Below are 72,089 nucleotides of genomic sequence, written 5' to 3'. Positions count from 1 at the left end.
TGGCACTCAGTCAGAACACAGCGTTCTGTCCCTAACTGAATTCACAGCAGAGTGAACCCAAAATGGCGGCTGCGACTTTTATACTGCATCATAACATCATTTCAGCAGCCAATCACAGCCATCCCAGTAGTTAAATGCCTACCATGCAGAACAGGATGTGCCCACACTTCTAATAATTCCTCATTGGTTGAATTCTGGCTCTTTGAATTATGGGAACTTCCGATTCCGGTATCCGATATACTGAAAGTATCGGAACTCGGTATCGGAATTTCGATACAGCAAATATCGGAATGCTCAACACTAATCAATGTTGGTTTGGGGAGCCATGTCGTCTGCTGATGTAGGTCCACTGTGTTTTATCAAGTCCAAACATAATGAGAATAAGGGGTGCTCACTGCCAAAAAGATGCCCAGGATAAAGAGAAATCCATAAAAAAGATAAACTCTGGCACACTAATATGAAATTTAACAAATTTTACTGCAGCCTAAAAATCCAGATGGTGGACTCCAAAAAATGAAAAGTACAGACTCGTATAATTAGTTCAGACACGTATAATTCAGCGTTTTGGCTATCAAGCCTTTCTCAAGAAATGTCTGTTTCTGAAAAATATAACAAAACTGGTAAAAGAATACATATCATGATATGGAATGAAATAACATGGTCTGACAATCTGATTAAAGTAAAGGAGAGCAAAACATGCCAAAACGAGTGAAAAAAGAGACATAATGGATGATAAAGATCATGTGACTTATTTAAAAAACACCCATTAAATAGTATCTTAACATTGAGAACTGAACAGAAGAAAAGACCATCCCTTAAGTATGAAGTATGAGTTCCAAATCACATATACGTTATTCTTATACCAGTTTTGTTATATTTTTCAGAAACAGACATTTCTTGAAAAAGGCTTGATAGCCGAAATGCTGAATTATACATGTCTGTATGAATTATATGAGTCTGTACTTTTCACTTTTTGGAGTTCACCATCTGGATTTTTAGTTTGCAATAAAATTTGTGAAATTTCATCTTAGTGTGCAGGAGTTTATCTTTTTTATTAAGACCAAAGTCAGTGCAGACATCTGCCAGGAAATTTTAGACACTTCATGCTTCCCTCTGCTGATAATCTTATTGGAGATGGAAATTTAATTCTCCAACAGGACTTGGCACCTGTCCACACTGGCAAAAGTATCAATTCTTGGTTTAAAAACAACAGTATCACTGTGCTTGATTGGCGAGCAAACTCATCTGACCTTAACTGGTATTGTTAATGTGGAATTGCACATTTTTGGAAATTTCAACGCACTTGAAACTTTTATCCTGTTTTCCAGTGCACAATATAGTAAAACTAATGGTGTCGTTCAAAAAGTGCAACTCACCCCACAAAAAAACAAACTTTCACATGGCCGTTTTGATGGAAACATAAAAAGTTATGGCTCTGGGAAGCAGGGGAGTAAAAAACAGAAACGCAAAAACAAAAATCAGCGGCGGCGTGAAGGAGTTAATAATCTTTCTAAAAGCGTTGAAGACTCATCAGAAACAGTACATATAAGAGACAAAAAAAATGCTAGGGTGTTTTTCATGGTGTCTGGGATCAGCCAAAGTTTAACAGGAAGTAAGATATGTAGACCAGATAAGTTGCTTATTCTATGTTATTTCTTTTGCTTCCTGGCAGCGGAGATTTGCACCCTAATTTATGCTTTGTTGCACCCCAGCTCAACATCGTTGTCACTCTTCACCCTATTGTACCTTTGCCCAAATCTAGGCACAATACAAATAGAAATAAGTGGGAAAAAAAATTACAGTGTATGTGGATCAAATTTCCCAATTTATCTAATTGGCATACCTTTGTATGCAGCCTGGTTCCATCAGTATTTCCAGGATGTGACTATGTGCCATTTATAGATGGAGATGGTTAAGGCACAGAAATCACATATACAGTTATTATGCCTATAAGCAGTGAGAGTAAGGAACCCTCCATTCTAAAATAATTGAAGTAAATAATTAAAAAATATGGGGACCCCTCTATTCTTGATAACCAACCTCAATAAAGCTGACAGCTAATTTGCCTGGCTGGTTATCAAAAATACAAGGGAACCCCACGTGATTTTTCTAAATTATTTATTTATAGCACAGGCAGTGACTGATGAGTACTCCCATCAGCCGCAGCTAGCTTTCACTGTTAATAGTTGAATAAAACTCTCAACATTGTCCCCTTCTAGTGCTGATCGCAGCTCAAGCAGTGATGACAGCTGTCTTCACTTCAGCACCCAGTGTCGGGGAACAGCGCAAACAGTACCGCTGATTCCCAGGTGCCGGTACTTGTCACACTGATGACACAAGGATGTGCGTGGAACGTTTTATGGCCTGTGCTGCTAATGAAAACACTGATGTCTGAAAGAGGCCTTAGTGAACTCGATTATTTACTGAACTTCGGATGACTTTTGCCGATTTTTAGAGAAAATACTCTGGAATCTAAACATGAATCCGAAGGTGCAACATTTTTCGAACAAGTTCGCTCATCTCTACAGCAGACAACATATTGCGGGGTCTGCGCAGAGCAAATTACAAAAAATCCACATTCTGAAGATTCCTTTCAAATAAATTTGCACAATCCAAAACAACATTTTAATGGAAAATAATTCAATTTTTCATTTTTTCCCATGAAGCAGTTGAATGTTTAAAAAGCTTCTTAAATACTTTATAAATACTTTAAGAAGTGCACTTCCAAAGCTAAGGTATTCCAAATGTTAAGTAAATTAACACATGCTAGATTACCATTAAAAATAGGAAACATCATTTTTCTTTTTAAATTTTGAAGTGCTGTCTGCCTTTTTTATATACTACTAAAGGGCGAGGAGTCAGTACATAGAGGTCTGCACACACAGCTACTAAACTGCTGCTTTATCACTGCTATTTTCTTCTAATTTTTAAAATCTTTTTTTTTGCTAGGCAAAAAGGGTAAATGCTCTTGTAACAGGGTTTCAGTCAATCTGAAGGTATTTCAGTGACAGGTGGCATTCTGTTTTTCCTTTAGATCAACAGCAAAATTATTTCATAGATTTTTTTCTTGTCACTTAGCATTCTATATTATTTCATAATAACACATTAACATTTTACCTTGACATTTATATGTGGCACATATACAGTATAACATAATCATATTCTAAGACCAATGGACATTTTTTCAATTGTTTGTAGATGCATTTTACTCATTCGCAAACTTTTAAACAATTCACAGTCTCAAGGCTTAACTGCGGGTTTATAATAAGATAAAAACAACAATCTAGCATACAGTACACAGAAATAAACCATTAAAAGCTGGAATTTGATTGGTGACTAATAACAACAGTTTCATTTTTCCCTTTGATTTTATAAATCCTCTCATATTCTGCTATATGAAAATGGCCCTTTTGTGTTGTATTCTACCTCTACATGACTTGACTCCTTTTTCTATGGCTGGTTCCCTCTGTCCTAGTCCTCACTGGATTACTGTGATATCCCATAATGCGCCTGTAAGAAGAGGGACCGTGCCACAGGTACCTTTCTTGTACCAGGTCTGGAACTGTCATGGCTGTCTCCTCTGTTGTCCGGGGTAAAGCTTAAGTGACCGGACCAATCATTGCAGGCAGAAACAGGGGGTGTGGCTAAGTGCTTACAGAATCAGCATGCGCGGAAACAGGCTGACTTGGCGGGAAGAGACAGAGTGCAGTGTAGCGAACTTAGAAGAAACTAGAGTGGACCCTCTGGACCGTGGGGAGACCTACCCCTGGGCGAGCGGCCTAAGGTGAGAAACGACCCCTATACAGGGACCGCAAGGAGCAAGCCCAGAGGTCACTTACCCACGATGAAGATACCAGGAGGGACGGCTCCAGGTAGAGGGGAAAAGAGAAGGCTGGATACAGGAGAATGATTTGGGTATCCGTGGGAGAACCAGGAGGACAGGGAGACTGGAACAGAGTATATGCTGAGGAAACAAACAAAAACAATAGGTAAATAACAGAAGCAGGATAACCAGCAAAAGCAGGGAAATAACCAAGGGAAGGCAGGAACGGAGGGGAACCGTGAGCACAGACGAGAACGGAGCGCGCACGCTGAGAAGGGAAATACAGAGAGGGCCGGACGCAATAGCAAAAACGCTAAAACAATCAGGCACCAGAGAGCAGGGAAGCCTACCTCTTATAGTAGAGGCAGGAATGGGATTGGATACGAGAGGAGTGACCTAATGACCTCAGGAAAAGGTAACAGAGAAGCTGCGCCTGCGCCCCAGAGGAAACCTAGAGCGCCTGCGCAAAGAGAGCATACCTGCCGAGGACCTGGGCACCGGAAGTGCTGGGGAAGCAGAGAAGCGCGCGGACCCGGAAATGGATTGCCGGGGACGTGCAGCAGCAGAGAAGGAAGATCCGGCGCTCACAGGAACAGGAGCAGGGCAGATGGAAGCAGGCGCTGGGACAGAGCGGTGAGAGCGGCGGGGCCCAGGCAGTGCAGCGGGGGAGCAGCGCCGCAGGAGAGCGGCGTCGGTAACAGTACCCCCCCTTACACCCCCCTTACGTAAAGTAGCAAAAAAATTGTTAAGAATACGAGGAGCATCGATGTTTTCCAAAGGCTCCCAGGACCTCTCCTCAGGACCAAAACCCTTCAAATCAACCAAGAAAAATTATTTTCCCCAAATCCTTTTAACAGACAAAATATCCTTTACCTCAAAGACGTTGTCAGCACTGACTGGTTGAGAAGAGGTACAAGAGGGGGGATGAAAATGGTTAAAGACGGCTGGTTTGAGAAGAGAGACGTGAAACGTATTGGGTATACGAAGCGAAGCAGGCAATCTCAGCTTGTAAGCGACATCGTTGACTCGACGCAGAATCTCAAAAGGACCAATGAAATGTGGACCAAGTTTGTAGGAAGGAATCTTGAGTCTGATGTATCTTGAAGAAAGCCAGACCTTATCACCAGGAGAGAAAGGAGGAGAATCTAAACGTCTCTTGTCTGCTTGTCTTTTCATTCTAGAGGAAGCTTGGTTTAACGTCTCTCTGACCTCGTCCCAGATAGAAGAAAACTCGAAAGCCACAGAGTCAGCTGCTGGAACACCAGAGGCAGGAGAGACTGGTAGGGGCACACCAGGATGCTGTCCAAAAACAATGAAAAACGGAGTTCTTGCCGAAGACTCGCTGGAATGGTTGTTATAGGCAAACTCCGCCCAAGGAAGCAAATTGACCCAGTCATTATGGTGAGCATTAGAGAAATGTCGTAAATAAACAGCCAAAGTCTGGTTGGTTCGTTCCGCTTGACCGTTGGTTTGAGGGTAATATGAGGAGAAGTCCAGATTCACCTGTAAAAGTCCACACAAAGCTCTCCAAAAGCGGGAAGTAAATTGAACCCCTCTGTCCGACACGATGTGCTGAGGTAGACCATGGAATTTGAAGATGTTAAGAATAAAAATGTTTGCCAACTCAGGAGCAGAAGGTAAACCGGGCAACGGAATGAAGTGAGCCATCTTAGAGAATCTGTCCACAACGACGAGGATGACCGTACAAGCAGAAGAGCAGGGAAGATCAGTGATGAAGTCCATGGCGATATGTTGCCATGGTGCAGACGGGACAGGAAGAGGAAGCAGATTTCCAAGCGGTAGTCGTCTAGGTACCTTGTTTCTGGCACATGAAGGACAAGAAGCTACGAACTCCTTTACATCTTGACGTAAGGTAGGCCACCAATAGTACCGTGAGATGAGAAGGAAGGTCTTCTTAGTGCCTGCATGCCCTGCCAATTTGGAAGAATGGCCCCAAGATAACACCCTCCTTGTGTCAACATCCGAGACAAGAGTCTTACCCGGTGGAGGACGGAACATCTGTAAAGGAGCAACGGTTACCATTTTAGTAGGATCAATGATGTATGCTGGCTACTCCACGGTATCTGACGATTGGAAAGACCTGGACAGAGCGTCAGCTTTTATGTTCCTGTTGCCGGGCCGAAAACGTAGTTCAAATTCGAAGCGACCAAACAAAAAAAACCATCTAGCTTGACGTGGATTTAATCTTTGCGCAGTCTGCAGGAAAGTAAGATTCTTGTGATCGGAGAAGATTAAAAAAGGGTGCACAGACCCCTCTAGCAGATACCTCCACTCCTCTAAAGCCAATTTGATGGCCAACAACTCTCGATCTCCGATGGTGTAGTTCCGTTCTGAAGTCGAAAAGGCTTTTGAGAAGAAGCCGCATGGAGCTGTCCGACCCTCAGGAGTCTTTTGTGAGAGCACAGCTCCAGCACCTGTAGAGGAGGCGTCTACTTCCAGAATAAATGGCTTGTTCACCTCCGGGTGATGCAAAACAGGAGCGGAAGAAAAAGATTTTTTAAGTAGAGCAAAGGACTCCTCCGCCTCAGAGGTCCATTCCTTGGAGCAGGAACCTTTGCGAATGAGGAAAGAAAGAGGACGGATCACGGAAGAAAAATGCGGGATGAATTGCCTGTAGTAATTGGCGAATCCGATGAAGCGTTGGATGGCTTTCACTCCGCAGGGCCGCGGCCAGTTAATAATGGCATTCACCTTTTCAGGATCCATTTTAAGACCCGAGTCCGAGACAATGTATCCTAGGAATGGCAAAAAGGTTTGCTCGAACACACATTTCTCAATCTTGGCATACAAGTGGTTGTCTCTTAAGCGTTGCAAGACCTCGCGAACACACCTGCGATGCGAAGGGAGATCTGGAGAAAAAACAAGGATATCATCCAAGTAAACCAAAACACAAGAGTAGAGGAGATCTCGGAACACATCGTTGACGAACTCTTGGAATACTGCGGGAGCATTACAGAGGCCGAAAGGCATAACTAAATACTCGTAATGTCCATCCCGGGTGTTAAAGGCGGTCTTCCACTCATCGCCGGAGCGGATCCGGACTAAATTGTAGGCGCCTCGTAAATCAAGCTTAGTAAAAATACAAGCACCTCGAAGACGGTCGAAGAGCTCCGGTATAAGGGGCAGAGGATACCTATTCTTGACTGTGATGCTGTTCAATCCCCGATAGTCTATACATGGTCTTAAGGAACCGTCCTTCTTCTTCACAAAGAAGAACCCAGCTCCAACAGGAGAAGAAGACTTCCGGATGAATCCTTTAGCTAGGTTCTCTTGTATGTACTCAGACATAGACTTAGTCTCGGCTGCAGAAAGCGGGTAAATTCTTCCTCTAGGTGGAGAGCAACCGGGAAGGAGATCCACCGGACAATCGTAGGAGCGATGGGGAGGAAGATTTTCAGCCTCCTTCTTGTTGAAGACGTCAGCATGTGACCAGTAAGGAGAAGGTAAACCAACAGGCACTTCAGCAGGCTGGGAACGGGAAACCGGACATACAGACCGAAGACAATGATCATGGCACGAAGGGCCCCATCGAAGCACGTCTCCTGTACGCCAATTCAGGGTAGGTTCATGAACTCGAAGCCAGGGAAGACCCAGCAAGAAGGCGTGAGAGAGATTAAGCAAAACATAAAAAGCGATCCTCTCGTGATGAAGAGCCCCGATTTGTATCTCTACCTCCTCTGTGATGAGAGAAATTGCCTCTTGTAAAGGTCTTCCATCCACTGAAGCGATTAGGCGAGGAGAGTCCAAAGAGAATACAGGAACGCGAAGCCTCCGAGCCGCCTCAAGACTGATAAAATTGCCTGCTGCGCCTGAATCCACATACGCCACCTCGGAAGACCGATGCTGGTTAGAGACAAAAAGAACAGAAAGAGTCAAAGGTTAAGAGGAAACACGGGCACCTAGGGAGGCCTCTCTTACCTGCCCTAGGCGGAAGAGTTTTCCGGTCTGTCAGGACAACTGCGAAGCAAATGGGCGGCACTACCACAATAAAAGCAGAGACCCTGGGAACGCCTCTCCTTGCGGCGTTGTTCAGCCATTTTTACTCGATCCACCTGCATGGGCTCAGAAGCTGGAACTGAAGAAGAAACAGAGACGGGAGCACGAGGAGAGCTAGACTGACGGAAGGTAGAAGAGACAGGATTAGGTCTCCTCTCGCGAGCAGACTCCCAAGATCGCTCCTGAAAGCGGAGGTCAGTCCGGGTAGCCAGGGAGATAAGATCCTCAAGGGTAGTTGGGGTATCACGACCGGCAAGCTCGTCCTTAATCCGGCCCGACAGGCCCCGCCAAAAAGCGCCCACAAGAGCTTCATTGGTCCACCCTAGTTCCGAGGCCAGGGTACGGAAGTGGATGGCATATTGGCCAACAGAAGAGGAACCTTGACGCAAATTAAAGAGAGACTCGGTAGTAGAGGCTAAACGTCCAGGCTCATCAAAAACTTTACGAAAAGTCTCAAGGAAATCCTCCAGGTGACAGACTACGGGATCGTCACGCTCCCACAAGGGGTTAACCCAAGCTAACGCCTCTCCCTCTAGGTGAGACACTATAAACGCCACCCTCGCCCGGTCCGAGGGGTACTGAAGTGGCAGAAGCTCAAAGTGGAGACGGCATTGATTCAAAAAACCCCTACAGAGCTTGGGATCACCGGAGTACCTGGGAGGTTTACCCAAATGAGGAGGAGGGTGAGCCGTAGGCGGAGGACTGGGGTCGAGGGAAGATGCTTGTGCAGCCGCAGCAGGGACAGACTGAAGATTAAACAGACGATCATCTATAGAGGCCATATAACTCAACATGCGGGTCTGAGTATCTCATTGCTGGGCAAGCTCTTGTTGGAGGCTAGCTAATTGGGCGGCGTTAACAGGGTCAGCAGTCTGTAAAGAGGTTAAGCGTGACTCCATAGACTTCATAAAAGCCATTATGCGCTGCTGAATATCACGCAAATGGGCTAACTCTTTCTGAGCCGAAAAAGGGGTACCTGCGGGGTCCATGGCCTGATTGTACTGTAGCGAACTTAGAAGAAACTAGAGTGGACCCTCTGGACCATGTGGAGACCTACCCCTGGGCGAGCGGCCTAAGGTGAGAAATGACCCCTATACAGGGACCGCAAGGAGCAAGCCCAGAGGTCACTTACCCACGGTGAAGATACCAGGAGGGACGGCTCCAGGTAGAGGGGAAAAGAGAAGGCTGGATACAGGAGAATGATTCGGGTATCCGTGGGAGAACCAGGAAGACAGGGAGACTGGAACAGGGTATATGCTGAGGAAACAAACAAAAACAATAGGTAAATAACAGAAGCAGGATAACCAGCAAAAGCAGGGAAATAACCAAGGGAAGGCAGGAACGGAGGGGAACAGTGAGCACAGACGAGAACGGAGCGCGCACGCTGAGAAGGGAAATACAGAGAGGGCCGGACGCAATAGCAAAAACGCTAAAACAATCAGGCACCAGAGAGCAGGGAAGCCTACCTCTTATAGTAGAGGCAGGAAAGGGATTGGATACGAGAGGAGTGACCTAATGACCTCAGGAAGAGGTAACAGAGAAGCTGCGCCTGCGCCCCAGAGGAAACCTAGAGCGCCTGCGCAAAGAGAGCGTACCTGCCGAGGACCTGGGAACCGGAAGTGCTGGGGAAGCAGAGAAGTGCGCGGACCCGGAAATGGATTGCCGGGGACGTGCAGCAGCAGAGAAGGAAGATCCGGCGCTCACAGGAACAGGAGCAGGGCAGATGGAAGCAGGCGCTGGGACAGAGCGGTGAGAGCGGCGGGGCCCAGGCAGTGCAGCGGGGGAGCGGCGCCGCAGGAGAGCGGCGTCAGTAACATGCAGCAGAGGGATGTGAGTGCTCTGGCTCTCAAGAATCGGTATAGTTCAGGCCCTTGCTTGAGCTACACCGCCACCGCTGACAAAGACAGTGAGGAGGGACGTGCAGTGTGCCAATTGGTCACCACAAAGCACATTCCGGGCTAGTGAATACTGCGCGTCTGCTGCCAGAGAAAGACTGGGAGCAGAACTGTCATCTGCACCCTGATTCACCAGTGCATGTCTGTCAGGTCCCGTCGGGCACAGACAGTGCCGTGGCCCACGCTCCACTGGCCACATCATAGTATATGGACTAGGGGCTCAGCAAAAGGTATCGGAGTCCAACCGCTGCCGCCAGAAGACAGATTATTGTTACCTCCAGGACCATATTGGAAAAGCGCCAGGTCAGCCGTTGTTGGTGCCATAACCTGCTCTGGGAATACCACATCTATATAAATGTCTGACAGGATAAGTTAACCCCCAAAAACTGTTATTACCTTTTTTCCACTGTTCCTTAATCCCTGCACATTATCTATATCTTGAACTGCCTACCTAACCCCCTAGTTAACCTTTAACCTCCTTGCATGGAGTACCCTAGTGTGAATTAAAAATTGTTAACCCTTGCTCTGTCTCCTGTCCGTCACTGCATCCCACTACCTGCTTACACACCAATAATGTCAATACTCAAGCACCTTTTAAGTGCTACTTGGGCATCCCCAAGAAGCCCATGTGAAACGCGCGTAGGGGCTACACCGATACATCTTAGTGGTACTATTATGGGTAAGATTATAGACTAAGTCATGCCTTCTATTTGGCAGCACATATATGTGCATAGGGGCAATGTTTTGTCTTTTTGATACTGTGGGATATTTTTGTCTTGTGACTTGGACTGAATTATACTAGATATCCCCTATGAACAGTATGCCGTAACCTTTGGGACTGCTAGATTACTTGGCACTAGATCATAGTTAATCTATATGGTACTATATTAATGTATTTTTTAGTATACGCTTCCCATATTCACTTTACATCATATTGACGTGCTGGTGTTTTTTGTTCTCATTTATGCCCTCTTGTACTACCTAGTTTTTACGTTAGCAATGGATTTTATAGTCATTGTTTTGACTTATGTATTTTTGTATTATTAAAATTTAAAATATTTTTTTGGACCTTACTCCAGTCTTTTGGTTTCTTCCTTGCAATTATGGAGTGTCCTGAATATTGGGCTAATCTAGACAATTTGTCTTAGTGGTGTTTCCAATTATTTGGCTGTGTCATTATGTTTTTTGCTTTAGTATTAATGTTCACGCCTTGATAAATGTCAGACAGGATAAATTAACCCCCAAGAACTGTTATTACCTTTGTTTCCACTGTTCATTAACCCCTGCACATTATCTATATCTTGAACTGCCTACCCAACCCCCTAGTTAAACTTTAACCTCCCTGCGTGGAGCATCTTAGTGTGAATTAAAAATTGCTAACCCCTGATCTGTCTCCTGTCCGTCACTGCATCCCACTACCTGCTTACACACCAATAATGTCAATACCCAAGCACCTTTTAAGTACTACTTGGGCATCCATGTGTACCTGAGTATTTAGAAAGGACAAATGAGTGAAACTTTAGAACTTCAAATTTACCAATTAACGAATAAAATTGCTCTAATATCAGAATTTCAAAGCTTGCAATTGTTTGAAAAATACAAACATGATATATGAAAAATACTCGTTGGGGAGAGAAGAGTGAGAAAACTCTGCTGACAATAAGAGTTTACACTCTATAGGAGAGTGAGAGGACCCCACTGACCATAATAGCTTACACTCTACAGGGGAGAAAGGACCTCACTGACCATAACAGCTAACACTCTACAGGAGAGAGAGAACCCCGCTGACCATAAGAGCTTACACTCTACAGGAGAGAGAGAGGACCCCACTGATCATAAGATCTTAGACTCTATAGGAGAAAGGGAGGTACTTGCTGAACATAAGAGCTCACACTTTACGGGAGAGGACTCTGTTAATCATAAGAGCTTACACTCTACAGGAGAGATTTACCCAGTGACTCTGGAGATGGAAAATAACTGTGCTCCACTAGAAACCATTGATGTATGACGGCCCAGATATAGACTACAACTGTACATGGCAATTCACCAAACATTTATATGTTCGCCGAATATGTTAGCTGAACATTTCGACGAACATACCCGAATACCATTAAATTGATTGGGAGGCCAAACCAAATGTATACACAACACCTTTAGGGGTGACAAAAAGCTTCCCAAACAGATAAAATTAGGGGCAGACAGGATTAAAAATGGCATCAATTGACCCACAGTAGAAATTTGAAAATGACCCAGCAGCAGTCAGCCATGGGCCATGCATAAGATATCAGGGTCTGGCTCAGCATTTACAGCTTGCAATTGAAGTTTCAATGAGGACATGGTGGTTAATGGAGTGGTGTAACCCCTCTTAGCTTGGATACCTGATACCTTATGCAACACCTCCAATTTTTTTTATTACAGCCACACTCAGATGGCACACATATCAGTTTCATTCAGTACTATTGGTAGAAAAATGTAATTAAAATAACACAGGTGATCAATTAACTTACAGTAGAACCTTTTATAATGGCATAGAAGCAGTCAGCCGTGGCCCATGCATGAGGTATCAGGGTCTGGCCCAGCATTTACAGTTTGGAATTGAAGTTTCAATGAGGACCTGGTGGTTAAGGGAGTGGTGCAAGCCTTCTTAGCTGGGAGCCTTGATACCTCATGCAACACCTCAACTTTTTTTTATTATTCTAGCCACACTCAGATGGCACAAACATCAGTTTCATATAAAAATAAGAAAAATAGAAAAAACAGTTTACGCTGTATATCGTGTATTGAAGCGCGGACTCCAAGGGACTGCTTGGAAGAAACAATGGAAAAAGTGAAAAAGTCCATCTTCTGTAAAGGCTTCACTTTACTGAAAAAGATAAAAAATTGCATGGCATCAATAACCGAAGCAACACGTTTCAAGCACAAAAAGTGTCCTTTGTCAGACATTCTACTACAGGCAACCCACCAGATGGAGATCCAACATGGAGTCTCCATATTTAAAAAAATAATTGTCACACACGTCTAAAGTGGCTTCAATATCCACAGAGTAGAAACAGTATAATAGGCCTCTGAAACACCTTCCACTACAGGCAACCCACCAGATGGATACACAATTTGTAGTCTCCACATTTCAAAAAATAATTGTCAGACACCACTAAAGTGGCATCAATTTTAGTGATGACCGAATTTGTCTGAAAAATGATCACCAAACATAAATTCAGTACAAATATGGCACATTCTTATTCGTGATCGGAAACACAAGCAAAATGTTATAAAATTGGAAAAAATTGGTAACATTCAGTAAAAAGTGCAGGAAAATATTTGAGTTGCCACTAATGTACGTTCAGCACTTTGGCTATGATAATGGTGGTGCATGATGAGCGTGGGGCTCGTGTTTGATGAGGGTAGGGAGTTCTCAGAGCTCAGAGGAACGGTGTACTTGTAAACAGTAATTTTTTTTTCTTCTAACTTTGTGTGTGCACATTGCGGCTAGCCAAACAGGGTTCAGGAAACATCCACAATGTCCTGACAACGGCTTGTGAAATTGGCTCCTGATATCACATGTCCCTCTCCATATAAAGAGCAGACATCTTGTTTTAGCGATATTTTGATGCTGTAACAGCACAGAGAGGCTGCTCCTGACGCTGGCACTGTTTGCAGCAAGATTTTAGCTAGTTTAGATAGATGGTTGTATATCAGTCAGATAGTGTAGCTCACTTGCTAAATGTGAAACAGCATGCCATATCCCACCTTGTCATTAAGTGGTGTGCTGACATTGTTCTGTGATTTGAGCTACTGTGCATGAAAAAAAAATGTATTGGCAGTTGCTATCGCACTACCAATTTATTACTTTATATACACTTTGCACAACTCCGCATATGCTCTTTACTTACTCCGTGGTTTCCTTATTTATTTATTATTTGCTATTAATTATATTTTTGTAGTAATTATATTTCTGCATATTTATCCATTGTTTCACAGTGATTGGCACTCAACATTTAGCCTTATTCTATCTTATTGACTATGTTCATTTTGAGATCTGGGTGTGCGGCTATATTTTAATTTTTTTGTATATATTGATGTTTTGCTTCAGTTATTGTTACATGATATTATGCAAATTAATAAATTATTATTGATTTTTCACCACATTAAGTCTGGACTTTATAATGTGTTCTTCCTCATTTTTTTCCTATGTCAACAGAATTGCCAACCCTTATCCTGGGAGAATTCAACAGCCCTACCTCCAGAACTGCATCCCGGCTTCTATCTCTAGCCACCCCTGATCTGGTCTTTGTCTGGCTCAGTTCAATCTCCTACCTAGATAACTCACCTCTTACCCTTTGTCCCCCATGGAATTAGGAGTATAACCACAACTTACACATTTTTAGGCGCTCCTTAAAAATATATCTGTTTAGGGTGGCCTATCATGTTCCCAAATCAAAGTCCTTTTCATATATAGCCTATTCTCTACTTCTCTGAACATAATTCACCATCAAACTCAACTGTACCCAAAAGCCTCATGCAGCCTTTATCTACCACCCATTTCCTCAAAATAGTTGGACTATCGTTGTAAATAAGCACTTGTACTGTATGTCACTAGGGATGAGCGAGTAGTGAAATATTGGGACTCGACATACTAGTAATGAGAAGGTCCTAATACTCGGGTATTCGTCAGCACTAGTGCTGTCTGATTTCTACGCACCGTGTTCTTTGAAAAGCCAGCAATTCATATGCGGCTACAATAAAATCACACTGACATGTTAGAATAGAATAGATAGAATACATATATACACATAGAATAGGTGTCTATATATATATATATATATATATATATGTCAATGACACACACATATACAGTATATACTGTATATATATATATATATACTGGTATATATATATATATATATATATATATATATATATATATATATATATATATATATATATATATATATATATATACAGTATATATATATATATATATATATATATATATATATATATATATATATATATATATATTGCATAGAGATATAGATAGAAGATTAGCCGGTAATTCATTAATTCATTTGTCGGCTTCTGTCCATGCATGAGCCGACAGGATAGGAGACATGGTTTACATACAGTAAATCCATGCAGGATAGTTTGATATATAGATGTGTGTGACCAATACAATTAGTATAGTGTGTGTGCAAATTATCAGATTTGTATGTATTTAAAAAAATAATATTTTCAGGAAAAAAAATAGGGTGGGCTCCCACGCAATTTTCTGCACCAGAGAGGGAAAGCTAGTGACTGAGGGCCGATGTTTATAGCTTAGGAAGGGGTTAATACCCATCGATCTTCCCAGGCTATGAATCTCAGCCCGAAGCTGTATATTTAGCCTTTACTGGCTATTAAAATAGGGGACCCCAAAAAAATGGCGTGGGGTCCCCATCTAATTAATAGCCAGAAAGGGCTATGCAGACTGATATTCAAAGCCTAGGATTGGACAATGGTTATTGGCCCTCCCGGCTGCAAACACCAGCTCATAGCCGCCCCAAAAATGGCGCATCTGTACGATGCACCAATTCCGGCACTTAGCCTCTCTCTTCCCACTGCCCTGTAGTAGTGGCATATGGGGTAATAGGGGGTTAATGTCACTTTTGTATTGTGTAATGTTTAAAGAGATCTGCAGACTCAGCCATCTGTGGTTCCCTACAGTCAGTTGGGCGGTTGGATATTTGTGATGTGGGGCAAAACAAGAGTAATTGGGGTGCCACTTGTGAGGACTGCTCTGTTTGATGTTAAGGTAGAGGAAGAGGAACAGAGGCTGCTTGATGCAGTGCATGACATATACTGGAGCACATGTTCTTTCTGGCCCTCATTTACAAAGCATACCGATGTGCGGCTGCCAAAGAAAGGGAGTATAGTAGCCTCTGCAGTAGCAGAAGTTGCAAAAATGCTGTGCAATTGCTCACTGCAGCAAAGCAAACATACTTCTCTTCTTTCATATCATACCTGTCTCACAACTCTAAACAACTATTCAGTACTTTAAATTCTCTCATACGTCCACCAGCTCTCCCTCCCCCTCCTCTCATCTCAGCTGAAGAGTTTGCCTCACCATCTGTGATCTTGATCCAATAATGTTCCATCTCATTCCAAACTTTACCACAGTCTTCATCTCATGCCTAACCCACCTCTTCAACTGATCAGTAACACCTGGTGTCTTAACCTCCTGATTCAAGCATACCTCAATCACACCCATCCTCTAAAAGCCCTCCCTTGACCCATCCTTCATGTCTAGCTATTGCCCAATCTCACTTCTCCTCTATGCCTCGAAACTAGTGCAACAACACGTCCTTTTTGAACTGTCCTCGCATTTCTCCTCTTGCTACCTCTTTGACCGCTTACAATCTGGCTTCTGACTGCATCATTCCACTGAAACTGCCCTGACTAAATTCATCAATGCCCTATTAACCGTGAAATGAAAGTGACGCTAGTTTGTCCTACTCCTCCTGGGCCTGGCATCTGCCTTTGACACAGTAGACCATTCCCTCTTACTACAGACTTTTCTGTTCCTCTGCTGGTCCCATCTGCTCCCATGTTTTCAGTGTCCCTACAGTGCCTTTCTGCATTCTTCATCCCTCTTTCAGGCTGTGCCAGCCTACCTGCTCTAGGGGTCAGCTGCCATCCTCTGTAGGTTATCCCTGAAGTAGCACCTGGTGCCACCTCCTTGTCCCTGCTTGGGTAGTTGCTTTGACTGCTGCCGCTTATCCTAGGTCCAATTTGCTAGGCCACCTAATAGTTACGCCCCGCCAGGTTTTCTGAGGGCTATGGCACAGTGGTTACACAATCTTGCCAGTTACAGTCTCCATCTGCTGGGTTGGCTGTAGTGGAAGTGGTGTCATTCCCCATTATACTAGCTCTACTCTATTGCAATTGATGCCACTTTGTGGGTGTCTGCCACTAATTTATGGAAATATGTAGACTCCTTTTTGGGTCTCCTTCATGTGTGTTGGCTGTAGCAGTAGGCCTCTGAGACCAGCAGGCCTCCACTTCCTTGGACTCAACTTTCCGACAATAGTAGCCTACGGAACTGATATTTGTGCTACCTGAGTGTGGCTGAGCATCAAAGCAAGTTGAGCTGTTGCATGTGGTATCAGGGCTCCCAGCACAGCAAACCTACACCAATCCCTCACCCACACCATCTTAATTTGAAGTTAAACTCAATGCTGTAAATGCTGGGCCAGACCCTGATGCCTCATGCATGGCTGATTACTTCAGTGCCATTCTAAAATTTGTACTGTGGGTGAATTGAGGCCACTTTCCTGATGTCTGTCCCTAATTTGATGTGTTTTGGCCGCTTTTGGGATTATTTGAAGGTGTGGTGTATGCATTTGTTTTTGCCTCCCATTGACTCCAATGGCGTTTTACTATGTTCAGTGAATATTCGAAGAATAAATCGGCGAATTTTGAAAATTCGACAATCGTAATCCAAACTGAACATTGAAATATTCTTTCATCTCTAGATGTGATTACGCAGCTATGGAAGCCCCAGTACCAACCCAGCAGGTAAATTATCCAAAACAAAACAAAAGATGGATTCAGAGTGGAGTGCGCCTACTTTGAGTGTGAAATCCACCGTTACCCTCTTGTCCAGATTCTGGGCTAATTGTGTCTTGTTAATGGCAAAGATTTCAATGGTTCTTTTAAAAACTAGCTGTCCCTAATCCTGTCTTCAGTACCAGTCTCTAATCAATAAACTTAGCAAAAGACCTGCAGTCAAAGAACAATGCTGATAACAGCTGGTCCTTGAAGGATAACACTGTATTCATCACTACTTTATCAGAAGAAGGAAAAGGTACCTAAGAGTCTGGGTGACCTCCTCTGCCAATAACCAGACTCATAATAAAACATATAATCACTGCACTCGTACAGGATAAGGTTTGCTTCAAGTGGATAATTTGATTTATCCACTTGAAGCAAACCTTATTCTGTACAAGTGCAGTGATTATATATTTTATTATCAATGGGACTACTGGCTCTGTTCACTAGCACCGTCACCTCCACAGAAGTCGAGTGCTAGCCTTCTTCTTCTACAATTACCCAGACATTCATGACAAAATGTACAGTGAGACCCCAGTACAGACAGTGTCCAATGTTATGACCCCAGTGGACAGGGTCTCAGAGGAACGTGTAAGTCTGCAAGATACAAAAATCCAGCTCATAGGGCTGTGGTAACTGGGTTGACCAAATAGCTACTCCTAACGCCAACACTAGAAGTAGCCGGGGATCATGCCTACGGTGATCGCTAGATGACTCGCGCCAGCCGGAGAATCTAACTACCCCTAGGAGAAGAAAACAAAGACCTCTCTTGCCTCCAGAGAAAGGGACCCCAAAGCAAGATACAAGCCCCCCACAAATAATAACGGTGAGGTAAGAGGAAATGACAAACACAGAAATGAACCAGGTTCAGCAAAGAGAGGCCAGCTTACTAATAGCAGAATAAAGCAAGATAACTTATCTGGTCAACAAAAACCCTATAAAAATCCACGCTGGAGATTCAAGAACCCCCGAACCGTCTAACGGTCCGGGGGGAGAACACCAGCCCCCTAGAGCTTCCAGCAAAGGTCAGGATACAGATAGGAACAAGCTGGACAAAAATACCAAACAAAACAAAAGCAAAAAGCAAAGAAGCAGACTTAGCTTGAAAAACAGGAACCAGGATCAGAGGACAAGAGCACAACAGATTAGCTCTGATTTCAACGATGCCAGGCATTGAACTGAAGGTCCAGGGAGCTTATATAGCAACGCCCCTGAACTAACGGCCCAGGTGAGGATATAGGAAAAGACAGACGCTCCAGAGTCAAATCACTAATGACCACTAGAGGGAGCAAAAAGCAAAATCACAACAGTCCAAGCTCTTGTCAATATTTTCTCTCCTCAACACAGACTGACAACTCTAACATCCAATGGCTCCAATTCCAGTAAATGAACCTACTCCGAGGAAGTGTAACGGGCAGCCCGCTGTTCACATCTCTCACAGATTCTGTGGTCCATTTGAATAGCATGGGTCATGGCTTATACCTGAAAACAGGGAACGTCATGAAGAACTAGAGCATCTTTAAGAGTCTCAGAAAGATCTTTGTGGAACTGGCACCAGAGATCTGCATCATTCCACAGAACTTCAGTGGACCACTGCAGAAATTCAGTGCAGTAGTCCCCAGCAATGCACCCCCCCTGTTCACAGAAGAGTACTCTAGGGCTTTTGGGGATAAGGAAAATGACCAGGTCTGAGGACCCGTTCGCAGTAGGGACATGATTATTCTCACCCACTGGAACTCATCCCCTCATGACCATAGACTCAGGATTAAAAATAACCTACAGCTTTCCCTGAAACCCTAAACTGTTTTTTTTCTCTCAAAAAATTATCAATGAGGGCCATTATAGGTACAGAAGAAACCAACTGTACTTCATAGGGTACTGGTGCACAGCTACTGCCAGCAGCGGTGGGCTATCATAAGTTTTGATCAAACTAATCATCTGACCCTGCAGCTTATATTGTGATGATTCCAGACTCTGGGATTCCTTAGCAAGATCCTGCATTATCAGCGTCAAATTTGCCATCTGGTCACTGAGCGTGTGAAAGGGCTACATACTGGCGAAAAAGAAAAATGTATTGGTCAGCCCTAATGTGACGCTGAGTCACTTCTCATGGAGAAGCCATGGTTCAGGATTCTCAAGGAGTCCGAGGAGCCAGGATGTTATATCATAAACAGAGAGAAGAGACAAAGTTTAGTCAGTGCTGAAAATACCAGAAGGATAGCATTTCAGAACAAAGGAGTTAGACTAATGGAAGCAAGAAGAGGGTCCCTGGTCAGATACGTCAACAAGCAACATACAAGGCTATGAAGCTATGGCTGACAGCTATATGAGACTGATAGCTAAGCTAAATAGTTGAGCAATCAAGAGAACCGGGAGCACCTGACAAGATCTCAGCACCTCCCAGTCTCGATTGGACAGCCGAGCTGTCAATAAAAACAAAGACCGCTCAGCACTAGAGATGAGTGAATTTGATCAGTTCTTTGCTTATTCGGCAAGCTATAGCACTTACCCAATAGGCTGCAGAGGGAACTCGGACACATGGAATGCGCCAACTGATCAGCTGGTCGGCTCCACAGCTGCCTGTGTAGCGGCTATATCACTGTGACAAAACATGCATGGAGAGCCCAACACACAGACTCTCCATGCATGTGTTGTGCCTGTCACACATTCGCGACACATGCAGCTTTGACGCTGGACTGCTGATCAGCCGTCGAGCTCAAGGTATCTGGGTTCCCTCTGCAGCTTATTCGGTAAGTGTTATAGCTTGCCAAATAAGCAGGGACCCGATTGAATTTGCTCATCTCTACTCAGCACGCCCCTGCACCAGACTGGACAACTCAGCTGTCAATCACAGCTCATATAGCTCATCACTGTTCAGTGGAATCAATGCACTGCATCATACACTTATTTGCCTCCATATGGTGACCTTCTCCATGCAAATATTTATAATTCCATATCCTCTTCTTGCAGTAATATAGAAGTCACCATTTTCTCAGAGGAGACGGCAACTTTACCACGCATAATTTTATTAAAGGCAATGGAGGGAAGAGATGCAATAATGTTGTATGTTTTCTCCTTCCCTCTATTTTTTCTCAGAAGCTGTTATCCTTTACTCCTTTACTTTTCCACTTGGCAAAGAGCAAGAGAGGCTGCACCAATCATCATTCGTATTTGTAAGGGGAAATTCTGATTGGGGGATTTGCCAGTCTGCTGAATTGGCAGGAAATGTAATCAGCAGCTGTAATGATGATTGATCCGCTCATCTTTTAGTGGCCACTGAGTAGTGTCTGGAGGAGATTACTGATTTCCTGTCAATAGTGTGAAGCAAGGGTATCCTGTAGAATCCCACCCGTATGGAAGGACAGTACAAATTTCTTAAAAAGAATAAAAATCAGGGACAGGGTGAGTTTCAGCCAGACAAAACTAAGGCTGGGTTCACATTACGTTATGGGCGTCCGTTAGACGGACTAGGTTACACCGCGGCATAAACGCGGTGTAATGTAGTCCGTTACAGCCGCCATTACTTCCTATGTCGGACACATCGCTAGTGCACGCCCACAATGGGCGTGCGCTAGGGATGTGCTGTCATTGAGTGACGGACCCTGAGACGCAGGCTGCAGCGTTTCCGGGTCCGTCACTGCTGGCGCAGATAGAGCTAGCAGATGCTCTATCTGCTCTAGCGTGATGCCATACCGGCACTTTCGTTTACAGCAGCTCGTTACTGTATGTATTGAATGGGCTGCTGTAAACGCAATGTGAACCCAGCCTTAGACAGAAACAAAAAGAACATATACCCTCCTGTAAGTAAATAAGTAAAAGCAATTTTGTATAAATAGGATACTCTGTAACACAGTTTTTAATTTAAAAAAATGTAAAAGCAATCACAACAGCATCAAGGTGAACCACAATTGGGATTGTCCAAACATCTAGTATTGAAACCTTACCATGTGTCAAAGTGACATCAATGTGATAAGGACAGAGGAGGACCGTTTCATGAATGGATACCTAGCAAATGGGAAGCTATATAAATGTAATGCCCAACTCAAAGAAAGGGAGGCCACACCCTTACCTCCAATAAATGCAGAAAACTGAAACTTAGCTGAAAAAAAATAAACTGAAGTATTTGTTGATATGCATGCAAAATAAAATCATGTTGCGACAGGCCATTAAGCAGACAAAACCCAAGACAGAAACAAAATGAACATATACCTTGCTGTAAGTAAATAAGTAAAAGCAATAGTATATAAATAACAGAGGATGCTACCATAAACACAGTTTTTGATTAAAAAAATGTAAAAGCCATCCCACCGGCATCAAGGTGCACCACAACTGGGATGGTCCATAACCTCTAGTATTAAAATCGTACCATGTGTCAAAATGATATCAATGCGATCAAGGACAGAGCTGGACAATTTCAGGAATGGATGCCTAGTAGTGTTGAGCGATACATTTCGATATCGGGAAATATCGTATCAGATTGAATCGGACCGATACCCCAAAAATATCGGGTATCGCCGATTCCGATACCGGAAACCAATGCAAGTCAATGGGACACAAATATCGGAAAGAAAATAAACCCTTTCTTTCCTTGCACATCCAGTTCGGGAGGGGGAAGAGTGTGGGTGGTGCATGGGCGGAGACTGTGCGTGTCTGTGTGTGCGGGCGGTGTCTATGCGGGTCTCTCGGGGGTCTGTGCGGGCCTGCCGGGGCCTGTACGGGACTCTCGGGAGTCTGTGCAAGCCTGCTGAGGCCTGTACGGGCCTCTCGGGGGTCTGTGCAGGCCTTCTGGGGCCTCTCAGGGGACTGTGTGGGCATGCCGGGGCCTGTACGGGCCTCTTGGGGTCTGTGCAGGCCTGCTAGGGCCAGTACGGGCCTCTTGGGGGTCTGTGCGGGCCTGCTGGGGCCTGTACGGGCCTCTCGGGGGTCTGTGCAGGCCTGCTGGGGCCAGTACAGGCCTCTCGGGGGTCTGTGCGGGCCTGCTGAGGCCTGTATGGGCCTCTTGGGGGTCTGTGCAGGCCTTCTGGGGCCTCTCAGGGGACTGTGTGGGCATGCCGGGGCCTGTATGGGCCTCTTGAGGGTCTGTGCAGGCCTGCTGGGGCCAGTACGGGCCTCTAGGGGGTCTGTGCGGGCCTGCCGGGGGTCTGTATGGGCCTCTTGGGGGTCTATGCGGGCCTGCCGGGGGTCTGTACAGCCTCTTGGGGGTCTGTACGGGCATCTTGAGTGTCTGTGCGGGCCTCTCAGGGGTCTTTGCATCTGTTTGCAGGCATCGTCCAATGGGACTACAAGTCCCATCGGGCTATGCCTGCTACAATGACAGTGATTGACACATTAGCCAATGATGGGACAGTAAAGAATAACAACTTATATGACTAAACACCATGGTAACTCATAATATGACAAAAATCTGTACCATAGGTGAAAAGGACCAACAAGACCTATCATCACGATAAGCACATAACGCGGAAAGAAAAAAGATGACAAATGGTCACACACAATAAATAGAAATACTATAAACTTTATTAATAGCATACCACAATATTAAAACCAGGTGAAAGGAGGGAAGGTAGTAACAGCACAAAAACCTCTGTTATAGAGTTAACAGGAAGGGTGCCACCAGGAATACCAGTCCTACAGGCTTATACATTATCAGAGTAGAAAAAATAAGCAAAAATAGGAAACAAATAGTAAAAAACTAAATAAACAAAAATAATAATTTGATCCTACTGCAGTCAGGAATACCAAGCCAAATAACAACAGTTCACATATAAGATAGGTAAATACAAGACCCGCTATAGTGCTAACCTAATTGAAGTCCCATAGCCTATCAAACAAACATAGTAGATATTATTGGAGCAAGGTACCCACCGCACAGAGGACTGTAGTACTGGAGGCACGCTTCCACCCCAACGCGCGTTTCGGCGATCACACCTTCATCAGGGGGCAAAGACAGTGAGTGCACATGGGTTTAAAAAGCTCCCGGACCGGAAATGAGCGGGTGCAACGACCAAAATAGTCCGTACGGCAACAGGAAAGAAAGAAACAGTGACCGCATATACCGGAAGTATAGGGGCGTGGCTATCAAAGTGATTACGCAGTACCGTGGAAACCATGACGCAGAAGCGTCAAAAAGAAAACGCTGTAACATGGCAAATCAAAACGCAGCAGCGTCAGGAAAAGAACGTAACTCCGTGGAAACCACAACGCTAAATAGTTGCGAAATTTCATGAACACCATAGCGCCGGCGACGTCCAATGGGGGCCAAAGGGAGCCGGAGACCCCTGGGGCCCCAAGTGATCCGTAGCATCCAAAGGCCACCACAAGAACGCACCGGCGTATAGGATTCACTAAAGCAGCACCCAAAGATGTAATAATTACTGCTAGATGGAATCACTACAATCACTAAGAATGGCCCCATTCAATTGTACATAGACATAAACATAGAATATAAGAACATAAAATAAAGGGACAAATACCAATAGATACCTATGACACCGACCACAAACTATATATTACTTAATCACCTCTAATCCTACAGAAATACAAGAAGCTCATCCCACAGTTAATGAGAGATTAATACAACGAATTTAACATACAATCTATACATTGTAAATGCAATAAAAGTGATAACAATCACATATATAGATAGCAATAATAGATATAGAGAAAGCATATATATATATACAAAACTGTGATTGTAATAACTGTGGCCGTAGTCAATTGCTCATTTCTGCCTTCTAAATCCTTTTCTTTCTTTTTTCTTCTTTTTAAACTCTTTTTTTCTTTTTTTTCCTCAATTTTTCTTTTTTTCTTTCTTTTTTTTCCTTCTTTTCTTTTTTTCTCATAGAACAAAAATCTGGGATATGCCGCAGGGTACTATCAGGTCAACATGTGCTAAAAACAACGAAGTAAGTAAAAAACAAGATTAAAAACAAAGAACTAACAGCGTAAACGTGCAGATACTACCAGCAGGACCGATAACAGCATATACACTTGGAAGAGGAGCAGTTGTATTAATGCCAATCTTACAAAAAGGGAGCATAGCTAATATTGTCATTAAGGCCAGTCGGCTGAACCGTGCCCAGAGTCCATATCCATCTTGACTCGACGCGGGCCAGCCTCTGAAAGGTACCACCCCCACGGATCCCTACTTCAAGTAAATCAATCCCTCTAGCCCTGAGAAGATCAGGGTTACAGTCATGAAAGGTCTTGAAGTGGCGTGGTATTGTTTTGAGGGTGGATGTGTCTTCCACAGTAGCCGCTGCGCCGATGCCCAATACATGTTCCCGGATACGTGTTTTAAGTTGGCGGGTGGTCATACCTACGTACATTTTGTCACAAGGACATGTGACAACATAGATCACATTGGTACTAGTACAGGTAATTTTTTTCTTTATTTTAAATTCGCGTGATCTATCCCAGTTGGCAAATACGCCAATTCTCTCAATGTTTGGGCATGCGACACAGCGGCCACACGGAACACACCCCACCCGAACCGCCATACTATCAAGAAATGTGGTAATCCTCTCACCAGTATAATGGCTATGCACCAGGGTATCTCTGAGATTCCTGGACCGTCTGACTGCAATCCCAGCCCTCTCAGGGAGATATCGTGCAATAACAGGGTCAGCCCTCAATACATGCCATGATTTTTGTAATATATTTTTCATCATCGGAAATTGGGAGTGGTACCTAGTAACAAATCTGACAATATCGTGCTCTTGTTTAGCATTGCTCTTATATAGTAGTGAATCCCTCGAGGAGTATTTCGCTCTATTGAACGCTTTTTTGATACTGCGTTTACTGTGGCCTCTGGACACTAATCTGTTTTTTAAATCTTCAGCCTGCTCACAGAAGTCCGTCTCAGTAGAACAAAGTCTACGCAGACGGAGGAATTGCCCCGTGGGAACTGATTGAATGACATGATCCGGGTGTGAGGAGGAGGCGTGCAACAAGAGATTGGTAGAGGTAGGTTTCCTGTAAATCACTGTCTGCAGGTCACCACGAACATCCCGTTTAGTCATGACATCTAGAAACTCGATGGCATTGCCATCGAATTTGTATGTCAATTTAATATTACTGGTGTTATCATTAAGGGATGTCATGAATTCCTGCAGGCTGATAGAAGAACCCCGCCAGATCATAAAAATGTCATCAATGTACCGTGTCCACAGAAGGACACGGCACATTGACTCCGGATGATCTGGCAGGGAGAGGCCCCTCTCCCACAGCCCCAAGAACAGATTGGCGTAAGCAGGGGCAAAGGGGGCACCCATTGCTGTTCCTTGGAGCTGCAGGAAGAAGGACCCCTTAAAAACAAAAAAATTGTGAGTTAAAGAAAATTCCAGGAGATCACAAATAAGTTTTATGATTTCAATTGAGGAGTTGGATGCATCTAAGAAAAACTTGACCGCTCGAAGGCCATCGGAGTGTCGAATACTGGTGTACAACGACTCGACGTCGGCTGTAACTAACAATTCCTCATCCCCGAGACTGACCCCATCCATAAGTCTCAGGAATTCACCCGTATCCTTAAGATACGACGGAAGACTTATAACCAATGGCTGCAACTTAGAGTCGATCCATTGATTTACCTTCTCGAGGTAATTGCCTCTGCCAGATATTATAGGACGCCCAGGGGGCGTCTTTGTGTCCTTATGTATCTTGGGGAGAAGATAGAATGTCGGAATTGTAGAGTCACTTGTCAATAATGCTGATGCTAATTCATTAGTGATGGTACCCGCATCTCTAGCCTGTTTAACAATATCAACAAGTTGTTTAGAGAAGGCGGACAAGGGGTTAAACGTGAGTTTTTTGTAACAAACTTTGTTGTTTAACTGGCGATAGGCCTCCTTCTCATACATTGAGTTCGGCCAAACCACCACGTTACCCCCCTTGTCCGCCGGCTTAAACACAACATCCCCAAGACCTTGAAGGACACGAAGACGCCCCCTCTCCTCAAATGTTAAATTATCTTTATAGATGTGTTTGGGGATTCCCTGAAAATCTTTGGTAACCATTTGTACAAACAAATCTACATTTGGACATGAAGACAGGGGAGGAAATTTTTTGGATCTAGAACGAATGGAGGTTGGGATCATACCTCCTTCAGGGGTGTCGTGTTCGACTGCCAATTCTTCCAAAGTACGAAGGGCTATCTGTTCTTCCTCTGTGGGGAAGAGTGCAGCCAGATTACCATCAAAAAAATATTTTTTGAAAATTAATGATCTGGCAAAGAGGTGAAGATCTTTTACAGCCTCAAACACATCAAAGGGTGCTGCAGGTGAAAAAGATAGACCCTTCTCTAGTAGTTCTGTTCTTGGGGCTGTGGGAGAGGGGCCTCTCCCTGCCAGATCATCCGGAGTCAATGTGCCGTGTCCTTCTGTGGACACGGTACATTGATGACATTTTTATGATCTGGCGGGGTTCTTCTATCAGCCTGCAGGAATTCATGACATCCCTTAATGATAACACCAGTAATATTAAATTGACATACAAATTCGATGGCAATGCCATCGAGTTTCTAGATGTCATGACTAAACGGGATGTTCGTGGTGACCTGCAGACAGTGATTTACAGGAAACCTACCTCTACCAATCTCTTGTTGCACGCCTCCTCCTCACACCCGGATCATGTCATTCAATCAGTTCCCACGGGGCAATTCCTCCGTCTGCGTAGACTTTGTTCTACTGAGACGGACTTCTGTGAGCAGGCTGAAGATTTAAAAAACAGATTAGTGTCCAGAGGCCACAGTAAACGCAGTATCAAAAAAGCGTTCAATAGAGCGAAATACTCCTCGAGGGATTCACTACTATATAAGAGCAATGCTAAACAAGAGCACGATATTGTCAGATTTGTTACTAGGTACCACTCCCAATTTCCGATGATGAAAAATATATTACAAAAATCATGGCATGTATTGAGGGCTGACCCTGTTATTGCACGATATCTCCCTGAGAGGGCTGGGATTGCAGTCAGACGGTCCAGGAATCTCAGAGATACCCTGGTGCATAGCCATTATACTGGTGAGAGGATTACCACATTTCTTGATAGTATGGCGGTTCGGGTGGGGTGTGTTCCGTGTGGCCGCTGTGTCGCATGCCCAAACATTGAGAGAATTGGCGTATTTGCCAACTGGGATAGATCACGCGAATTTAAAATAAAGAAAAAAATTACCTGTACTAGTACCAATGTGATCTATGTTGTCACATGTCCTTGTGACAAAATGTACGTAGGTATGACCACCCGCCAACTTAAAACACGTATCCGGGAACATGTATTGGGCATCGGCGCAGCGGCTACTGTGGAAGACACATCCACCCTCAAAACAATACCACGCCACTTCAAGACCTTTCATGACTGTAACCCTGATCTTCTCAGGGCTAGAGGGATTGATTTACTTGAAGTAGGGATCCGTGGGGGTGGTACCTTTCAGAGGCTGGCCCGCGTCGAGTCAAGATGGATATGGACTCTGGGCACGGTTCAGCCGACTGGCCTTAATGACAATATTAGCTATGCTCCCTTTTTGTAAGATTGGCATTAATACAACTGCTCCTCTTCCAAGTGTATATGCTGTTATCGGTCCTGCTGGTAGTATCTGCACGTTTACGCTGTTAGTTCTTTGTTTTTAATCTTGTTTTTTACTTACTTCGTTGTTTTTAGCACATGTTGACCTGGTAGTACCCTGCGGCATATCCCAGATTTTTGTTCTATGAGAAAAAAAGAAAAGAAGGAAAAAAAAGAAAGAAAAAAAGAAAAATTGAGGAAAAAAAAGAAAAAAAGAGTTTAAAAAGAAGAAAAAAGAAAGAAAAGGATTTAGAAGGCAGAAATGAGCAATTGACTACGGCCACAGTTATTACAATCACAGTTTTGTATATATATATATGCTTTCTCTATATCTATTATTGCTATCTATATATGTGATTGTTATCACTTTTATTGCATTTACAATGTATAGATTGTATGTTAAATTCGTTGTATTAATCTCTCATTAACTGTGGGATGAGCTTCTTGTATTTCTGTAGGATTAGAGGTGATTAAGTAATATATAGTTTGTGGTCGGTGTCATAGGTATCTATTGGTATTTGTCCCTTTATTTTATGTTCTTATATTCTATGTTTATGTCTATGTACAATTGAATGGGGCCATTCTTAGTGATTGTAGTGATTCCATCTAGCAGTAATTATTACATCTTTGGGTGCTGCTTTAGTGAATCCTATACGCCGGTGCGTTCTTGTGGTGGCCTTTGGATGCTACGGATCACTTGGGGCCCCAGGGGTCTCCGGCTCCCTTTGGCCCCCATTGGACGTCGCCGGCGCTATGGTGTTCATGAAATTTCGCAACTATTTAGCGTTGTGGTTTCCACGGAGTTACGTTCTTTTCCTGACGCTGCTGCGTTTTGATTTGCCATGTTACAGCGTTTTCTTTTTGACGCTTCTGCGTCATGGTTTCCACGGTACTGCGTAATCACTTTGATAGCCACGCCCCTATACTTCCGGTATATGCGGTCACTGTTTCTTTCTTTCCTGTTGCCGTACGGACTATTTTGGTCGTTGCACCCGCTCATTTCCGGTCCGGGAGCTTTTTAAACCCATGTGCACTCACTGTCTTTGCCCCCTGATGAAGGTGTGATCGCCGAAACGCGCGTTGGGGTGGAAGCGTGCCTCCAGTACTACAGTCCTCTGTGCGGTGGGTACCTTGCTCCAATAATATCTACTATGTTTGTTTGATAGGCTATGGGACTTCAATTAGGTTAGCACTATAGCGGGTCTTGTATTTACCTATCTTATATGTGAACTGTTGTTATTTGGCTTGGTATTCCTGACTGCAGTAGGATCAAATTATTATTTTTGTTTATTTAGTTTTTTACTATTTGTTTCCTATTTTTGCTTATTTTTTCTACTCTGATAATGTATAAGCCTGTAGGACTGGTATTCCTGGTGGCACCCTTCCTGTTAACTCTATAACAGAGGTTTTTGTGCTGTTACTACCTTCCCTCCTTTCACCTGGTTTTAATATTGTGGTATGCTATTAATAAAGTTTATAGTATTTCTATTTATTGTGTGTGACCATTTGTCATCTTTTTTCTTTCCGCGTTAAATGATGGGACAGTAGTAGTCCCATCATCCGGCTAATGTGTTGAATGTAAAAAAGCACACAAACATACATACTACATACGTACAACATACATACAGCATACATACAACATACTACATACATACTGCATACATACATACAACTTACTACATACATACTACATACATACAACATACTACATACATACATGCAACATACATACAACATACATACAACATAGTACATACATACTACATACATACATACTACATACATGCTATATACATACAACATACATACATACTAGATACAATATATTCATACATTACTTACAATACATACATATAGACATACAGTACATATAACATAGATTACAAACTCACCATCACATGTCACTTTGTTCCTCGAAGCAAGTGTCATCTGTAAAAAATATTAAAATACAAACAACCAATATACTCCCTGATCCACAGAAATCCATGAGTGTCCCACGACGATCTCCTGTGGAGAACAGCAGCATCAGCTGATGCGACTGCTCTCTAGGGGCTCCAGGAATACAATGACGGGAGGAAGGTATCCTTCCGTACTGTATTCATCCGCCGCTGTAAAAAAATATTCCCCAGTCTCATTTTTCGCATTGCTGTGTGAGAAAGTTCCCACGCAGCTTTTGCCATAAAGTAAGACCAGTGAACTTTAGTAACCTCTCCGTGATGCACTGCAGGAGCCATTGTCTCCTGTCAGTGTGTCACTGAAGGTCCTATAGAGCAGTGACATCACCCGATGTCACTGTTCTATAGGGGAGATCGTCGTGGGACACTCGTTATTAATTGGACTACGGCGTGCAGGTAGTATACGGTTAATTATTTTACATTTTTTTGCAGGTGCTGAAGTATGGTAAGTATGGTTAAATTAAGAATATTAAAATACTTTTTTCTGGCTGTGTCTTTATTTTTTTTTAACTCTTTCACTACTGTAGGATTAATAATGGATAGGTGTCTTATTGATGCCTCTCCATTATTAACCCGGCTTAATGTCACCTTTCAATAGCAAGGTGACATTAACCCCTTATTACCCATATCCCACCACTACATGGGAGTGGGAAGAGAGGGGCTAAGTGCCGGAATTGGCGCATCTTACAGATGCGCCATTTCTGGGGTGGCTGCGGACTGGTATTTGTAGCTGGAGGGCCAATATCCATGGCCCCTCTCTAGGCTATGAATATCAGCCCGTAGCTGTCTGCGTAGCCTTTCTGGCTATAAAATATAGGGGGACCCCACGTCATTTTTTTTGGGGTCCCCCTATTCTAATAGCCAGTAAAGGCTACGCAGACAGCTGCAGGCTGATATTCATAGCCTGGGAGGGGCCATGGGTATTACCCCCTTAGAAAGAAGGAATATAAACCAGCTCACCCGTGATGCATAAACCAATTTTCGGGAGCACCGACCCGCTGTGTCCAGGCGTATAGAATCCAAAAAAGAAGAGAATGTCCAGCTTCACCGAATCCGTAAAAAAGAGTTTTCTTTATTCACAAACTTTAAACATGATTGTCATGATTAAGGGAGCTTAGTCTCCAGAAACGCGTTGAGATTCTTACCATATGGCTCGTGCTGAAGTCTGTATCCTCTATGCTTAAAGTTTGTGAATAAAGAAAACTCTTTTTTACGGTATTACCCCCTTCCCAGGCTACAAATATTGGCCCCCGGCCATCGGCTTTCCCCCTCTGGCGCAGAAAATTGGCGGGAGCCCACGTCGTTTTTTTTCCCGATTTTCTTTATGTTCATTTATCAACATCGGCTTATCTATTGATATATCTATCTATAGATATATCTATAGATACATAGATCTTTCTATCCATATATCTATCTGGCTAATTTCACACATCAGGTTTTTGCCATCAAGCACAATCCGGCCAGTTTTGAAAAAAAAATCTGTTTTCTTCTCTGCTGGATCCGTTTTTTCTCATAGAGTTGTATTAGCGCCGGATTGTGCCTGATGGCCACACGTTTCATCCGTTTTTTGCCGGATCCGTCAAAGAAGCTGTTTCCGCTGGACGGAAAACACATACAGAGGAACGGTTTTTCTGTCCGGCGAAAAAACGCACAGCAACGGATCCGGCGAAAAACATATGAAACTGAGATGTGAAATGATGAATCTGGCCTCCGAATCTGTTTTTTCAAGCATGTTTCCATTCAAATCATGCACATTTTTTGTTTATTTATTTATTGAGGATCCTCAACTGGCTCATTTCATTATGGGAACTTCCGATTCCGGTATTCGATATTGTAAAAATATCGGAACTCAGTATCGGAACTCCGATACAGCGAATATCGGCCGATACCCAATATTTACAGTATCAGAATGCTCAACACTAATGTCTAGCAAATGGGAAGCTTTATAAATGTATTGTCCAGCTCCAAAAAAAGGAGGTCACATTTTTACCTGCACTAAATGTTTCAGGGTTCCAATTTTATTTTGGTTATTTTCAGCCAGGCACTTTAGATGGCAGAAAAAACACCTGTTCTTTATAGAGTGTTCGTAAATTTACAGACAATTGGCAACCCAGGTCTAAGTATCCTATCCACCTGTGATCAACTAACTTATGGGAGAACTTTCTAACAAGAAGAAATTATCATAAGTGATTGTTCAAAAAAAAAGCAACGCCAGGTGCAGACAAAGACCTTGTGTGTTCATCTAAGAAACCTGTAGGTCTTACAATTACCTCTGTATGATTCCTTCGAGCATCCAGCATGTGATATCTTAACAGTTGGCAGAGTAAAAGGCCACAAATATTTCTGTCAATAGATGAAAACTACTGTCCAGTTTTTGCTCTTATTTTATTTCCACTGCTCCTGAATATTCTTTTTTTTTTAAATTCACATCTACTTTTTAGGGTCTGTACCATGGGGGTGGCGTAAACATGGTAATCATGCAGAGCAGCTTAAAGACACTCCCCAGAGAATCCTGCAAGGTATGGCTACTTGGTAAAGACTATAAAAATGTACATTGCATAAAAAGGGCAATATCTCTGAAACCTTCTTTTTTAATTTTACTTCTTTGAACCTTCTTTAATACACATTACTCAAGGGAGCATGAGGAGCAAACTCAACGATTATTTACTGGCCACTTTTGAACTGTTTGCAGGTCCGCTTTAAGGAAAACGAATCTTATTGTACCACTGTATAAAATCAGAGGAATCTAATTATATAAATAAACCATAAAATCTTATTGGTGCTGAATTATGAAACTTTATCATAATCTTTTATAGATCCAACGTAAACTGTGACATTTCAAGTGGCAATCTATTGCAACAGAAATGAATACAAATGAGAAAAATTCAGAAAATGGTGAAAGAAAAGTCGTTTCCTCTATAAGTTTACAATCCTAAATGGATCTGTAATATGGTCAAGATAGTGAAGCTTTAGGATGCCCCTTTACCTTCACCTTTACCTTCAAAATGTATTGGATTGTTCGAGCACATGTGTCTTTATTAGCACTTTATGTCACTTATTAAACACATATTCTGGTTGCAGGTACTATCCAGAATAAAGAAGAGATCCATTTATATGCTATAACCATAAATCCTTATTATTCATAATAAAACCAATAAAATAGAGTTAGGGACTGCAAAGCAGTCATCAAAGCAAAAGGTGGGTACTTTGAAGAACCTAGAATAATTTCAGTTGTTTCACACTTTTTTGTTAAGTATATAATTCCACATGTGTTAATTCATAGTTTTGAAGACTTCAGTGTGAATGTACAATACACAGAAAAATGTACCAATACAGAAAAATCTTTAAATGAGAAGGTGTTTCCAAACTTTTGGTCTGTACTGTATCTCCAGAAATATTCTTACGTGAAAATGTATTAACTGGGTCACTGTACACTACACTCCCTGACAGAAGTTATGTCGCTTATCCATGTTATGTAAATAAAAGCTTATGACCTGACGTTAAATTCATCCATTGGTTGTATAAATTATTCTTTTGAAAGCTGAAACCCTCCAAAATGTGGTTTAGATTATGAAAATAAATTGGCATCAAGGTGTTGTTTCAAATTGGCATTAATGCAGAATTATTGATCAGTTAATGGACACAGAATGGTTAGATTTTGGAAAGACAAAAGTTTTGTCGCCTGGTCATATAATGCACCCAGTCCTAGTTTACATCCTCTACTGTGCTAGATTGGTTAATTAGTGTGTGTGTGTATAAAAAGAAACCCAGCACCACAGACCTTCACTTGAACTGCAACTTGAGCTCTGACAACATGCCAAAAATCAACCCTGCGACAAAAGCCTGGATTATCAAGAGGCTGAAGACCAGGTCCACTGCATAGGTGGCTGGCACCTTTAATGTGTCTCAGCGTCAAGTACAAAGAATTAAAAAAAGATTTGAAGAGACAGGAGATGTGTTTGACAAGACCAGGTCTGTCAGACCCCGCAAGTCAACTGCTCAGGGGGAATATTTGTTGGTTAGAAAATCCAAAGCAAACACCTCTTCCACTGCAGCAGAGCTCCAACAGGCCTGGTCACCTCAAGTCCCTGTGTCAACTACAACTGCACAGTTTGTAGGATTCTGTCTCGAAATGGCCTTCATGGTCAAATCAGTGCCCTGAAGCCAGCACTAAACAAAAGTCAAATAAAAAACCGTGTGGCATTTGCAAAGTCCCACAGCCTGCTAAACAGATGGATGCTGGAAAAGTGGCATAAGGTGGATTTCTCTGTTGAATCTTCAGTAGAATTACACCACAGCCGCTGCAAATACTGCAGGAGACCTACTGGAGCCCATATGGATCCAAAATACACCCAGAAAACAGTTACATTTGGTGGTGGAAAGACCATGGTCTGGGGTTACATTCAGTATGGGGGTGTGCGAAACATTTTCAAGGTGGAAGGCAATATCAATAGCCTAACATATCAAGAAGTATTAGCTATCTCATATATTCCAAATCACAAAAGGGGTCAAATTCTGCAGCAGGATAGTACTCCATCTCATAAATCCATCTCTACAAAAAAGTTCCTCCAGGCAAAAAAGATCAAGGTGCTCAAGGACTGGCCAGCCCAGTCACCAGACATGAACATCATTGAGCATGTTTGGGGTAGGATGAAAGAGGAAGCTTGGATGACAAAACCAAAGAATCTAGGTGAACTCTGGGAGGTTTGTAAGACTGCATTCTTTGCTATTCCTGATGACTTCATTAATAAATTGTATGAATCATTGTTGAACCGCATGGATGCAGTCCTTCAAGCTCATGGAAGTCACACAAAATATTAAATATGACTCTAATAGCACCATAACTTCATTCACCAATGTTATGCAACATATATTTGTATTTTAAGTTAATTATTTGTTTGAATATCACATTACTTTCTGTGGGCAACAAAACTTTTTTCTTGCCAAAATCTGACCATTCTGTGTCCATTAACTGATCAATATTTCTGCATTGATGCCAATTTATTTTCTTAACCTAAACCACATTTTGGAGGTTTTCAGCTTTCAAAAGAATAATTTATACAACCAATGGATGAATTTTAACGTCAGGTTATAAGCTTTTATTTACATAACATGGATAAGCGACATAACTCTGTCAGGGAGTGTAGACTTTGACAGTGTTATGGAATATTATTGCCATTAGTCCTTTTTTTATAAGGTAGGATAATCTGTCATTGTACAATTTTAAAAAACCTACTGCATATATCAAGGAATATATTAGAATGAAAACCAAAAAGTCAAAAACCCTTAAAAATAAAATTTTATTGAATATGATTAAAATAACCAATCCATAAACTAGAGGGTCAGAAACAAATTGGGTAATTTGAAAGACAGCCTAAAGAGGTGAGTAAAGTGAGTTAACCATCACTGTCTCTTCCTTGCCACAGAGGTTGGCACCCTAAGGATTCAATGTCGCGACCCCTGTTCAACATAGGCTATCAGTATATGACCCTGCTATGACCTCCAAACAAAACCACCACTAACACTCAGCAATAAGGTGCTAACGTGCTTAAAGAGTAATTCAGTGTGGAAAAATAACCTTTTGCAAAAGTATATATATATATATATATATATATATATATATATATATATATATATACACAGTGGGGGAAATAAGTATTGTATCCCTTGCTGATTTTGTAAGTTTGCCCACTATTATAGACATGAACAGTCTATAATTTTAAGGCTAGGTTACTTTTAACATTGAGAGATAGAATATCAAAAATAAAATGCAGAAACTCACATAGTATAAATTATATAAATGTATTTGCATTTTGCATTTACTCTCTACTGGCTAACATGGTACAAAGATATATATATTTCCTGTATTTGCATTTTGCAGTGAGAAATAAGTATTTGATCCCTTTGGCAAGCAAGACTTAATACTTGGTGGCAAAACCCTTGTTTAGTCATGAGCGAATATACTCGTTATTCAAGATTTCCTGAGCACGCTCGGGTGACCTCCGAGTATTTTTTAGTGCTCGGAGATTTAGTTTTCCTCACCTCAGCTGAAAGATTTACATCTCTTAGCCAGCTTGATTACATGTGGGGATTCCCTAGCAACCAGGCAACCCCCACATGTACTTATGCTGGCTAACACTCAGCTGCTGCGATGATAACTAAATCTCCGATCACTAAAAAATACTTGGAGGACACCCGAGCATGCTCGAGAAATCTCGAGTAACGAGTATATTCGCTCATCACTACCCTCATTGGCAAGCACAGCAGTCAGACTTTTTTGTAGTTGATGATGAGGTCTGTTATGACCCCAGTGGACAGGGTCTCAGAGGAACGTGTAAGTCTGCGAGATACAAAAATCCAGCTCATAGGGCTGTGGTAACTGGGTTGACCAAATAGCTACTCCTAACGCCAACACTAGAAGTAGCCGGGGATCATGCCTACGGTGATCGCTAGATGACTCGCGCCAGCCGGAGAATCTAACTACCCCTAGGAGAAGAAAACAAAGACCTCTCTTGCCTCCAGAGAAAGGGACCCCAAAGCAAGATACAAGCCCCCCACAAATAATAACGGTGAGGTAAGAGGAAATGACAAACACAGAAATGAACCAGGTTCAGCAAAGAGAGGCCAGCTTACTAATAGCAGAATAAAGCAAGATAACTTATCTGGTCAACAAAAACCCTATAAAAATCCACGCTGGAGATTCAAGAACCCCCGAACCGTCTAACGGTCCGGGGGGAGAACACCAGCCCCCTAGAGCTTCCAGCAAAGGTCAGGATACAGATTGGAACAAGCTGGACAAAAATACAAAACAAAACCAAAGCAAAAAGCAAAGAAGCAGACTTAGCTTTGAAATACAGGAACCAGGATCAAAGGACAAGAGCACAACAGATTAGCTCTGAATTCAACGATGCCAGGCATAGAACTGAAGGTCCAGAGAGCTTATATAGCAACGCCCCTGAACTAACGGCCCAGGTGAGCATATAGGAGAAGACAGAAGCTCCAGTGTCAAATCACTAATGACCACTAGAGGGAGCAAAACGCAAATTCACAACAGTACCCCCCCCTTAGTGAGGGGTCACCGAACCCTCACCACGACCACCAGGGCGATCAGGATGAGCGGCGTGAAAGGCACGAACTAAATCGGCCGCATGAACATCAGAGGCGACCACCCAGGAATTATCTTCCTGACCATAGCCCTTCTACTTGACCAGGTACTGAAGCCTCCGCCTGGAGAGACGAGAATCCAAGATCTTCTCCACCACGTACTCCAACTCGCCCTCAACCAACACAACGTACCGCCGCAACAAGGACCTATGAAACACGTTGTGGATAGCAAACGACACAGGAAGATCCAGACGAAAGGATACAGGATTAAGGATTTCCAATATCTTGTAAGGACCAATAAAACGAGGTTTAAATTTGGGAGAGGAAACCTTCATTGGAACAAAGCGGGAAGAAAGCCACACCAAATCCCCAACACGTAGTCGGGGACCCACACCGCGGCGGCGGTTGGCAAAGCGCTGAGCCCTCTCCTGTGACAACTTCAAGTTGTCCACCACAAGATTCCAGATCCGCTGCAACCTATCCACCACAGAATCCACCCCAGGACAGTCAGAAGGTTCCACATGACCCGAAGAAAAACGAGGGTGGAAACCAGAGTTGGAGAAAAACGGCGAAACCAAAGTGGCGGAACTAGCCCGATTATTAAGGGCAAACTCAGCCAACGGCAAGAAGGTCACCCAATCGTCCTGATCAGCAGAGACAAAACACCTCAAATAAGCCTCCAAAGTCTGATTAGTTCGCTCCGTCTGTCCATTAGTCTGAGGATGGAAAGCAGACGAAAACGACAATTCAATGCCCATCCTACTACAAAAGGATCGCCAGAATCTGGAAACGAACTGGGATCCTCTGTCTGACATAATATTCTCAGGGATGCCGTGCAAACGAACCACGTTCTGGAAAAACACAGGAACCAGATCGGAAGAGGAAGGCAGCTTAGGCAAAGGAACCAAATGGACCATCTTGGAGAAGCGATCACATATCACCCAGATAACAGACATGCCTTGAGACACCGGAAGATCAGAAATGAAATCCATGGAGATATGTGTCCAAGGTCTCTTAGGGACAGGCAAGGGCAAGAGCAACCCGCTGGCACGAGAACAGCAAGGCTTAGCTCGAGCACAAGTCCCACAGGACTGTACAAATGACCGCACATCCCTTGACAAGGAAGGCCACCAAAAGGATCTGGCCACCAGATCTCTGGTGCCAAAAATTCCTGGGTGACCTGCCAACACCGAGGAATGAACCTCGGAAATGACTCTGCTGGTCCACTTATCAGGCACAAACAGTCGATCAGGTGGACAAGAATCAGGCCTATCAGCCTGAAATCTCTGCAACACACGTCGCAGATCTGGAGAAATAGCTGACAAGATAACTCCATCCTTAAGAATACCAACAGGTTCAGCGACTCCAGGAGCATCAGGCACAAAGCTCCTGGAAAGAGCATCGGCCTTCACATTCTTTGAACCTGGTAAATACGAGACAACGAAGTCAAAACGGGAGAAAAACAATGACCAGCGGGCCTGTCTAGGATTCAGGCGTTTAGCAGACTCGAGATACATCAGATTTTTGTGATCAGTCAAGACCACCACACGATGCTTAGCACCCTCGAGCCAATGACGCCACTCCTCAAATGCCCATTTCATGGCCAACAACTCCCGATTGCCCACATCATAATTTCGCTCAGCAGGCGAAAACTTCCTAGAGAAAAAGGCGCAAGGTCTCATAACAGAGCAACCAGGGCCTCTCTGCGACAAAACGGCCCCTGCTCCAATCTCTGAAGCATCCACCTCAACCTGAAAGGGAAGCGAGACATCAGGCTGGCACAAAACAGGCGCCGAAGTAAACCGACGTTTCAACTCCTGGAAAGCCTCCACGGCAGCAGGAGCCCAATTAGCCACATCGGAGCCCTTCTTGGTCATATCCGTCAAAGGTTTCACAATGCTAGAAAAATTAGCGATAAAACGACGGTAGAAGTTAGCGAAACCTAAGAACTTCTGAAGACTCTTAACTGACGAGGGCTGAGTCCAATCAAGAATAGCTCGGACCTTGACTGGGTCCATCTCCACAGCAGAAGGGGAAAAAATGAACCCCAAAAAGGGAACCTTCTGTACACCAAAAAGACACTTTGAGCCCTTGACAAACAAAGAATTTTCACGCAAAATTTTAAAGACCATCCTGACCTGCTCCACATGCGAGTCCCAATTATCAGAAAAAACCAGAATATCATCCAGATAAATGATCAAAAATTTATCCAGATAGTTCCGAAAAATGTCATGCATAAAGGACTGAAAAACTGAAGGGGCATTAGAGAGCCCAAAAGGCATCACCAAGTACTCAAAATGACCTTCGGGCGTATTGAATGCGGTTTTCCATTCATCACCTTGCTTAATGCGCACAAGGTTGTACGCACCACGAAGGTCTATCTTGGTGAACCACTTGGCACCTTTAATCCGGGCAAACAAGTCAGACAACAGCGGCAAAGGATACTGAAATTTGACAGTGATCTTATTTAAAAGCCGATAGTCAATACAAGGCCTCAAAGATCCGTCCTTTTTAGCCACAAAAAAGAATCCCGCACCAAGAGGGGAAGAAGACGGACGGATGTGTCCTTTCTCCAGAGACTCCTTGATATATGAACGCATAGCGGTATGTTCAGGTATCGACAGATTAAACAGTCTTCCCTTAGGAAACTTACTGCCTGGAATCAAATCTATTGCACAGTCACATTCCCTATGAGGAGGCAATGCACTGGACCTGGACTCGCTAAAGACATCCTGATAATCAGACAAATACTCCGGAACTTCCGAAGGCGTAGAAGAAGCAATAGACACAGGCAGGGAATCCTCATGAATACCACGACAGCCCCAAATTGACACTGACATAGCCTTCCAGTCCAGGACTGGATTATGGGTCTGTAACCATGGCAGCCCCAAAACAACCACATCATGCATTTTATGCAAAACAAGAAAACGTATCACCTCGCGGTGTTCAGGAGTCATGCACATGGTAACCTGTGTCCAATACTGCGGTTTATTTTCTGCTAATGGCGTAGCATCAATACCCCTAAGAGGTATAGGATTTTCTAATGGTTCAAGAATAAAACCACAGCGCTTAGCAAATGAGAGATCCATAAGACTCAGGGCAGCACCTGAATCTACAAACGCCATGAAAGGATAAGATGACAGTGAGCAAATCAAAGTTACAGACAGAATAAACTTAGGATGCAAATTACCAACGGTGACAGGACTAACAACCTTAGATATACGTTTAGAGCATGCTGAGATAACATGTGTAGAATCACCACAGTAGTAGCACAAGCCATTCTGGCGTCTATGAATTTTCCTCTCATTTCTAGTCAGGATTCTATCACATTGCATCAAATCAGGTGTCCGTTCAGACAACACCATGAGGGAATTTGCGGTTTTTCTATCACATTGCATCAAATCAGGTGTCCGTTCAGACAACACCATGAGGGAATTTGCGGTTTTGCGCTCCCGCAACCGCCGGTCAATTTGAATAGCCAGGGCCATGGTATCATTCAGACCTGTGGGAATAGGAAAACCCACCATAACATTCTTAATGGCTTCAGAAAGGCCATTTCTAAAATTAGCAGCCAGTGCACACTCGTTCCAATGTGTCAGCACGGACCATTTCCGAAATTTTTGGCAATACACTTCAGCCTCATCCTGGCCCTGAGACATAGCCAGCAAGGCTTTTTCAGCCTGAATCTCAAGATTGGGTTCCTCATAAAGTAAACCGAGCGCCAGAAAAAACGCATCAATATCAGCCAATGCCGGATCTCCTGGCGCCAACGAAAAAGCCCAATCTTGAGGGTCACCCCATAAGAATGAAATAACAATTTTTACTTGTTGAGCAGAGTCTCCAGACGAACAGGGTCTCAGGGACAAAAACAATTTACAATTATCCCTGAAATTCCTAAACTTAAATCGGTCTCCTGAAAACGGTTCAGGAATCGGTATCTTGGGTTCAGACCTAGGATTTCTGATAACATAATCTTGTATACCCTGCACACGAGCAGCAAGCTGGTCCACACTTGTAATCAAGGTCTGGACATTCATGTCTGCAGCAAGCTTAAGCCACTCTGAGGTAAAGGGGAAAAGAAAAAAAAAAAAAAAAAAAAATGAGAGAGAAAAAAAAAAACTCAAAATTTTCTTTCTTATAATCCCACTTCTGCAATGCATCAAACATTCAATACTGGCCTGGCATACTGTTATGACCCCAGTGGACAGGGTCTCAGAGGAACGTGTAAGTCTGCGAGATACAAAAATCCAGCTCATAGGGCTGTGGTAACTGGGTTGACCAAATAGCTACTCCTAACGCCAACACTAGAAGTAGCCGGGGATCATGCCTACGGTGATCGCTAGATGACTCGCGCCAGCCGGAGAATCTAACTACCCCTAGGAGAAGAAAACAAAGACCTCTCTTGCCTCCAGAGAAAGGGACCCCAAAGCAAGATACAAGCCCCCCACAAATAATAACGGTGAGGTAAGAGGAAATGACAAACACAGAAATGAACCAGGTTCAGCAAAGAGAGGCCAGCTTACTAATAGCAGAATAAAGCAAGATAACTTATCTGGTCAACAAAAACCCTATAAAAATCCACGCTGGAGATTCAAGAACCCCCGAACCGTCTAACGGTCCGGGGGGAGAACACCAGCCCCCTAGAGCTTCCAGCAAAGGTCAGAATACAGATTGGAACAAGCTGGACAAAAATACAAAACAAAACCAAAGCAAAAAGCAAAGAAGCAGACTTAGCTTTGAAATACAGGAACCAGGATCAAAGGACAAGAGCACAACAGATTAGCTCTGAATTCAACGATGCCAGGCATAGAACTGAAGGTCCAGAGAGCTTATATAGCAACGCCCCTGAACTAACGGCCCAGGTGAGCATATAGGAGAAGACAGAAGCTCCAGTGTCAAATCACTAATGACCACTAGAGGGAGCAAAACGCAAATTCACAACAGAGGTCTGTGCACATGTCAGGAGGAATTTTGGTCCACTCCTCTTTGCAGATCATCTCTAAATCATTAACATTTTGAGGTTGTCGCTTGGCAACTCGGAGCTTCAACTCCCTCCATAGGTTTTCTATAGGATTAAGCTCTGGAGACTGGCTAGGCCACTCCATGACCTTAATGTGTTTCCTTTTGAGCCACTCCTTTGTGGCCCTGGCTGTTTGTTTTGGGTCATTGTCTTGCTGGAAGACCCTTCCACGTCCCATTTTTAATGTCCTGGCAAAGGGAAGGAGGTTGTCACTCAGGATTTTACGGTACATGGCTCAATTCATTCTCCCATTGATGCGGTGAAGTAGATCTGTGCCCGTAGCAGAGAATCACCCACAAAATATCATGTTTCCACCTCCATGCTTGACAGTGGGGACAGTGTTCTTTGGGTCATAGGCAGCATTTCTCTTCCTCCAAACATGGCGAGTTTAGTTAATGCCAAAGACCTAAATGTTTGTCTCATCTGACCACAGCACCTTCTCCCAATCACTCACAGAATCATCTAGGTGTTCATTGGCAAACTTCAGATGGGCCTGCACATGTGCCTTCTTGAGCAGGGGGACCTTGTGGGCACTCCAGGATTTTAAACCTTTACGGCGTAATGTGGTCCCAGCTGCCTTGAGATCATTAACATGTTCCCCCATATAGTTTTAGGCTGATCTCTCACCTTCCTAATGAACAAGGATATCCCACGAGTAGTGTTGAGCATTCCGATACCGCAAGTATCGGGTATCGGCCGATACTTGCGGTATCGGAATTCCGATACCGAGATCCGATACTTTTGTGGTATCGGGAATCGGTATCGGATCCATATTACTGTGTAAAATAAAGAATTAAAATAAAAAATATTGATATACTCACCTCTCCGGAGGCCCCTGGACATCACCGCTGGTAACCAGCAGCCTTCTTTGCTTAAAATGAGCGCATTTACGGCCTTCCATGACGTCACGGCTTCTGATTGGTCGCGTGCCGCTCATGTGACCGCCACGCGACCAATCACAAGCCGTGATGTCATTCTCAGGCCCTAAACTCCTCATTCTAGGAATTTAAGACCTGAGAATGACATCGCGGCTTGTGATTGGCCGCGTGGCGGTCACATGAGCGGCACGCGACCAATCAGAAGCCGTGACGTCATGGAAGGCCCTAAACGCGCTCATTTTAAGCAAAGAAGGCTGCCGGTTACCAGCGGTGATGTCCAGGGGCCTCCGGAGAGGTGAGTATATCAATATTTTTTATTTTAATTCTTTATTTTACACAGTAATATGGATCCCAGGGCCTGAAGGAGAGTTTCCTCTCCTTCAGACCCTGGGAAATATCAGGATACCTTCCGATACTTGGTGTCCCATTGACTTGTATTGGTATCGGGTATCGGTATCGGCGATATCCGATACTTTTCCGGTATCGGCCGATACTATCCGATACCGATACTTTCAAGTATCGGACGGTATCGCTCAACACTACCCACGAGGTGAGATTTTGCACAGTGCCTCAGATCGATGTTGATTGACAGTCATTTTGTATTTCTTCCATTTTCTTACTATTGCACCAACAGTTGACTCCTTCTCATCCAGTGTTGTACTTATGGTTTTGTAGCGATTCCAGCTTTGTGCAGGTCTATGATCTTGTCCCTAACATCCTTATAAAGCTCTTTGGTCTTGCCCATGTTGTAGAGGTTAGAGTCTGACTGATTAATTGAGTCTGTGGACAGGAGTCTTTTAAAAATGTGACTATGTAAGACAGCTGTCTTTAATACAGGTAGCGAGTTGATTGGGAGCGTCCATCTGGTCTGTAGGAGCCAGAACTCTTAATGGTTGGTAGGGCATCAAATACTTTTTTCTCACTTCAACATGCAAATAAATTTATATAATTTATGCAATGTGATTTTCTGGATTTTATTTTTGATATTCTATCTCTCAATGTTAAAATGATCCTGCCCTTAAAATTATAGACTGTTCATGTCTTTGTCAGTGGGCAAACTTACAAAATCAGCACGGGATCAAATACTTATTTCCCCCAGTGAATATATATATATAGCCAACCAAGAAACTTGATTTATTGTCAAGTGGGTATAATGAGCATGAGTCAGAGCACTATCATGCTTAATATAATTACATAGCATTGAGCATTGAATTATTCGTAGCTAAAGTTCCGTAGTCCTAATATATTTAGTATATCCTATCACTACACTCTACGCAGCTACCTAGACCAAAAACACTTCAGACAGTATAACTATCACACGAAAAACCTAAAAAGATTAATTGGAATATAGGTTGGTGTGCATGCAGCATGTAAGTGCTTCTTCACACTGGTCACTAAACAGACAAACTCCAAGATAATAACATAATAAGCAAATACACTGCAGTTAATAGATATATAAAAGCAATAGTGCATGAAAATTATATAGGTTGCTTTGTTAACATAATTTTGATTAAAAAAATGTAAAAGCCATCCTACCACATCATGATGACCCTATTCAGGATGGCTGTAACCTCTAATGTTATGAATTTCAATGGCTATTGAACTTGACTTCATGTACCTTAAGCATCACATGATAGCGACATTCTACTGCTTACCGAAAGTGCACAAGGGCATTGACCCACTTAGAGAATGCCCTATGGTTTCCGGTATAGATGCACTCTGTGACATCACAGAATTTATTCTTAATTATTCCAGCCAGATATTTAGTAGGCCCAGGGACATAAGCTATTGTTCATATGAGTCTGAACAATGGCTCTTGTTGTAGACCGACCTGATATTTGTGAATTGTTAAATGGCTGCTGTTTATCTATTATATCAGATCCTACAGTTTATTGTGCTGCTAATATGTTGATTGTGTAAAAAGGTCATATATAAACTTGGGAAAATTAGATTAAGTGTGAACATATAATCCCTTAAAAATTAAATCTTTATTAGATATACTGATTAGTGATAAGCAAGTATACTCGTTGCTCGGGTTTTCCCAAGCACGCTCTGTTGATCTCTGAGTATTTGTTAGTGTTCGGAGATTTAGTTTTCGTCAACTCAGCTGAATGATTTACAGCTGCTAGACAGGCTGAACACATGTGGGAATTCCCTAGCAACCAGGCAACCCCCACATGTATTAATGCTGGCTAGTAGCTGTAAAACATTCAGCTGAGGTGACAAAAACTAAATCTCCGAACACTTACAAATACTCGGAGATCAACAGAGCGTGCTCGGGAAAACCCGAGCAACGAATATACTCGCTCATCACTAATACTGATTAAAAAACACCTACCCAGGGTAACCAATTTGTTAGATACCAAAATGTAAATATAGATCAGTAAAAAAGATCTATAGAACCCTACAATAATCCTACATTGCAACCTGCCTGACAGTGGAGGTTGGCACCCTAAGAGTAAGATCCTTTGGCGCCCCCCTCACCGAGGACTATCCCTCACTCCCCTAGATTTCCCTATCAAAACATATAGATAAAAGAAAAGAAATAAAAAGGCAGGTCAGCAGTAACTGTAGGAATTCTAGAGGCTCACACAAATATATTGCCAATAAATACTAAGAAAAAATATATATCCAGCCTTATGACAGCCTTTCCAGAAAAGGAAAAACTGTCAAATAAACACTCGGTTCATAGGGCAATGATAGACGCAAGAGTTAATTTCACAATGTAAACTTCATTCAAAATAGTATCGATAAGGAGCAGATCTGTCATGAACCAGATATGCCCTTATGACAGCCCTTTCCAGAAAGACAGCATTTTTTTAAAAAAATATTCTTATCCTGGTTTATAAGAAAGTGATAAAGGGGGGTAGCAGATGTCCAGAGATAGAGGTCGGCTTCCTTCCCCAACAGGGCTATTTCGAGTTGTGTGTTTAGATTGTCTGGGTTAGGTTTTACTAAATTCATCCATCTAGCAAGGTGGATTGCTTTGTGGTATGTGCGGAAGTCAGGCAGGCCGAGACCGCCCTTGCCTCTGGGTAGGGAGAGAATTTTTAAAGGAAGTCTAGCTTTTTTGTATTTCCACACAAACTGGGAGACCAATTGGTTAATCGAGAGGAAAAAAGAGTTAGGAAGAGTTATCGGGACCATGTTCATGATGTAGAAAATTTTTGGAAAGCTATTGGATTTTATGACGTTTATCCTGCCTATCCAGGATAGATATGGTAGGTCGTACTTCTTAAAGTCTAGTTGAAGGGCAGATAGGAGGGGGATGTGATTGTACTTATAAAGGGAGGAAGGATCTGCCGTTAAATAGATTCCAAGGTATTTTAATTTTTCTAAGGGCCAATTAAAGGGGGTATCTTTTTTCAATATTGAGATATCTGAGGTATTTGCCGAGACATTTAAAGCTTCTGATTTATTCATGTTTATTTTAAAATTGGAGATCTCCCCGAATTCAGCAAAAATTGACATAAGTCTGGGAGGGGATGATCTTGGATTAGTGGTTAAAAGCAAGCGATCATCGGCGAAAGCAGCCACCTTGACCTCTGTCTCCCCCACTTTAAGGCCTCTAATGTCAGCGTCTTGTCTTATCCTCTCCATCAGGGTTTCCATTACCATGATGAAGAGGGCGGGGGAAAGAAGACAGCACTGCCTGGTGCCATTTCGTATTTTAAAAGGCTCCGAGAAGATCTCGTTTACCCTGACTCTGGCAGTTGGGTCCACATATAGGGACATGATAGCATCTATGAAAGGGGGCGGGAAGGCAAATTTTGGAAATGTACAAACCATATATTGCCAACTTATCCTGTCAAACGCTTTTTAAGCGTCAGTTGACAGGATGGTTAGTGGTGTGTTGGTTGACCTTGCATAGGAAATAGCATGTAAGACCTTAATAGAGTTGAAAGTCTATGCCTTTTGCCCCCACCTGGGGAGAGATTAAAAGGGACATTTTCTCCACCTAATTAAAAAACATTGGTTTTGGGGGAATGCCAAAAGTGGGGGCTGAGTTTGGAGCAAGTTTTTTGGGCCAAACTGTATTTGATAGAGAATTCCATCAGATATCAAAATTATATTACTTAGATACCATTTTTCCATATCTCACAATCTCATTTAAACCATATTTAACCCCTTCACCCCCGGAGCTTTTTCCGTTTTTCCATTTTCGTTTTTCGCTACCCTCCTTCCCAGAGCCATAACTTTTTTATTTTTCCGTCAATTTGGCCATGTGAGGGCTTATTTTTTGCGGGACGAGTTGTACTTTTGAACGACATCATTGGTTTTAGCATGTCGTGTACTAGAAAACGGGAAAAAAATTCCAAGTGCAGTGAAATTGCAAAAAAAGTGCAATCCCACACTTGTTTTTTGCTTGCCTATTTTGCTAGGTTCACTAAATGCTAAAACTGACCTGCCATTATGATTCTCCAGGTCACTACGAGTTTATAGACACCTAACATGACTAGGTTATTTTTCACCTAAGTGGTGAAAAAAAATTCCAAACTTTGCAAAAAACAAAACAAAACAAAATTGCGCCATTTTCCGATACTCGTAGCGTCTCCATTTTTCGTGATCTGGGGTCAGGTGAGGGCTTATTTTTTGCGTGCCGAGCTGGCGTTTTTAATGATAGCATTTTGGTGTAGATACGTTCTTTTGATCGCCCGTTATTGCATTTTAATGCAATGTCGTGGCGACCAAAAAAACGTAAATCTGGCGTTTCGAATTTTTTTCTCATTACGCCATTTAGCGATCAGGTTAATGCTTTTTTTTTATTGATAGATCGGGCGATTCTGAACGCGGCGATACCAAATATGTGTAGGTTGGGTTTTTTTTTTATTGATTTATTTTGATTGGGGCGAAAGGGGGGTGATTTAAACTTTTATATTTTTTTTATTTTTTTCACATTTTTAAAAACTTTTTTTTTTTACTTTTGCCATGCTTCTATAGCCTCCATGGGAGGCTAGAAGCAGGCACAGCCCGATCGGCTCTGCTATGCAGCAGTGATCATAAGATCGCTGCTACACAGCAGATTTGCAGGTGTGCTGTGAGCGCCGACCACAGGGTGGCGCTCACAGCCACCGGCAATCAGTAACCATAGAGGTCTCAAGGACCTCTATGGTTACAATGGAGGAGCATCGCCGACCCCCGATCATGTGACGGGGGTCGGCGATGCGCTCATATCCGGCCGCACGGCCGGATGCGGTAGTTAAATGCCGCTGTCTGCGTTTGACAGCGGCATTTAACTAGTTAATAGCGGCGGGTGATCGCGATTTCACCCGCCGCTATTGCGCGCACATGTCAGCTGTAAAAAACAGCTGACATGTCGCGACTTTGATGTGCGCTCACCGCCGGAGCGCACATCAAAGCGGGGGTCCCGACATGTGACGTACTATACCGTCACATGTCGGGAAGGGGTTAAGAACTCACCAAATTCCATCAAAGCACTGGTTCTCCTGTAATAAACCAAAAATAATAAAACAGCAATATACCATACCTGTCCGATGTTCTGTGCCAAGCCATAATCCATGTCTGGGGAAAAAACTGTTTTCAACCTGGATGGCGCCAAGATGCGACCATCCAGCCTTAGAACCACTGGGGAATGAACCGCTGGGAGCACAGCATCAGTGACTACTGACTAGAGGTGACGTCACTGAGGCTGTGTTTCCAGCTGGGCTGAACTTCAGTGACCTCAGTGAGATCTCCCCTAGCTCTGTGTGAAAAACCAACACTGTGCTAGCGGGAATGTCACCGAGGTCACCACAGTTCATCCTGGCTGGGAACACAGCCTCAGGGACATCACTGCTAGTCATTGATACTGCTCTCACAGCAGTTAAATCACCAGTGGTTCTCAGCCTGGACGGTCGCATCTTGACACTGTCCAGTTTGAAAACTGTTTTTCTCCAGACATGGATTACGGCATGGGACAGAACAAAGGACATGTATGGTATATTGTTGTTTTATTATTTTTGGTTTATTACATGAGAATGAGCGCTTTGGTGGAATTAGGCAAGGTAGTAAGTATGGTTTAATTGAGATTATTAAAGGAATCTGTGTCATTTTTTCAACTAAAGGACTTTATTCTTGGTGTCTGTGTTTTCATACAATGTGACAATGGAGTTAATCATGGGGACGTATTATAGATGCCTTTCCATTACTAACCTTGAGGCTTGATGTCACCAGACAATACAAAGATGACATCAACCCCCCCAACTATTACCCTACTTGCCACCGGTACAGGACAAGTGGGAAGAGCCTGGCAAAGTGCCAAAATTGGCGCATCCAATAGATGTGCCTTTTCTGGCCAGCTGTGGGCTGCTATTATTAGACTGGGGGGCTAATATCCACGGCCACTTACCAGCCTGAGAATACCAGCCCCCAGCTGTTTGCTTTAGCAAGGTTGGTTGTCAAAAATGGGGGGACCCATGCCAATTTTTAAAATTGTTTATTTAAATAATTAAAAATACAGCATTGGGACCCCTCTATTCTTAATAACTATTCTTGCAGAAGCTGACAGCTGAGGGTTGCAGCCCCCAGCTGGGAATTTTGCCTTGCTGATTGAAAAAAATACAGTGGAACCCACCCCGGGTTGTATTTTAATTATTTATTTTCAGCGCAGGATCGGCTGGGGAATAGTCCCATCTGCAGCTCCTGCTCTCGCTTTCATTAGCAGCAGCAGGTGTTGGATGATGGGAGCAGTTGTCCCATCAGTTGACACCAGTGACCGGAGGTAAACTTTATACCACTGATCACAGCTGAGCGCTCACACTGTCTTCTGACAGTGTGGGAACTGCAGATCTCAGACCGGTGGGGATAATTTCACCGCCGGTCAGAAACGGTGTTTGCCGCTCTGTCATGCACATAACAGCACAGCAAACACTGGATGTTTGGGCCCCCATTCAAGTGAATGGGGTCCAGGTTCAGGTTCAGATTCGGATCCTGGTACTGTTCTAGTACCCGAACCCAAACTTTTTGTAACTGTTTGGCCGAACATGCCGGACCCGAACATCCAGGTGTCTGAACATCTCTAGTTCTTAGTTTCATATTCTGTTCAGACTGTATGAAACCCACTGCCATGTCTTGACAAACCTCTCAATGGGTCCTAACTTTTTATAGCCTTAAAGGAGCAGCACAGTCCATTGATCACCGCCGCAGCGCCCATGCACCAGCAAGGTGAGCAGCCCAATGCCCTACAGCACCCATGCTACAAGACCCCATGCCATGCCATGACTCCAGGCCATGCTACCCACAAGCACAAAACCACAGCAACAATGGTCTCCACACAGCACTAACACCAACGGTGTGAACATGTGCTTACATGCTGCATGCACAACAACTTATATCTCAATTCATCTCTTCAGGATTTTCGTTTGATGTTGATTGTTGGGTGTTGGTTGTGGTTTTGTTAGGAGCAGTAGCGTAGCTACCGGGGGGGCAGAGGGTGCGGGTGCCCCGGGCCCTGCGCTCTGAGGGGGCCCACCCAGAGCCATGGTACTGTAACTGCAGCACATTCTGCAGCAGAGCAGGGAGAATTGATCTCCCTGCTATGCCACTATGGGCCACTGAGCAGGCAGGGGGGCCCGGTGCCAGCAGTGGGCCCCCCGCCATCATCGCAAGGTCAGCTATATCAGCATCTAGCCGATACAGCTGACCATGGTGATGAGAGAAGGAGGGCTGCGCTGTGCTCCTTCTCCCATCATCCCCCACATCATCTAACAGCAGGCGCAATGATGTCACCGCCCAGCTCTCGCTGTCAGGAGATGAGTGGAAGCAGGGAACGCCGCTGGAACAAGGAGGAAGAGAGGTGAGTATTTATTGTGTTTTTTATGGGGGTGCTGTCTTATATACTGGATCTCAAAAACAAAAGGAAAAAAAAAGAAAAAAAGTGGTCAGCACTCACCAAACCCGATGCTATAAAATGTCTTTATTTGGACATGGACATAAACAGGGAGAACATGGTGTCTAAGGATGACAGCTGTTTCGCGCTACATGCGCTTCCACAGATCCCGATGATCGGGATTTGTGGAAGCGCATGTAGCGCGTAACAGCTGTCATCCTTAGACACCATGTTCTCCCTGTCCATGTCCATGTCCAAATAAAGACATTTTATAGCATCGGGTTTGGTGAGTGCTGACCACTTTTTTTCTTTTGTTTTTGAATTATAAAAATCTTTTTGGTTGAGCACCCCTTATGCCCATGCATTGAGTAGGAGGTATAGGAGCTGGTGCAGCGTATTGTAGCACACCGATAGGTGATCGCAAAGGACAGCAGTGCGGGTATATGTTATTTCTTTTTTTGGACTTATATACTGGATCTGCCTATGAGGGGTGTGCTGCCTTACATACAGGATCTGCCTATGGCGGGTGCTGCCTTATATAGAGGATCTGCCTTTGGGGGTGCTGCCTTATATACCGGATCTGCCTATGGGGGGGTGCTGCCTTATATATAGGATCTGCCTTTGGGGATGCTGCCTTATATACACGATCTGCCTATGGGGGTGCTGCCTTATATACAGGATCTGCTTATGGGGGTGCTGCCTTATATACACGATCTGCCTATGGGGGTGCTGCCTTATATACAGGATCTGCCTATGGGGGGTGCTGCCTTATATACAGGATCTGCCTTTGGGGGGTGCTGCCTTATATACCGGATCTGCCTATGGGGGGGTGCTGCCTTATATATAGGATCTGCCTTTGGGGGGTGCTGCCTTAAATACATGATCTGCCTATGGGGTGCTGCCTTATATACAGGATCTGCCTATGGGGAGTGCTGCCTTATATACAGGATCTGCCTAGGGGGGTGCTTCCTTACATACAGGATCTGCCTATGGGGGTGCTGCCTTATATACAGGATCTGCCTATGGGGTGCTGCCTTATATATAGGATCTGCCTTTGGGGGGGATGCTGCCTTATATATAGGATCTGCCTTTGGGGGGTGCTGCCTTATATACAGGATCTGCCTATGGGGGTGCTTCCTTACATACAGGATCTGCCTATGGGTGTGATGCCTTATATACAGGATCTGCCTATGGGGGTGCTGCCTTATATACAGGATCTGCCTATGGGGGGTGCTGCCTTATATATAGGATCTGCCTTTGGGGGTGCTGCCTTATATACAGGATCTGCCTATGGGGGTGCTGCCTTATATACAGGATATGCCTATGTTGTGCTGCCTTATATACAGGATCTGCTTATGGGGGGTGCTGCCTTATATACAGGATCTGCCTATGGGGATGCTGCCTTATATATAGGATCTGCCTTTGGGGGTGCTGCCTTATACATAGAATCTGCCTTTGGGGGGTGCTGCCTTATATACAGTATCTGCCTATGGGGGTTGCTACCTTATATACAGGATATGCCTATGGGGGGTGCTGCCTTATACTACAGGATCTGCCTATGGGGGTGCTACCTTATAGTATAGTATCTGCCTATAAGTGGGTGCTGCCTTATACTACAGAGTCTGCCTATGGGGGGTGCTGCCTTATACTACAAGGTCTGCCTATGGGGTGCTGCCTTATACTACAGAATCTGCCTATAGGGTGGTGCTGCCTCATACTACAATCTGCCTATGGGAATACTGTCTTATACTACAGGGTCTGCCTATAGGGGTACTGCCTTATACTACAAGGTCTGCCTATAGGGGTACTGTCTTATACTACAGGGTCTGCCTATGGGGGTGCTGCCTTGTATTTTATTGAGGACTATCTGGCACATTATACTTTATGGAGGTTATCTAGGGGGCCATCATACAGTGTGGAGATTACAGTGAAGAGGCCATTATACAGTGTTGGAGCCATCAAACAGTTTGGAGGCTACTAAGGGGTCAGTATACTGTGTGGGTGGTACTATACAGTGAGGGGGCATTATACTGTGTATAGGGGAGCTGTACAGGGGGAGATTCTGGACATTATTAAATGTAAAGTGGGCACTTATTGTTATAGGGGAACTCAGGTTACTGTGACTATCGGCAGCAGAGGCTCAGTATTGGGGTATCAGGTGCAGTAATAGGGACACATAAGGCAGCAGAAGCTCAGTATCGGGGTATCAGGTGCAGTAATAGGGACACATAAGGCAGCAGAGGCTCAGTATCGGGGTATCAGGTGCAGTAATAGGGACACAAATGGCAGCAGCGGCTCAGTATTGGGATATCAGGTGCAGTCATAGGGTCACATACAGCAGCAGCGGCTGAGTATTGGGGTATCAGGTGCAGTAATTGGGTCACATACAGCAGCAGTGGCTCAGTATTAGGGTATCAGCAGGATGAGGGAATAGATGGTGATGGGCTGGAATGTGAGAAGTGAAACGTGTCTGTTGTATTCTCTGCAGGTGAGTCGTGGCTGGAAGAAGTTGTCGTGTCGGTCTGGGCCAGATGGAAAAGAAAGGAAAAGTGAACGATTCCATCAGAGAGAACGTCAGCGGTAAGACATTATCTGTAACTGTGCTGTGATCTCTTATATGTTCTGTAGGGCTGGTATCTACTACTGACCATATGGCGGTAATATCCATGTTGGTCTTTGTAGAGAGATTATTTTCAGTAATAGCGTGGTCATCTGCTGAGGTCCTCTTCCACTATTAGGGCACGTCACCCAGTTGTTATCAAGGCTACCTGGTTAGGGGTCCACTCAGAAGCTTTGCCCCCCTGAACCAAAACACTAGCTATGCCTCTGGTTAGGAGGTCATAGCAGAGTCATATAAAGATAACCTATGTTGAGCGAGGCGCCACATTGAATCCTTATAGTGCAAGGCGGGGACAGTGATGGCTAACTCATTCCCCTCACCCATTCAGACTGTCTTTCAAATTACAATTTTTTTTCCTGACTCTCTATTTTATGGATTGGTTATATTAATCATGTTCAATAACTCTTAATTTTTAGTTTGTTTTTTTTCTTTTTGGTTTTCATTGTACACAATTCTTCCTTTGTATGTGTTCCGAATGGATATAGATACTGCATGTATTGGTTATATAGCCATGCAAGCAATTAGAATAGAGATTATTTATTAATTTTCTTGTGGTGATTCTTCATGTAAGGTAGCCACATGACCATATTTACATGAAACTCTTCTTTTCACTATATTGTCATATTTATGGTTCTAAAATTATTTTGTGCTATTTAAGGGAACCTGTCACCTGAATTTGGCGGGACCAGTTTTGGGTCATATGGGCGGGGTTTTCGGGTGTTTGATTCACCCTTTCCTTACCTGCTGGCTGCATGCTGGCCGCAATATTGGATTGAAATTAATTCTCTGTCCTCCGGAGTACATGCCTGCACAAGGCAATATTGCAGTGACCAACCTCAGGACGTGCCTATCCATGCTCTAAGGTCACCCATAAATTCACTCATCTTTAATGCTAAGAGGATAATTGTTGTTTCATTTCTGTGGATTGGCCATTGAAATTCAACTTCTGTGATCTGTAATATCTTCAATATCACCTTTAGGCCGTTGTCACACTTGCAAGTGCAATGTGAGAAACTCCTGCATCAATACCCAGCACTGACGCCTGCACTCGGGACCAGAGTGTGCTTCTGCATGTATTTCTATGCAGCTGAATGCTCCACTCCGAACAGCTGGCAGCACTGCCAGTAATTAATAGTCGAGTTTCTCGCATTGCACTCGCAAGTGTGACATCGGCCTTAGAGTTGGCTGCAATATAGTACAGAAAATAGTAAGGAGCTGACCATGCAAAATGGTGGGCTTTGCTGCTTTTAACCTACATGGTGTTAGGTGTCGAGTTCCTGCCGCTGCACAGGAGGAATCTCGAACCACCTCCGCTGCGGTCTCCCATTCTTCTCCAGCCACAGTGGAGCCTGCTCAGCAGAGACGTCAGTCCCAGCTTCTGGCTCAGGCAGAAACTGTGCATTTGGTTACTGCTCATCATCCAGGCTCTGCCATTATAACCAGCACTGTTCTGTGGCGAGCAGATGCTCCTGGGACTAAGTCCTGCTTTTCCTCTACTGAGCATGCCCAAGGGACGACCTCTCATTGGGGGTCGAGGGTCACATGCTCAGATCCTGAAGCAGTTCCTATTGGACCACTAGGAAGGTCTTGGAGATCTTCCTCTATAAAAGGTTCACATGGCCGCACGGCTATGCGCTAGTATCAACTTAAGTTTATGTGTGTATGAGCTTAGCTACTTTGTGGTCTGTGTCAGCATGTGTTCAGGGTCTGGTGCAAGCCGTTAGAATTCCGGCACCTCCGGAGAGGAGTTTGTGTGTATGATTTCAGGGCTAGCGTATAGCCACTAGAATTCCGGCACCTCCGGGAGGAGTTTGTGTGTATGAATTCAGGGCTGGCGTACAGTCACTAGAATTCCGGCACCTCCGGAGAGGAGTTTGTGTGTATGAATTCAGGGCTGGCGTATAGCCACTAGAATTCCGGCACCTCCGGAGAGGAGTTGTTTGAGTGCTCTTGCTGACTGTATGACCACTATATGCTACCTACTCCATTAGAGAGCTGTGATCCTCTGTAAGGTTAACAGGGCACAGCGTTATCCTTTAACCCGGCGACTCTGTGAAGCAACAGAGTTCACTCCTATACAGACCGGGTGACGGAACCCGTGTCTGTTCAGGCGTAATACCGCCATATAGTGCCACCATTTACTAGCAGCAGGCTCAACTCCTGCATGGTGGACCCCAGGCTGCGAACGCAGCTATATTATCTCCATATTTACTCGGTGCATTCTGCCAGCCCTAACACATGGTCACCTTCAAATTCATCTTAGCTTCATAATTTTACAGTTTTTTCCTAACAAAAAATAATGTAATATAAAATTAGCTTTTTCATACACTGCTCAAAAAAATTATGGAAACAATAAAATCCCACATCCTAGATATCACTGAATGAAATATTCCAGTGTTAAATCTTTATTCATTACAAAGTGGGAATGTGTTGAGAACAATAAAACCTAAAAATTATGAATGTACAGTATATACTCGAGTATAAGCCGACCCGAGTATAAGCCGACCCCCCTAATTTTGCCACAAAAAAACTGGGAAAACTTAATGACTCGAGTAAAAGCCCAGGGTGGAAAATGCAGCAGCTACCGGTAAATGTCAAAAATAAAAAAAGGTACCAATAAAAGTAAAATTAATTGAGACATCAGTAGGTTTAGTGTTTTTGAATATCCATATTGAATCAGGAGCCCCATATAATGCTCCATAAAGTTTATGATGGGCCCCATATAAGGCTCCATACAAAATAAGCCTGATATAATGCTCCATACAGTTTATGATGGGTCCCATAAGATGCTCCATAGAGACAGTTGCCCCATACAATGCTGCACAAATGCTGATTATGGCCCCATAAGATGCTCCATACAGACATTTGCCCCATACAATGCTGCACAAATGCTGATTATGGCCCCATAATGTGCTCCACTCCAGACATTTGCCCCATATAATGCTGCACAAATGCTGATTATGGCCCCATAAGATGCTCCATATACACATTTGCCCCATACAATGCTGCACAAATGCTGATTATGGCTCCATAAGATGCTCCATAGAGATATTTGCCCCCATATAATGCTGCACAAATGCTGATTATGGCCCCATAAGATACTCCATAGACACATTTGCCCCATACAATACTGTACAAATGCTGCACATGGCCCCATAAGATGCTCCATAGAGATATTTGCCCCCATATAATGCTGCACATGGCCCCATAAGATGCTCCATAGATATTTGCCCCATATAATGCTGCAGATGGCCCCATAAGATGCCCCATACAGATATTTGCCCCCATATAACGCTGCACATGGCGCTATAAGATGCTCCATAGAGATATTTGCCCCACATGCTGTTGCTGCGATAAAAAAAAAAATCACATACTCACCTCTCGTCGCTCAGGCCCCCAGCACTTGCTATACTTATCTTTCCCGTTCCACTGCTGGCGCCGCTGTGTCTTCAATGTCCTCTGCACTGACTGTTCAGGCAGAGGGCGGTGCACACATTAATCGCATCATTGCGCCCTCTGACATGAGCGTCACTGCAGAGGATGCGGAAGACACAGTGGTGCCGATGGTGGAATGGGAAAGGTGAGTATGCCCCCATTATACTCACCTGCTGCTGGCGCGGTCCCTGCACATCTGTTCCCCGGCACCGGCAGCTTTTTCTGTATTGAGCGGTCACATGGCACCGCTCATTACAGTAATGAATATGCGGCTCCACCCCTATGGGAGTAGAGTGGGGTCCATATTCATTACTGTAATGAGCGGTACCATGTGACCGCTCAATACGGGAAGAAGCTGTCAGCGCCTGGAGAACCCACACCAGGAGCAGGTGAGTATTATTAGACAGCTGCCGCTCCCCCTCCCCCACCGACCCCTGGGTATGACTCGAGTATAAGCTGAGAGGTGCAATTTCAGTCTAAAAAAATGGGCTGAAATTCTTGGGTTATACTCGAGTATATACGGTAAATCACAACTAATATCCCAAGGAGGTCTGGAGTTGGAATCATGCTCAAAATCAATGTGGAAATTGAAGTTGCAGCCTGACCCAACTTCAGTGGAAATGCCTTAAGACAAGGAAATGATTCTCAGTAGTGTGTGTGGCCTCCACAAGCCTTTATGACCTCCCTACAAAGCCTTGGCATGCTCCTGATGAGGCGGCGGATGGTCTCCTAAGGGATCTCCTCCCAGACCTGGACTAAAGCATCCACCAACTTCTGGACAGTCTGTGGTGCAACATGACAATGGTGGATGGTGCGAAATATGATGTCCCAGATGTGTTCAATTGTATTTAGGTCTGGGGAACAGGTGGGCCAGTCCATAGCTTCAACACCTTCATCTTGCAGGAAATGCTGACACATTTCAACCGCATGAGGTCTGGCATTGTCCTGCATTAGGAGGAACCCTGGGCCAACCAGCGGTACCTAATGGCAGTCAGGCTAATCCTGGCAAGCACATGGAGGGCTGTGTGGCCCTCCAAAGATATGTCACCCCACACCATTACTGACCCACTGCCAAACTGGTCATGCTGAAGGATGTTGCAGGCAACAGATCGCTTTCCACTGTGTCTCCAGACTCTGTCACGTCTGTCACATGTGCTCAGTGTGAACCTCTTTTCACCTGGGAAGAGCACAGTGCGCCAGTGGTGAATTTGCCAATCCTGGTGTTCTGTAGCAAATGCCCAGCGTCCTGCACAGTTTTGGGCTGTGAGCACAACCCCCATCTATGGACATCGGGCACTCAGACCATCCTCATGGAGTCAGTTTCTAACCATTTGTACAGACACGTGCACATTTGTGGCCTGCTGGAGGTCATTTTGCAGGGCTCTGGCAGTGCTCCTCCTGTTCCTCCTTGCACAAAGGCTGAGGTAGCAGTTCTGCTGCTGGGTTGTTGCCCTACTACGGCCCCCTCCATGTCTCCTGTTCTACTGGCCTGTCTGCTGGTAGAGCCTCCAGCCTTTGCACACTATGCTGAGAGACACAGCAACCTTCTTGCCACAGCTCACATTGATGTGCCATCCTGGATGAGCTGCACTACCTGAGCCACTTGTGTGGGTTGTAGAGTCCGTCTCATGCTACAACGAGTGTGAAAGCACAACCAACTTTCAAAAGTGACCAAAACATCAGCCAGAAAAGCATTGGTACTGAGATGTGGTCTGTGGTCCCCGCCTGCAGAACCACTCCTTTATGAGTGTGTCTTGATAATTGCCAATAATTTACATCTGCTGTCTTTTCCATTTGCACAACAGCATGTGAAACTGATTGTCAAATAGTGTTGCTTCCTAAGTGGACAGTTTGATTTTAAAGAAGTTTGATTTACTTGGAGTTATATTCTGTTGTTTTAAGTGTTCCCTTTAGTTTTTAGAGCAGTGTAAATTTAAAAAAAATTAGTACATTATCTTTTAAGAAAATCTTGTAAAAGGCCTCAGTTATGTTCTTTAAAATGAAATTTTGCAAACTTTTAGAAGAGCATCCCGCAAAATATTACTGACTCCCTACTTAGTTCGGTTTTAGAATTTACATTGCACTGTCGGCTTTAATCAACCATCAAAAAAGACAAAACTAAAATATAACAACTAACATTCAACCATTTTCAATGTCCCACTTAACAGTGCTGCCTTAGGCATGTGACTTCCTAAATCTATGCAGAAGAAATATCCCAGTTATGTCGCATGCTGTGTTTTATAGAAAAAGTTCACAAAATTCCTTATTTAGTGGATTGAAAGCATTGCACATGGATTTATATCTGGTCAATGTACATCTCTTAACCGAAAAGAAAGAATATATTACTTAATTTGCTTTTTTTTTAGGGATAAGTCTAAATTTGGGAGGTAACAGTTAAATATACACTCACCGGCCACTTTATTAGGTACACCTGTCCAACTTCTTGTTAACACTTAATTTCTAATCAGCCAATCACATGGCGGCAACTCAGTGCATTTAGGCATGTAGACATGGTCAAGACAATCTCCTGCAGTTCAAACCGAGCATCAGTATGGGGAAGAAAGGTGATTTGAGTGCCTTTGAACGTGGCATGGTTGTTGGTGCCAGAAGGGCTGGTCTGACTATTTCAGAAACTGCTGATCTACTGGGATTTTCACGCACAACCATCTCTAGGGTTTACAGAGAATGGTCCGAAAAAGAAAAAAAATCCAGTGAGCGGCAGTTCTGTGGGCGGAAATGCCTTGTTGATGCCAGAGGTCAGAGGAGAATGGGCAGACTGGTTCGAGCTGATAGAAAGGCAACAGTGACTCAAATCGCCACCCGTTACAACCAAGGTAGGCCTAAGAGCATCTCTGAACGCACAGTGCGTCGAACTTTGAGACAGATGGGCTACAGCAGCAGAAGACCACACCGGGTACCACTCCTTTCAGCTAAGAACAGGAAACTGAGGCTACAATTTGTACAAGCTCATCGAAATTGGACAGTAGAAGATTGGAAAAACGTTGCTTGGTCTGATGAGTCTCGATTTCTGCTGCGACATTCGGATGGTAGGGTCAGAATTTGGCGTAAACAACATGAAAGCATGGATCCATCCTGCCTTGTATGGAGCATCTTTGGGATGTGCAGCCGACAAATCTGCGGCAACTGTGTGATGCCATCATGTCAATATGGACCAAAATCTCTGAGGAATGCTTCCAGCACCTTGTTGAATCTATGCCACGAAGAATTGAGGCAGTTCTGAAGGCAAAAGGGGGTCCAACCCGTTACTAGCATGGTGTACCTAATAAAGTGGCCGGTGAGTGTATATCAGAATTTATTTTTGGTTGAATTCATTTAAAATGACAAAACTTATTTTTTTATTCCACCTGTAACTTTATTTAGTTAATAGGCATTTATTGTATTCATTTTTTTATCTTTGTTTGCTAATAACTTATTTATTTATATGTTGTTGCATCATGCAAAATGATATATGTGCAGAATATAATGCCATAACATTTTTAGTGCATTTTGAAAGCATGCCCTAGCACAGCCCCAGGCTAGCACAAAACAGAATACCAGAGAATAAAGGCCTAGGATCTAATACAGATGTGATAAAAATTAATCCTCAATTAACTATCACTGGAGCCAATCACTTGCAGCTACAGACGATTTGTTATTCGATGATTTACATTCAGCAAAATAGCGCGGCGTGGCTCATGCGTAGCATGTATCGCATAATGCATATAATATTGTCGGGTAAAAAAATATATGTAAGCTCGTCAAGATGGCACTGGCGTTGGTGCATGAGCATTAGCATATATCACTTTCCAATAGATGCTACTGTGCAGGTTCCGCCTTCACCATTTTGCTGAATCGACATTTTTTTGGCAGTGGCACAAGCAGAGGCACAAGCAGAGTAACATCTATTGGCAATCGATGGAAGCTACTGCGCATGCAGCGCCACCATTTTGCTGGAGAAAAAAAATGGTCTGCAGCAAAATGGAGACGGCGATGATTGCGCAGTAGCTTCTATCGGGACGTGAAAGATGCTATTGCTCATGCACCACCGCCATTATTCTGGAGAAAAAAATGGCTGCAGCAAATATACATTTTTTTTAACTGACAATATTATATGCAGTATGCAATACATGCAACTGTGCAGGCTCTGCCACCGGCACCATTTTGCTGAATGTAATTTTTTTCTAACCCCACAATATTCTATGAATTAGGCATTATGTAAAATGGGAGGCAGGTCACTGAAGGATCAGTGACCTGTCATAAGCCCATACAGATGAAAATATAAGCAGATCACTACATAAAGTACCATTCACAGCCCATCTCACAGGCCCGTCTACATGCTACCCCACACGAGAATCTCATGAACTGAAAACTAGAAATAAAGATTAAACAACAACCACAAGACAGATTTCATCAACCAAGGTATCATTGAAGTCAGTATAACAGCATCAACCTGACACTGTCTGTAGTTTACTGAGCAAAATCCTATTGACATGTTCACTTAATTGTACAAGTATCCATTTGTCTATGTTTATTTTGTATGTTGTATGTACTGCATATTATTAATTTATTTTATTCACTTATATAATGCCATAAAATTTTTTTACAAACATCATCAACACTGTCCCAATTGGGGCTCACAATCTATATTCCCTATCAGTATGTCTTGTGGGAGTGTGGGAGGAAACCAGAGAACTCAGAATAAACCCAGGCAAATATGGAAAGAACATTTAAACTCCTTGCAGATGTTGTCCTAGGTGACACCTACAGGAGATTCCACAGTGAAATTGGACAGCAGAACTGTTAATCAATACACAAACACCTTTACCTTAGATTGGGCAGCAGAGTCATCACTCACAGTCCTGACAGCTCTGCCAGCCCTCAAGCCCATGGTGCGGCAGACCTGTCATTCACAGCATCTGTAGAGACACTGTGAATGGTGGAATCATCAAAAGTAGATTCTACTCCAAAACATATTTAAATAAATATGGGCAGAGAAGTACGCCAGCACAGGAGCGCCGATGCCGGAGAGTGATGAAGACGCAAGAGGCCGGTGTCGCAAGAAGATGGGAGGCACCAAACATGGACCTGCAAAGCCTATCGGACCTTCACTAGCAGGTCGGACCAGGGGCTTATCTACAGCATTATAGATTGCTGTAGATAAGCCCTGAAAGGCAGTGGCCGCATCTTATAGTAGCCAAACCTGTTGACAGGTTCCCTTTAACCTTTGTCAGCAGCAGAGCCCGCAATCAACTGCGCTTCTCTCTCCTTTACTTATGGCTAGTGTTGAGCATTCCGATACCGAGTTCCGATATTTTTGTGATATCGGAAATCGGAATCGGAAGTTCCCAGTGTATGGTTCCCAGGGTCTGGAGGAGAGGAAACTCTCCTTCAGGCCCTGGGATCCATATTCATGTGTAAAATAAAGAATAAAAATAAAAAATAGGGATATACTCACCCTCTGACGCGCCCTGGTTGTAACCGCTGCAACCGGCAGCCTCCGTTCCTAAGAATGAGCGAGTGAAGGACCTGCGATGACGTCGCGGCTTGTGATTGGTCGCGTGAGCGGTCACATGAGCGGTCACGTGACGAATCACAAGCCGCGACGTCATCGAAGGTCCTTAACTCGGCATTCTTAGGAACGGAGGCACCGCTAAGAGCAGGGGCCGCCGGAGGGGTGACTATATCAATATTTTTTTTTTTTTATTCTTTATTTTATACATGAATATGGATCCCAGGGCCTGAAGACGAGCTTCCTCTCCTTCAGACCATGGGAACCATTCCGATATTTTGTGTCCCATAGATATGCATTGGTATCGGGTATCGGTATCGGCGAGATCCGATATTTTGCCGGTATCGGCCGATCCAATCCAATACCGATACCTTTGCATATCGGAAGGTATCGCTCAACACTACTTATGGCTCAAAAATTGAAAATGTTACAGGTCTCGGAAAATGGTGACATAAACAAAATTAGGTTTTGTGTTTTTTTTTTTTTACAAATTCCCAAATTTGTTTCACCACTTATCTCTCCTCCTGTACCAGTTGTGACTTGTATTGTTTAAGATTATTGTACTTGTTTTTATTATGTATACCCCTCCTCACATGTAAAGTGCCATGGAAGTGCCATGGAATAAATGGAGCTATAATAAAAATAATAATAATAATACATGTTTGTTAACTAATCATACTGATCTGGAGAATCATATTTTCACAATAATGTGAACATGGTAAAAAAAAAAACTAATATGGAATTGCATTTTTTTTGCAATGTCAACCCACTTGGAATTTATTTCCCACTTGCCTGTTCATCAGGTGGTATTATGAATGGTGTAATTTAATAGTATAATTTGTTAGCAAAACAGCAAGCTCTCATATGGCTATGTAGACGGAAAAATTAAGAAAAGGCTTTTGGAACAAGTGGAGGAACAAAATTAAGAAAAAAAAAAACCTGAAAATTGCCCGGTCTTGAAGGGGTTAACTGCTCAGTTAGTGATTTATTTATTTTTTAACTGCTTTTAAATTAAGTATTTATTTTCTATGTATGTAGTGTCTGAACTGGATATTTTATTTTATCATATTAGATAGACTTTTATAGCATTATTTATTTTCACATTTCCAATAAATGCATTTATTATTTGCAATGTTATTTATTTGCAATAAACTGGAAGACTTAATAAGCAGTAAGGGAGTTAGTGAAACACAGTCCTCCAATGTCAGCTCTGAGTATTGTACAATAACATGTTTAATCGTTATGAGCGAACGTACTCAGTCATACTCGGATATCACCCTAGAATCTTGGTGCTCATGTGTGCTCGACATTAGGCGAGCATTAGCCGGTGCTTGAATTTGAAACTCAAATTCCTGACCCCCATGTTTGGCGCCTGCTACACAGCCAATAAGCAAGCGGGGATTGCTTGTGAGCCACTGTAATGCCGAAGCCTTCTTTGAAGTAGCATTACTGTGATTGGCTGGCCACTGGTTATAAAAGGACTGGCGCCGCCACATGCTCATCTCAATGATGCCATTGTACAGCTCAGGGACAGTTCTTATTGGAGGGAAAAAGTGCTTGTGTGCACAGTTTAATGAATCAGAATCCTCTAGTGTTGATACTGGTGCTGATATTTATAAATTCAATTAGCAATCCAAAGAGTATTGTGTGCTATGTGGTACATTAAGGTGTTTATATAACACTCCAAAAAGCTTTGAATTTTTTTTCTTGATTTAATTAGTCATCCATAGAGTGTTACGTGGTTTTTGTTACATTTTGGTGGCAAACAGCCCTCAAAAAAGCATTGAAAAAATGTATGGATTCAATTAGTCATCCATAGAGTATTAGGTGCCTTCTGTTACATTTTGGTGGTACATAAAACTACAAAAAAGCATTAAAAAGTTATGGATTCAATTAGTCATCCATAGAGTATTAAGTGCTATCTGTTACATTTCGATCGTATACATAACACTCCAAAAAAGCGTTGACAAATATTTCTGGATTCAATTAGTTAACTATGCAGTTTGCTTTGTCTAAAAATATGGTAGGTTAAAAGGTGCAAAAAATGCTTTACCTGATACAGTTCACAAATTTTTGTTCCAAAAATTGACTATGGTCATATATACTGTACAATCTGCTTTGTGGTAAATTTTGCTGGTTTGGAATGAAAAACAAAATTAGCCTGCTACAGGTGTACAAATTTGGTTGTTCCAAAATTGACTATTGTCATATATACTGTAGAAATTGGTTTGTGTAAAAATGTCATTGGTTTGAAATAAAAACAAAAATTGGCCTGCTACAGGTATACATAATTAAACACACGTGTCCCAAGAACAGTAACTATAAGCTGCTAGACTCTAAAACACTTAAATATACAACCAAGATCAGTAAAAGAGTGTAAATGTGCTAAAAGATGTAATAAGATACAAGCTAAATTATAAAATTACATTTTTATTGAACTAATGTATAAAATATACAAATTAAAAAACACAGGGATAGGCCTCCACAATTGGGCACAAGGACCACAAAACAAAAATCTAGATAAATCAATTGGACATATATAACCTATATCAAATCAATGGGACCCATGCAATCAAAAAAACAAAGTGCTAGTGCAATAATATTAAAAAGAAACCGGACCTTTCAATTATTAAGCTGAAGATATCATGGCCTCCTTAATGGAGATAGTAAGAATAATCATGGGTTAAATACAATGGTGCCTATATCAAGTTGATTGTATGAACCTCTCATCAATAATAAACCCAGGGTAGCAACAGATGAATTGCAAATAGTAAGCAATAAATATTACCTTTTATGTAAAAGCCACTGAGAGATAATTATGGGTGCTGTGTCCCTACCACCCCTATGCCATTTCACATAGCTTTTTCAAAGCATGTTGTACACAACAGCCTGAAGCTGGAAGCTCTGCAGCACTGCCTGAGATAAGCGGAAACAGACTATGGTGAAGCAAATTTGCCTAGGTAACAAATTGCACATGGCAGAGTTATTGAAAGGAATAACAGACCAAACAGATCTGTTGCCCTCACAGTTGAACTTCCAATCAGACATGGTTGTGTGTGACAATGGCTATAACCTGGTGGCAGCTGTGAAGCTTGGCAAGTTCACACATATACCATGCTTGGCCCACATGCTATTATGAAACCCAAGTAATATTCAAGTAATATTCATGTAATTTTCAAAATGACTGGATGCTAGATGAGACCTAAAAGGAAGAGGTACGTTTACTAAGAGTAATGCCTTGAAGACGTCAGCACTGTAAAAAAACTGTACAAATAGCAATGAGTAAAATTGCACTGCGCTCACAGACAAATTGCACTTGGCCCAACTAGTTATAGCTCCTTGCTAAGCTGTAAATACATAAACATATATGAACATTAAACCAGACAGTATTTGGTGAATGTCCCTCTGGAAAATATGGTTTGGGGGATCAGCACTGGAAATCTGTGAATAAATTCAATGGAGCAGAACAATTGCTTCTGGTCATGTTTCACCGAGTCAGTGCCTATTTCTGCAAGTCTGCTACAGCTGCCCCCACTCTTGCACTGCTGCAGCAGCTCATGCAAGTGCTAGCTCACCGACTCGTGTGTGACAGTCACCACGCACTGGAACTCCACACTGCACATGTTGGCAAGGCTTTTTGAGCACCAGAGGCCAGTTGTGGAATGCCAGCTCCAACACACCCATTGGTATTCTGGTCAGCCTCTGCACATAACAACTGAAGAGTTTGAATGGATGTCTGACATTTGTGCAATTTTCCAAGGCTTTGAGTACTCCACAAAGATGTGAGCGGCAATGATGCCATAGTCAGTGCAACAATCCTGCTTCTATATCTACTTAAACAGGCACTGCTGACAATTAAACATGAAGCTTTGCATGCGGACCAGGTGGAGATGGAGGAAGACATGAGACAGGGAGATACTACCCAGCCCAGCCTCATCTCATCTGCTCAGTGCAAATTGTGTAACAATGTGGAGGCAGAAGATGAGGAGGTAGAGCATGTTACTACCCCATAATCTTTGTCCCATGAATCCTACATGAATGAGCTGTGGATGGTAATGAGGAGGAATAGATGGAGGAGGAGAATGAGATTTAGAATAGTCATCATGGTGGAGACATGAAAGTGTTGGCTGTAGGGACTTTGACACATATGTCAGACTTTATGAACTGCTGCATCTCCTGTGACTCTCACGTAACATTCACCTTGGCCAAAAAACATTACTGGTTGTTCACCCTACTAGACCCATGCTACAGGGTAAACCTTGCATCTCTCCTTTCTGAGGCAGAGACGTCTACTAAAATGGAGCTATAGCAAAAGTCCATTGTGGAAATCATGTTGAACAAATTCCCATCAGACAACGCTAGCGACAGGGATCAAGCTTTCTTGCGCAACCTAGGAGGAGAGGCGAGAGAGACACACACCAGGCACAGCAGAGTCAGGGGTACACTGTCAAATGCCAGGGCCAATTTCATGATGCCTTACCAGCATCCAGACCTTGATGATCCTGTATTTTTGAAAAGGAAGGAAAAGTTTTAAAAGATAGTCAAGCAATACCTGGGTGTAAAAAACACTGTACTCCCTAATTCCTCTGCTACATTCAGCTATTGGGTCACAAAGCTGGACACCTGGCATGAGCTGTTCCTCTATGCTTTGAAGGTGTTGTGCTGCCTTGCAGCTAGAGTCTTGTCTGACTGGGATTTTGGTGCCTCTCGAGGGGGTGTTAAAACAAATATGTGCTTTTGCCTGTCAATAGAAAATGCTGACTAGCTTACTTTGTTAAAAGAGAATAAAGCTTGGATTAGTCCCAACCTTTTCCCACCACCAGATGGCAGCAGCACATAAAATGTTTTTAATCTTCAATATTTGAAGGATGACCACCAGTGATTGCCTTCAAGGGTCTATGGATGACCCTGCTTGTAATTTATGGCAGGCTTTGCATTGTGTGCAAAGCTTTTATGAGTTTAGAAGTACCACAACCACGCTTTGTTCACAATATTTGTGTCAGGACTCTGAACACTTTTTACCTTTTGTGCATTACTGCCCTTTTCCAAGATGGAGTCTTTGGTCTCATGTGCACTGTCTTCCTGCTATAAAACTCCACCCCAGCCTTCAGTCTATGCTAGAGTATTCTGCCCTGCATCCAGCTCCTGAGCTCTGATTACTCCCTGGCTATACACCTGCTCCTGTGAACCTGTGTGGTGATCCTGCTACTCAGCTCTGAGTTCCTGCTGCATACACAAGTTTCCAGTAATCCTCCTTCATCTGCTGTTCGTGTTTACTTCCATCTGCATTTGCTGGACATGTAAGCTGTTTCTGCTTTGCAAATACCTGAGACTATTAACCAGGCCTCCCTGGTTGAGCTAAGATATGATTTGAACTGCCTAATAAACATATCTATATGTGCCTGGACTAAGACAAGGATTTATTTGTGTCAAGTATCCTCAAGAATAACTGTGCTTCATAGACTTTCTGCTTGATTGCATTTTCCTCTGAAGTTTCCTATAGACTGCTAGCTGCGTTTATTATTTGCACCAAGTGTTGTGGACTTGAGTTTCTCTCTGCACCTGTTTGAATCACTGTGTGATAATATAGACTTTACCACTTATAAAACTGTGTCCTGTAGTTGTCTTGTTCCACGCAAAGAGTCTCCTGAGTTATCCCCTATAATTATTACAATTTGAATGAGGTACTACAGTTGGTACCTTCAAGAGTGTATGGATGACCCTGCTTGTAATTTTTGGCAGGCTTCCCAATTATTGCATAGCCTTTGAGTCTAGGGGTACCACTGCATGACAATTTGAACAGAATGTGTATGAGGCCCTTCATTATCTCCATTATAGGGTGTATCTGAGTCCCTCTTCCACCATATTTTCGTCAGTTCTTGCTTCCTTCATAAATTACACTGACATTTCCAATGTTTTAATAAAAATTGTAATATTGGTTTACATAAATTATTAATTTTTAAAATCCTTTTAAATTTTTCCTTACATACAGGTCATTATACAGGAAAAACTCCTATAAGCTCCAATTTCTCGTCGAGTTTGAATGTTTTATTATCAGTCCTTAAAGTGGAGTAAAAGTGTGACGCCATTGTTCTCAGCAGCGAAATGGGAGTCAGGAATGCCTCAAGGGGTCTTGCCTATGCTGTTCTCGTTCCTTTAAGCACTTTTTTCCATTCATTTCAACATTTTCACTGCCCCCAAGACCTCATTGTAGGGTCTGTTGAAAAAAGCTTGAATTTACCTTTGACTCTCATTATACTCTTTGCTCTAAACAAGCATCCGAGCATTAGGAATTGCTCTGTTCGATTAACTAGCATCCGAGCATTTTAGTACTCACTCATCTCTAATGTTTAACATTTCACATATAATTGTATGTTATTTTATATTGCATAGTATTTTTTTTCCCAATTGTCTTTGTCCGCTCTTTTCCATTATTACAGTAACCCAGTTTAATGATCTGCTTTGGCATACTGTAAAATTGACAATCTTCTCTCACACAGTTTTACTTCACGGTTGACAATTTTATGGCCCTTTCATTACATTGAAAAGCTCAGGCCTGTTATAAATAATAGAATCGGTTGTAAAAGAATAATTAAAACACATTTTTTTTCAGCCTTGACACATTGCTGCCTGCTGATTTTTTTCTCTGATGAAGAGATTTGGCTTTATCACTTTAAATGTCTAAAGATCTCTTAATTTTAAATAAAAATAACTGAATATCTACAGAGAAAGCAATATACATTTAAATTATATTCATGGCAAATCATGAAGCATCATCAATGCAGAGGATGTAAAAATGTATGGATGTGTCACAGTTGTAATTTAGCAGAATTGAAAGTAATATACTGGATGCTGCAGAAGGCAAGATTTCTTTTAGAAAGCAATATAGCATGGTTAAATAGAAGAGGCTTTTCATTAAAGTAGAATTACATTTTATGGAATATTTTAAACTTGTCAGTGCAGAATTGTTTTTGTTGCTTATCCTGTCTTCTAGTAGAAACTGGTATGCGGACTTTCCAATAAATGAGAATTCAAACATTTTCAATCATTCCACATAGAGAAGTAAATTTCCATAATGTAGAAATGTCCTATTTTAAAAGCTATGCTAAAAAAAACTATACTAAAAAAACCCTAAAGTTAATAATTTGATATAAATAAAGACTTACCAACTCTCCCAAAAAAGCTGTTTTAGGGAATACTTGTCTTACACCCCAAAAAACAAATATGAGTCATGCTTTTTTCAGAACACTGGCCCCAATTCTTTTTTGATGAGTGGGCTGGGTGGAGTACGAGCATCCTGATTCATTAAGAGGCATGCCTCTTAATGAATCATTAGCGTCTCACGTCTAACAAATGTCGAGTGCCTCCATGTTGTCAGATGGCTCTGTCAGTGTGTAAGATGCCCAAGTGAGGTGGTCATGGGTGAGCTTCTATCTCCACTTACTCTAGCACCTTACAGACAAGTCTTGACCCTGTCCTGTTGTACTGCTGTGTGTAGGGTGCATTGCACTTATTCCATTGGCTCTAGACTTTCCTCTTCTAGAATATCAGCAGTAATAACTCCAGGTGACATGGATTCCATAAAACAATTAAACTTTTATTTGAAAAATGGCAGTGTTTACAAGCAGGCATAGAGGATAAGTCCCAACAGGTTGTCATCTTTCCCAAAGGTTCCAGACACAACTTCAGCCCTGGTTCTCAGTATGAATAGAGTATCCCTCTTTCTATCTTCTCTAGCACTAGGATTTATTCTCTACTTGTAGCAGTATATTTTGATTGCAATACTTTCTGCCCCATATAGTCTGAATCTATCTTTCCTGGTAGCTTCACAGAATGAGTGCACCCAGGCCCCTGACATCCACTTCGAGGTTCCCCGAGGCCATTGGATGGAATCACACATAAGGGGATTTTTGGCAATCCACTGCCCCAAGAATAAGGGCCATTTTGTCGCTAGCAGCCTGATGCTGGAGACTTCTGTTAACAGTTAACACTACTGTCCTTCAACTGACTTGTCACTTCCTGAACTTGACAATAACCCTCAGTTCACACTCTCCAATCTGGGCTGGCTGTTAACCCTCACACTGTCTCTATGCCTGCTGTGTTACTGGGCAAACTTCACCTTTCAGCTATATTTAAGACAGTGACATCTTGTGACCATCAGTTATTACGGCAGCCCACAGAGGAATTACAATCATTATAACAAGTAAACATATCAGGAACAAAACATTATTCACATTCTACACCACAGTAGCATTGATGTCTTCAGGGGGAACATGGCAGCTGGTCCATCTCCCTACAATTGTTCACCTGACAGTTCTAAAATGGCTAACACAAACAGGCTTGGCACTAGTTACTGTTTCTCTGAGCTCTTTACCCTTTAACCCCTATACAGGGATTTTTACTTACAAAATAGCTCATGTGCAAGGATGCCAGACTAAGCTGATGTTCGGTGGTGCCATCTGGCAAGAAGGATAGTGGGTAGCTGTATTAAATCCAAGAGGGCAGCAAATGTATCAAATAGGGCTGAGCGAAATGGATCGGACAAATTAAAAAATCGCCGACTTTCTGCAAAGTCGGGTTTCATGAAACCCGACCCGATCCCAGGGTGTACACGCTGACCGCCATCTTACTTCTGCCGATCTTAGCATAGGGAGAGATTGCTGCAGCTTCGACAGAAGAAGGAATATAGTTAGGGAGGGAAGATTAACCCCCAAACCACTTGTGCTCTAGCGATTTCCACTGTCCAACACCACCTTTTCTTTGCAGGGACAGTGGAGGCTATATCTTTGTGCATCAGCTCTGTAGCTTATTGTGCTGCCTGATAAGGCTCCCTGATAGCTGCATTGCTGTTTGCACCGCTGCTGTGCAAACCAACTGCTTTTTTAAAAGCAAAAATCCTGTTGCTCCTTTCTGCAGTTATCTTGTTTATTTGTCCACACTTTTGTGTGCAGCAGTCCTTTTTGTTGCTGCCATACTTGCTGTCATGTCGGACGCTATTCACACTAGGGCGTCTGACAGAGAGCGGTAATTCCACATTCGTCCACTATACGCTCAGTGGCGCTGGCTACATTTTATCCAGGTTGTCCGGGGTTAATCTAGCTGGTAATATGGTTGGAGGCTGGGTCATGCCCGTCACCTTTAAATAGTCATTCTGGACTTTGGGCGTCGCCGATTATAGCTTGTGTCTTGTGCCTGGCGATCTCGGTCTGGAGTGGTGGTCTAGGAGAAGAAATATCATATCTGGTGGTGTATTATCCTTTGTCATATTTCTCATTCCTATATTTGTGTTTGTTTTGCCCTGTGCACATTATAGTGTTTTCCTGTGTGCCTGCGGCATGGTGCGTTTTTTAGTTTTCCCTGTCTGTGCTTTCTGTGGAGGTTGGTGTGTGGTCTAATCACTGGGTGGCGGGTAGAGGTTTCAGCATAGGGCTGAAACAGGAGTCAGGGTCAGGCCTGGCGGCCCAGACAAGCACACCATCAGTGTAAATTCTGGGAGAGGGACAGACAGGGTGTTCCCTAGTAAGAGGGATATCACAGGGGCCCGGGTAATCAGCTGTAGTCTACCCATTACCCCTGTGACATTATAATCGGCCTAAATACATTTTGGATGCCATGGATCCCATGACTTCCATAACCTGCCAATTGGAGGCGCTGTCCTTACGGGTCACTGAGTTGAAGGGGGCAGTTCAGCATCAGGGTCTTGTAGTATCTAATGTGCAAGCTGAAACTGCAGGTAGAGTTGCAGAGCCAAAGATCCCTTTACTTGAGAGGTTTGCTGGAGAACGCAGTAAATTTGTTGTTTTTCATGAAGCTTGCAAATTATATTTTCGTATGCGCCCGGTTTCCTCAGATAATGAG

The sequence above is a fragment of the Ranitomeya variabilis genome, chromosome 2, assembly GCF_051348905.1.
Source record: "Ranitomeya variabilis isolate aRanVar5 chromosome 2, aRanVar5.hap1, whole genome shotgun sequence".
Taxonomy (NCBI): domain Eukaryota; kingdom Metazoa; phylum Chordata; class Amphibia; order Anura; family Dendrobatidae; genus Ranitomeya; species Ranitomeya variabilis.
This window is presented reverse-complemented; position numbering follows the sequence as displayed.